This window comes from Triticum urartu, chromosome 1A (genome assembly GCF_056163025.1).
Source record: "Triticum urartu cultivar PI428250 chromosome 1A, HENAU_Tu73, whole genome shotgun sequence".
Lineage (NCBI taxonomy): Eukaryota > Viridiplantae > Streptophyta > Magnoliopsida > Poales > Poaceae > Triticum > Triticum urartu.
In genome coordinates this window covers 562,261,405-562,331,042 of record NC_141873.1, presented here as the reverse complement: position 1 = coordinate 562,331,042, position 69,638 = coordinate 562,261,405, and the positions used below count along the sequence as shown (strand labels likewise).

The 69,638-nt window shown below is 43.7% G+C and overlaps 5 protein-coding genes and 4 pseudogenes across 7 annotated transcripts in view; 5 read left to right on the top strand and 4 right to left on the bottom strand.

Moving 5' to 3' along the window:
- Positions 1–4,442, bottom strand: part of LOC125533131 (putative mediator of RNA polymerase II transcription subunit 15c) — a 14,601-nt gene extending 10,159 nt beyond the window's left edge. Inside the window, exon 1 of the mRNA XM_087531611.1 lies at positions 1–4,442. This exon is cut by the window's left edge and continues 780 nt beyond it. The gene's annotated coding sequence lies outside the window, so the exon portion shown is untranslated.
- A 135-nt stretch (positions 4,443–4,577) lies between these two features.
- On the bottom strand, positions 4,578–6,846 carry LOC125529428 (mediator of RNA polymerase II transcription subunit 15a). The gene is made up of 4 exons (XM_048693842.2): positions 6,521–6,846; positions 6,023–6,143; positions 5,802–5,904; positions 4,578–5,020 (listed from the first exon to the last, which is right to left on the bottom strand). Exons 1-4 carry the CDS (start codon positions 6,646–6,648, stop codon positions 4,878–4,880), a joined length of 495 nt encoding a protein of 164 aa, XP_048549799.1. The 5' UTR covers positions 6,649–6,846; the 3' UTR covers positions 4,578–4,877.
- A 2,760-nt stretch (positions 6,847–9,606) lies between these two features.
- On the bottom strand, positions 9,607–21,775 carry LOC125529419 (acetyl-CoA carboxylase 1-like; annotated as a pseudogene). The gene is made up of 30 exons (XR_015609678.1): positions 21,253–21,775; positions 20,477–20,823; positions 20,121–20,327; positions 19,865–20,023; positions 19,645–19,737; positions 19,344–19,439; positions 18,517–18,784; positions 18,201–18,439; positions 17,963–18,002; positions 17,761–17,885; positions 17,534–17,650; positions 17,349–17,423; positions 17,204–17,260; positions 16,995–17,099; positions 16,811–16,897; positions 16,288–16,479; positions 15,970–16,158; positions 15,691–15,801; positions 15,502–15,591; positions 15,249–15,425; positions 15,077–15,154; positions 14,876–14,998; positions 14,515–14,784; positions 14,083–14,426; positions 13,707–13,944; positions 13,266–13,631; positions 12,893–13,103; positions 12,445–12,625; positions 10,183–12,354; positions 9,607–10,096 (listed from the first exon to the last, which is right to left on the bottom strand). The product of XR_015609678.1 is annotated as an acetyl-CoA carboxylase 1-like (transcript).
- Positions 21,776–26,078: 4,303 nt separating this feature from the next.
- LOC147992757 (uncharacterized) lies at positions 26,079–27,125 on the top strand. Its single transcript, XM_087539128.1, has one exon. It carries the CDS (start codon positions 26,154–26,156, stop codon positions 27,123–27,125), a length of 972 nt encoding a protein of 323 aa, XP_087395254.1. The 5' UTR covers positions 26,079–26,153.
- A 5,137-nt stretch (positions 27,126–32,262) lies between these two features.
- Positions 32,263–33,165, top strand: LOC125539121 (PLAT domain-containing protein 1-like). Its single transcript, XM_048702492.2, has 2 exons — positions 32,263–32,427; positions 32,525–33,165. The coding sequence occupies exons 1-2, from the start codon at positions 32,335–32,337 to the stop codon at positions 33,065–33,067; spliced, it is 636 nt and encodes a 211-aa protein (XP_048558449.1). The 5' UTR covers positions 32,263–32,334; the 3' UTR covers positions 33,068–33,165.
- Positions 33,166–40,096: 6,931 nt separating this feature from the next.
- LOC125529409 (small ribosomal subunit protein uS10m) lies at positions 40,097–45,180 on the bottom strand. The gene is made up of 4 exons (XM_048693824.2): positions 45,038–45,180; positions 44,840–44,934; positions 40,529–40,958; positions 40,097–40,395 (listed from the first exon to the last, which is right to left on the bottom strand). Exons 1-3 carry the CDS (start codon positions 45,039–45,041, stop codon positions 40,566–40,568), a joined length of 492 nt encoding a protein of 163 aa, XP_048549781.1. The 5' UTR covers positions 45,042–45,180; the 3' UTR covers positions 40,097–40,395; positions 40,529–40,565.
- Positions 45,181–52,356: 7,176 nt separating this feature from the next.
- On the top strand, positions 52,357–55,030 carry LOC125526610 (uncharacterized; annotated as a pseudogene).
- A 324-nt stretch (positions 55,031–55,354) lies between these two features.
- Positions 55,355–56,876, top strand: LOC125529388 (uncharacterized; annotated as a pseudogene).
- LOC125526609 (uncharacterized) lies at positions 56,827–59,331 on the top strand (annotated as a pseudogene). The gene is made up of 4 exons (XR_015613974.1): positions 56,827–56,888; positions 56,975–57,847; positions 57,935–58,358; positions 58,903–59,331. The product of XR_015613974.1 is annotated as an uncharacterized LOC125526609 (transcript).
- Positions 59,332–69,638: the final 10,307 nt, after the last annotated feature.

The following is a 69,638-nucleotide window of genomic DNA, read 5'->3' as shown; positions in this document are numbered from 1 at the left end:
ATGTTTGATTAACACCTGGCAACACTAGTAGAAAAAGGATCAAATGTGAAGCACATTAGTGCCGGTTTGAATTAGAGCCGGCACTAATGTGTACATTAGTGCCGGTTCGTGGCGGCGATCAATAGTACCGGTTCATGGCGAACCTTTAGTACCGGTTCATGCCACGAACCGGTACTAAAGAGGCTGTGTCAGCCTGTGGTCAGGCTGTGGCCCCACCATCACCATTTAGTGCCGGTTCGTACCACGAACCGGTACTAATGAGGTTATGGCAAGCTGTTTTTAGTCCCACCTCGCCAAGAGAGAGGCAGTATGAGCGGTTTATAAGCCGTGAGTGCATAGACAATGATGAAGAGTTGCAATGCTCACCTACATGTTGATAGCTTCAAGCCTTGTGGAATAGCATAGATTGCACTGAGCTATGTGCAGTGCAGTCTACACTATTCCGAATGGCTTGAAGCAAATTAACCAGCATTGCACCTCTTTTTTTATTTTTAATAATTTATTTAAACTCCGGACTTCTTTTGTGTTCAGTATGCAGCATTTAAAGCGACGTCATCAATTTCCAACATGTTCTAACATCATTTGTTGTTTTTCGGTCATTTACCTAATTGTTTAGAGAGCTAAATGCCCGTGAAATTAAAAGTCACTACAAAATGAATCCTGAAAATGTTGAAACTTGGCATGGTATCATCATATCACCCGCATAGCATGCGCGAAAGAGTAGAGAGGGTCACGGCAAAAACTGGACGCACTTCGTGTACAAACTGGACAAACTCTTTCCGAGTATCAGGGTTTCGGACGAGAACTCATCTGTTACATGGCCACTTCAATGTTTTTTAAACTTATTTGAACTCCGGACTTCTTTTGTGTTCAGTATGCATCATTTAAAGCGACGTCATCAATTTCCAACATGTTCTGACATCATTTGTTGTTTTTCGGTCATTTACCTAATTGTTTAGAGAGCTAAATGATCGTGAAATTGAAAATCACTACAAAATGAATCCTGAAAATGTTGAAACTTGGCATGGTATCATCATATCACCCGCATAGCATGCGCGAAAGAGTAGAGAGGGTCACGGCAAAAACTGGACGCACTTCGTGTACAAACTGGACAAACTCTTTCCGAGTATCAGGGTTTCGGACGAGAACTCATCTGTTACATGGCCACTTCAATGTTTTTTAAACTTATTTGAACTCCGGACTTCTTTTGTGTTCAGTATGCATCATTTAAAGCGACGTCATCAATTTCCAACATGTTCTGACATCATTTGTTGTTTTTCGGTCATTTACCTAATTGTTTAGAGAGCTAAATGACCGTGAAATTGAAAATCACTACAAAATGAATCCTGAAAATGTTGAAACTTGGCATGGTATCATCATATCACCCGCATAGCATGCGCGAAAGAGTAGAGAGGGTCACGGCAAAAACTGGACGCACTTCGTGTACAAACTGGACAAACTCTTTCCGAGTATCAGGGTTTCGGACGAGAACTCATCTGTTACATGGCCACTTCAATGTTTTTTAAACTTATTTGAACTCCGGACTTCTTTTGTGTTCATTATCCAGCATTTAAAGCGATGTCATCAATTTCCAACATGTTCTGACATCATTTGTTGTTTTTCGGTCATTTACCTAATTGTTCAGTATGCAGCATTCAATTTCCAGAAGAAAATAAATAGAAGAAAATAAATAGAAGAAAATAAATAATGCAGAAAATAAAAAAAACTATACAAAAAAAATTACTCAAAAATAAATAGAAGAAAATAAATAATGCAGAAAAGAAAAAACTATATAAAAAACTACTCAAAAATAAATAGAAGAAAATAAGTAATGCAGAAAAGAAAAAATTATATAAAAAATTTGTTGGCGCACTGCCCAATGGGCCTGCCAGACCTAGGGTGTGCAAATGCAGGTCCAGAAGGGCCAGCAGACTCATAGGGCAGCGCGCCCTAATTAATTAGGCCCAGAAGCCTGCTATATAAAGGAGTTCAAAGAGGTAGCCGCGGCTGGGTTTATAAACCAGTGCGGCTGCCCTTCGCCGGGCGAGGTGGGACTAAACTTTGGGGTGGCAGCGCAAGGCCTTTAGTACCGGTTGGTGGCTCCAACCGGTACTAAAGACCACCCTTTAGTACCGGTTGGAACCACCAACCGGCACTAAAGGCCTGCTCTTCCCGCCTCTTTGCCTGGCCAAAGTAGGCCTTTAGTACCGGTTGGTGGCTCCAACCGGTACTAAAGGCTCACCCTATATATACAGCACTTACGAAATTTTAGTTACATCTCCCCACTTCTTTCGTCAACCTCTCGCGCGCCGCTCCCGTCGTCGCCGCCCGTCGCCCGTCGTCGTCGTCGTCGTCCCCGCCGCCGCCCCGAACGCCGCGCGCCGCCGTCCGTCGTCGTCCCGCGCCGCCATTCGTACGTATCTCGCTCTCTCCTCGCGCGTACCCGGCCGCCGCACCGCGCGTCGTCCGCCCCGAATGCCGCGCGCCGCCGTCCGTCCCCACCGCCGCCCCGAACGCCGGCGCCCCCGCTCGTACGTACGGGGCGGCGACGTACGGGGCCGCACACACACACACACATTTTTTTACTTATTTTCTGTTTTTTATAAAAGTTAATTAGATGATCGAATATTAGATTAATGTCGAATGTTAGATGAATTAGCTAGCTAGATAGAAAAATTGTCGAACTAGAGATTAGAACTAGTTGAATAATTAATATAACTAGTTTATTTTTAGTAAGAAAATTTAGGTATATGAGATTTGAACTAGTTCAATAATTAATATAACTAGTTTATTTTTAGTAAGAAAAATTTAGGTATCTAAGATTTGATGATCTAATTAAAATATTATTTGTTAATGAGTTTTTCTGTTTATTTAATTTTTTATATATTTTGAGTTTATATAAATGTTAGATTAATGTCGAATGTTAGATGAATTAGATAGAAAAGTTAAATATATAGTAATGTCAATTGAATATATAGTTAGATATATTAATGTCAAATGTTAGATGAATATATATTTGGCTAGATATAGGTGTTTAATGTTTCACCTATATGAACATAGGAAATGTCATCTGACGACGAAAAATATTTCATTATGTGCGAACACTGTGAAGACCAGCGCGGCCTGTGCGACCAAAATTTCCTTGTTGATGGTAGGCGCTTCAGCATCAAGCTGGATGAGACATTCAAAGTTGATACAGTAAGTCACTTTGTCAATTATTATTTGAATGCAAAACTTATGCTTCATTTGCTTCAACTTATAATTTTAAATTTTCACTATTCTACTAGCGCATCTCCTGCCATGCAAGAATTTTTGTCTTGGATAAGATAGGTTTTAGTGCTATAGATGATATGGAGGTAAAGAGAGTTTACTTGAAGACGAAGCATGGGTATACTTTCAACGTCAAATTATATAATGGAGACACATACACCCATTTTGAATGCAAAACTTGGCAAGCACTATGCAAGGCTTATGCATTTGAGCCTGATATGGTTATCACCTTTGATATTCGTCCGGAAGATGATATTGAAGGTAATATAGACATCTGGGTCGATGTGCAAACGCCTCCAGTTCTACCATTTGGTGAGTTTTTCTCAACCATGCATGCATATGTGTTTATGTCTTTGATACAGTTTATTCAAAAATAGTTGACAACTAATTTGTATTGTCAGCTTATTTCGGTTCAAGCAAACATGTCTGGCGCTTGGTAGACAGGACCTACTACTGCCCCGGGGCTCAACTAAACTGCGAGGAGATAAGTCATTATGTTTCATGGCTTGAGGATCTTAATACTGTCAAGACATATTTTTTCCTAAACTTAGAAATGTTAGTACTCAAAACGTGCGACCAATGGTGATCGTATTGAACTACGGTCACATCTATAATCGAAAGATGGTAAGATTTTAAATATTTGTCCTTAATTAATGCATCTTTTGCATACGTTATTTTTGAAGCTAAACTTTCATTGCTTAGTATATTAATTACTATACGATGTTCTTCAACAGGGACTTCCGATGACAGTTGTGCCTCAGTGGATCGAGACAAAAGGTCGCATGTCAATGGTTAGCTTACGACCAAGATTTCCTACATTGCACATGAGTGCATTCAGGATTTCTGAAAGCGAAGAATGCTTAATAGTGAAAGATTGGAGCAAAATTGTTAACGATCGTAAAGAAGTACTAGGGGGCAGCAAGGAGAAGCGCAACCCAAGATTAGGAGACAGATTCATCTGCATGCTCCAGTATGATGAATCAGGAGAGCTATACATGTTCTATGCTATTCTACCTGAGAGGGAGCAGCAGGATTAGTAGCTACTAGTTCATGCTCTTAATTAGTACTTGTCTCATGTCCGTGTCCTGAACTTCGATGTTGGTGATGATTATGTTGAACTTGATGATATCTTTGCTTCTGTTACAAAGTGAATGTTTCCTCTTTAAGCTAGCCAGCGTTGATGATGATTAGATAGCTAGCGGTAATGACTATGATGATTAAATAGTGGTAATTAGACGACTATGATGATTTTTAGCTAGCTAGAGTTTATTTATTTATTAATATGCGATGATGATGATGATGACGACGACGACTACAACTCATTATAACGTAAAACAATCCTAAATTAAATTGATAACACAAATTTAATTGAAAAATACAAAATAAAACAAAAACCCACAACCATTTAGTACCGGTTGGTGTTACCAACCGGTACTAAAGGGCTCCCGGCCCCCGGAGCTGGCTCGTGCCACGTGGTTTCCCTTTAGCACCGGTTCGTGCTGAACCGGTACTAAAGGGGGGGGGGGCTTTAGTGCTGAAACATTAGTGCCGGTTCCTAAACCGGCACTAAAGGGCCTTACGAACCGGTGCTATTGCCCGGTTCTGCACTAGTGCAAGTTCTGTCTGATATTAGTGAGTGAAGAAGCTTGTACAGATGTAGAAGCATTTGGCTGCCGGCCTTGTTGCTGAGACATCAAGGGAACTGCTGATGTTTGTGCTTCATTACTGCCTTGTGGATGGAGTCCAGGGGCTGTTGCAGAAAAGGTACCATATGTGTGTTAATAAAGTATCTTGTGAACAAATACTTCCTGTGGAACTGTAACAGGCACACAAAGTGTTGAAAGCAGCATATTACAGATCAAATGAAGGCTTTCTGCATTTTCAATGAGAAAAATAAATGTACCAGAGCAATTAAAGGACTGGCAACCTGATTTGTTTTAGAGAGCATGCAAACAAGTGTTTGCATATCCTTTTATTAATATGAGAGTCAACGTAAATACAGCTGACAGCTAACCAACTGATCTACCTTATAAAGGTAGCAGGGCGGGAATAAACATAATTCTACAAAGAGCTGAAGATCGCTGCTGTGAACCGGTGAAAACCCAGTTGAACAACCCAATCCGGCGCTGTACCAGGGGTCAACAAAATATTCTGCATGTGTGAGGAATCGGACCATTTTAAGGTAGGAAGGCGGATTACCCAGTTGAATAACTAACTAGTCTGTTCATTTGTTATTTTCGTACTTAACATTGTTTCTACCATACTAACAGAAAAAACATGCTATAATATTTTATTGAGCCAATAGGTTGAACTGAGGCACTTACTGTGTCGTTCCAAGTTCAATAACTACGTACACATGACACAAGCTAGATGAAAAAGCTGTGGATGGTGATTTAATGCAATAAAGCACATAATCTCAGCACTTGATGCAATAAAGCACATAATCTGAGCACCTGATGCAATAAAATATATTGACATCCAAGCGAAGATGATAAATTGTGCAGCACAGTTTAGTGTATATGGTATGTTACCAGGGTTGTTTTGATTTGGAATCAGCTGAGCATTTCCAGCAGCCTGCTGTCTCTGCGTCTCCATGGAGAGCAACTTCAGAGAAATCTTCCGTAAATAATCATACTGAGTAATGCAAAAAGAAAACGATGTGAAGTTCTATACCAAATTACTGATAGTGGCTCACAACCAACAGTTCTTGTGTGATTAGCAGTTTCGCACGGTCGAGGATATGTTAAATTACCTGACTGGTTGCTTCGGTATAGACCTTTTGTTCGAACCACGCAGCGATTTTTTGAAGTTCGTTCAGTGCCTCTGGCGCCACAGACACAGATACTGGCAGACGATTCTTCAGAGTCTCCATTCTACACGCACAATGCAAAATGTGAATAAATAGTACGAATAGAATGGTTTACCCTAGGTGATCAAACGCGGTGCCATGGCAAAATTGTGTTAAAAGTTAAAACTGCTCATAGTTAATGGAGCGATTAAGCAGTTTTTTGACCATATGTATAGGAATCAAACAGAAACTGGGAGCTAGATCGACGACGGACGAATCTGCTGGTGCCGCTACGAATCAGTACACACGAAACTGGAAGTTTAGATCAAAGCGGCTCTCGTCAGATGGATCGATGAAAAAGAGTCCTCTTTTTTTCTTTGCGGGAAACCGAAAGAGCAGAGGAAGGGGAAATCAGATCAAATCAATCAATGAATTAGAGTGAGTCCCTGCATACACACGTACATCTTATCGACGATCCTGCCGCGCGCCTCGGGCTGGAGCTGGGCGCGCCAGTCGCCTCCGGCGGGGGGCGGGTCAGCGGCGGCAGCGGCGGGGCCAGACCCTTGGGTGGGCCGCCAGTTGGGATCCATGGTCTCGAGGGATCGATGGAGGTGGAGTGTCACGACCCAATCTCTCTTCTATCCAATCCAAAGAGAGAGACGGAGAGGGATCTGGGGGAGGGGAGAGGAGAGGAGAGCTTATAGGGGAGGGGAGAGGGGAGAGGTAGAAGAAAGTGCAGAGCCAAAAGAGAAACTGACACATGAATTCAGGATGGTCCCCACTCGGCCACAACACCGGCTCACAGACTATAGCTGACCAAACGGGCCAGCCCGGCCCGGCACGGCACGGACCATCCTAATTGTGCCTGGCACGGCCCGGCCCGCCGAGACACGATTATTATACGGGCCGTGCCGTGCTGGCCCGCGTGCTGCAGCCTGCAGCCCAGGCACGGCCCATATGTTAATCGGTCCAGCCCACCGGCATGTTAGGCCCGCTAATCTGCCTTTTATTTTACGCACTGAGCGTTTTTTAGCCTTTTTTTACCTGTTGGGTCACATTAAGATACATACAAAAATACAAAAAAGATAATCAAGCCGTGTCGTGCCGGCCCGCGTGCTCGGCCTTCAGGCCCAGGCACGGCCCTTGGCGTGCCGCGTGCCGGGCCTGGCCCGTTTAGCACGTGTCATGCCGTGCCAGGCCCGTGTCGTGCCGGTCGTGCTACCGGGCCGGCCCAGCTATCCCGGCCCGTTTGGCCACCTATATCACAGACCCCACTCCACAACCTAGCCAAATGGCTCGGGCCAACCAGGCCGGCCCGCGAGCACGCCGGGCACGGTCAGCCAATGGGCCAGGCATGGCACGGGCTAAATGGGCCCGGCCCGGCACGCCCTGGGCCATGCTTGGGCTGCTAGGCTGAGCACGCGGGCCGACATGGCACGACCGATTATCTTTTTATATATATACTAGCAAATGACACATGCTTCACATGTAGTACCAACTTGGATGGACAAGATTGCATTAAAAAACCTAGTAGTGAATATTTTTCATAATTTCAATTTAACTTATAACGTAAAACTATGCCATCAAAAATAGATGTGACATCTGGGGGTAGTAACAAAATCTAGATATCAGATAGATCCAATATATGCAAAATTAGGTAGATGTGTACCTTTTTAGGGCCTCATTGTGTGTGTAAGTGGGCTCATTAAGAAATAAGAAGTTCTGGAATTGTAGAGAATAGAAATTTGTTCAAAATATAGTTTCTTCTTTATTTTCCTTTTTTGAAAGGTTCTTATTCATTTCCTGCATGCATGATATTTCATTATCTCGTATTTTAAGCTTGGAACGACCTATGCATCAAGATTTTTTTCTCCTTTTATAGAACATGCATCCAGACTTGTTAAATTGGTGGTACACTTTCTTTCATGCCTACGTGCATTATTTCTTTGTAGATACAACATTTCTCTTTCACTCAAAGGAAGCATGGCAATTTCTTATCGAGGCTCTCCCTGTAGAAGGCTCCCGATTCTCTGAGTAGTTTCTTACAAATATTTTTCTTCTCAAAGCCTGCCACCTGACACAGCGGGACAGTGCATCACTAACTCCCACCGCGAATCCAATGGTAAATAAACTGCCATGATGTGGAAGATTTCAACCCGTTGAATGCAAGCCGTCCGATTGGAATTATCAAACGGCTCGTATGCTTTGATATTGGTACACTATATAGTAGTTATATATATAACTCTATATGGCCCAATAGATAAAAATAGGCTAAAAACGCCCAGTGCGCCAAATAGCAGGCAAACTAGTGGGCCTGGCGTGCCGGTGGGCCGGCCCGATTAGAAGTTAGGTCATGCCTGGGCTGCAGGCTGCAGCACGTGGGCCAGCACGGTACGGCTCATATAATAATCAAGCCTCAGTGGGCCGGGCCGGGCCAGGCACGATTAGAATCGGTCGGGCCAGGCCGGCCCGTTTGGCCAGCTATGCCACAACACATATGTTTTTTTTTCCTTTCTTGAGCAACTTGCTGAGGCAGGCATGAGCTCTGCCATTTCATACAAGGAGAGGAGAACCGCCGAATTAATTAAAGAAAATCGGGCGAAACCAAATTACATAAAGAAAAAAGACAAAGAAAGGAAACTAGAATTTGGGTAAGGTTTAGACGAACACATACGCACTCAAACCTCAAGGACCTCTGAGCAAGGCATAAGAACGCTAAGGCCCAAAAACAATGACGGAGGACGAAAAAAAATTAAGGTGGGGCAAACCTTGCATCGACAACCATCTCAGCAGGTTTAGACGAACACATATGCACTCAAACCTCAAGGACCTCTGAGCAAGGCATAAGAACGCTAAGGCCCAAAACAATGACAGAGGATGAAAAAAAATTAAGGTGGGGCAAACCTTGCATCGACAACCATCTCAGCAACACGTCACCCAATTGTTTGACACGAAAAAATATCTAAGCCACCGGGAGAAAGAAAGGGGAGTGTATTTCTCTCATACGCCGTGAAAAGAAGAAAAGAAAAATGCGGACGTGCCAGTGTACCGTAGTACACAAAGAAAAGGATATGGGAAACGAGTATTTCATTAATCTCATTGGAGAAAACAAAATTACAAGATCCCGTAAAGTGTGGTCTCGTGGTTCCCGGGGTCTCGGAAGACTCCCGGTTAATTACTCTCGCGGGTTGCGCCACGGGATACCTCTGATTAAGTCGTGTGGTCGTCTTCGTCGTCATCGCTTCACGTTCTCCATGCATGATGACGGTGGTGTGTGTGGGTGGCGGCAGAGCCCGTGTTGTTGTTGTTACCTAAGTGGTAAGTTAGGAGTATGTGACAATAGGGCGCCAAATAAGACACACTGGCTAGTAATCTACTCCCTCTGATCTTTTAGATCACTTACAGAGGGAGTACTAATTTAGTTATTTGCCAGCACTGCATGAAAGGCATCCAAATGGTTTGTGAATATTGATTCCACCATTTCCAACCGTTTCCATAGGAACAACGATAAGGCAGAAAAAAAGAGGTTATTTGGTTGTAAGAAATAATAGTAGTTACTAAAATTTCCATTGTCTCTGGCTGGCTGGTATAGCAGTTTACTACCCCTCCAATACTCTGTACTAAATCAGCGACAATTAATATGGATCGGAGGAAGTACAGGGTTAAAACAGCTCACTACATATGTACATATGCCAAATCAATATTCAGCACACGTACATACATGCTCTTTCTTCTGCACTTGCACATCAAATCAATATTCAGCATAGCAGACAACAACCTATATATATGCTATGCTTTGCCTTTGTGTATATAATACATACATATATGATCCTTCCTCCTTGAGATGCCATCCAGGTGCCTTACATTCAATCCTGTAACTTCCTTGCCGTCTGTGCACCATAGACAGGCACACATGGTCTGGTGGCAAGAAAGCAAGCAGGTTTGTGTATATATGCTGGATGCTTCAAGGCCACTGATCGATCAGCCAAGAAGCTGCCTGAGGCCATCCATAACCTGCTCCCTCTTTGAAGGATTCATCTGTACAATATACGCAGCGATCAATGCATCAGAGAGGTGAAGCGTAGATAGGCCAAGAAAAAACAAACAAAAGAAAGAAAGCTTACTTTGCCAAGGAGGAGCGAAAGGCCATCGGGCAAGGCCTTCACATCGGAGCTTTCAGCGAGATGCGACAACAGTCGGGATAATCGTTCAGCTTTCAGCTCCCCGAGATACTTTTCATAGTTGCTACGATCGTCTTTCCAGGCGAAGAAGGCTTCATCATCGTTCCAGTCCCCGCCATCTCCTTGCCCTTGAGAAGCCATATACCTTTTCTTGATGCACTCCAGCGCTGATCCGTGAGTAGGCATTATCTGCTCGCCAACGGCTTCTCTAACTTGTTTGGCGAGCGAATCCTCGGCAACCCTCCTTCGCAATCTCCTGTAGAAGAAGGCCCGGGACTCCTCCCATTCCACCACCTTACTGATCACACCTTTGGCAACCATTCTGGAAGTGGTGTCATGCAGTTCAGCAAACCGAGTAGCGACCTGGGTATATATGGGCATCAGCTGCTTCATCCGAGCAGTCATCGCACTCCTGATCCTAATGGTCTCCGTCTCCGAGGTACCCATCCTAATTTCTTTGAGGAGTCTGGCATTGAGTCTGGACAGCTGGGGGTCGAGCCTTAGCATGCTCTCTTCGACTTCGTCTGGCTTAAATTTGATCTCAATCAGCCCTTGTGCCTCAAGGACGTTCCCTTTTGCACCCCTCTCGGCGTACATCTCAATGTGCTCAGGATTGATCTTGCTGTCCACCACAACCCATGCGCCTCCACGCAACTCTCCAGCCTTTGGTATGTACACAAAAGCGGGCTGCTCATATGTCCTCAGGTTCTCGACAATCATAGAACCAGCCTGAAGGATCCCTTCAAACAGATCCCTTTGCCCACCCGAAAAGCCTCTCCAGTTAGCAAGTATGAACAACGGGAGTTCTTCATGGTTGAAATCCACCAGTGCCTGGGCTGTTTTCGCCGCTGAATCTGGGAACCACACCTGTCCTGCTTGAGGGACAAAACGCTCCGCAGAATCAAGCTGGCCAGAGTCAGCAGGGATCACTTGCATCATTGTCTGGGTTTCCACAGCTATGACACCAACTGGAATCCCACCCAGCCTTGCCCTTCCGGTAATAACAGTTTTTGCCCATCCTCCTAATGTTTCCACAAAGCTTTCTCTGTCAAACATACCACCCAACCACTTGCCTCCTTGAGTGTCCTCCTGAATGCCACAGATGGCTGCACGGGCATCACATGAATTCTCCGGGAAATATGTTACAGGTCTCTCCGGTGGATCAAGAGGTTTCAGAACAGGAAGGGGGCCGCCGACATACTGAGGTACATAGCTGAGCCATTTCAAGATAGCAGAAACACCTTCAAGATCATCTGACACTGTGAGATGGGCAACTCCATTTGCAGCCATGATTTTGGGGCCACCCAGTTGCAACTGAGAGCTATAAACCTCGCGTCCCAGGAGCTTGTTCAGCGGAGAAAACCCAGTTAAAATAATTGGTTGATCAATACGTTGTATGCACCGCAATCCTAACCTAGCAAGATAAGCCCCAATTCCAACAGCTCGTCCAGTCACAAATGTCAGAGTAAATGTCTCTCTATATGCCTTAGAGTAGGCACTGGCAATAGCACCACATCCATGTAGATTCTCACAACCGATTCCATCCTCTTTCCCAACAATGGTATCAACGACCCATCTGGTTTCTCCGTTTTCCAGTTTTAGCTCATGGGCTATAACCAAAGAGCTTAGACGTGAATAATCTTGTTCCGTGAGGTAGATGTAGTGAAAACCACGTTCAGGGCTCTCATCATCAGACCATCCGACATGGAAGCATGCCTTTATTTCCTGTGCTACACCGAGCCTAGCACCAGAAGTTGCTGCCAAGTAGATCAGGGGAATTTTCCTCTCGCAAGCAAGATTGGTAACAGCATCGAAGAATGCATCTTCTCTAGGACCAAAAGACCCAGCTTTAAATGTTATGTCATTTGCAACAACCATAATCTCCCGACCGCCTGGAAATTCTGGTGTGGAGAGCTTCATGTTCCAAGCAACAGTGCCAATATCATTCATAGCTGGAGGACGCTCAACTGGAACCAAAGGAGTACCAAATGATCCAGTTGAATCACCAAATATAAGCTCCGTCACTTGCGCATACCGCTGATGGTGCCCGTTAGCTTCTGCACCATGTGAAGTGCCAGCAGATTTCCATGACTTCTTCAATGCTTTTTCAAATGCCTGTGTGACAAAGTATTATTACCAATCCTAGTTGATCTAGTTAATAAATTGTAGATAAAAGAAAAGAAAGGAAAAATGCAACCAACTCACCAATGGGAAATCATAGCAGTATGTAGTTTCATTTTTCTTAGCAGCATAACGTTTCAGGTCAACAGCATCAAAAGGTTTGTATGGCTCACGCAATGCAATGCCATGCAAAGGACCAGCTGGCAGGTGTCGCAGAGCGGTAGAAAAGCTCATGTGTGTTGGAGTCCTCCACTTCTCGGTAAATCTGGAAGTCAGAAAAATTTGAGCATAAAAACAATAAAGAGAAAACGGTACTTACTACTTACAAGTCTTTTTAACTAGTGTTTCAAAAGCAACAGTTGAGAGAGTAAAATATTACATGAATGATTGGGTTGATGAGCATTTTCTATGCACTAACAAGATAAGTTAATAGAATCATATTTGATGGTCTGTGGGGCCTTATCCATCAGAATAGCATTCTTTGTAGTGATGCTATTGTTCATAGAGCAGTGCAATAGCTAAGGTAACTTACATCGACAGTGAAAGTATGCCCAGTTACATTAGTAACAACAACTCTCCAAGCACCGTTAGCTTGCCCATCACAATCTAACCACAGCTTTACTTCCCACTGGTACACGGACAGGCGATGCATCCTGACGCCAACATGTTCATGTATATTCATAACCATATGCTTCAAAAGTGTGCATGCTGTCTCCTCATCTTGATCAACTTCATCTGTCCTCCTAATATAATGAGAAGAAAAAACCAAGCGAACATATATGAGCACATTTATGCAATATATTTTGTTGAGAACATAAATACATATTTTTCTTGAGTGCACAGGAGAGCTGTCCATCACCATACTAAGAAGAAAAGGAGTTACGAAGAAATATATTATGACTGACCTTGAAAATGGAATTAGATCAAATAACCGCTGCTCTCAGTATGCACATATACATATGAGAGTAGCCTGACCTCACAGCCTCATTGTGAGCATGTAACTCTATTTCTTCTAGCGCTGCCCTCAGTGATTTAAGTATGCTGTCAGATATGAATGATGATGAGGCTTGAGCATGGCCTACTTCATTGTCAATATTTCCAAACAAAAACCCATTCGTCACACTTGGCTGTCTAACTATGGTACGAAGAAACATCCTTTGGTTATTTGATCTTGGATCTTTATTGTTCTTTACTAGTGTGTAGATGTGCCACTGGCGATCACGTGATGGGGTGTATTTTGCGTCATTGTAACCTTCTAATTTCACTTTGTCCTGCATTTACAGATAAAGTTGTTAGCAGTACTGGTTTTATTGAAGAGAACATAAGCCAAAACAAAATCTGAATACCAATTCAAGAAATGTGGACAAAGGAGGCTCCACATGGCGGAGCATCGGGTCCTCCTCATAATATAGCTTGTCAAATGACCATTGGAAGGAGTGGCGCATTGGCGGACGCCCTTCATCTCTTTGGATAATGCAGCTGACAACCCTAATAGCAGCACCAATGAGATGTGATGTTATAGTGTTATCCTTCAGGATCTTGGACAGTTTGTTGATCCTTTCTTGCGCTTGATCCTCATCACCACTAAGAAGAGAAAACAGAGTGGAAGAGGTAACTATTTTTTTTCATGAAATTCACTACCAGTTCATAGAATCACACTCTTGTGATCTTTCAGATCTCATAAATACCAACAAACCACATAAGAAAAGAGTGTATACGAACCTGTCTTGAAGAGTAATCATCTGATTGTTGATACCAACCAAAGCAATATGCAGCATATTGCTATGGTTAGATTTTATGGGATTACCATTTAAGACACTTCCAACACCTGCTCCGTAATGCGAAGTCTCCTTTAATGCAGCTTCAATCGCAGTTGGCAGAAACTGAAGAGACTTGATTATAACCATTAAACCCCATCGCCTGCCAATGGGATCCTCTAATTGTTGCTTTAGAAGTGTCGCAGATTGCCCATTTCTTTGTTCAATATGCTCTTCTGAGAATTCCCACAAGGCAATTAGACCAGACATGTGCCATTGCATCCGGACACTGCCCCTTACAAGGTAATGCTGGAAGATGATTGTGAGTTAGCCGACATAAATTTGTTAATGTTCCAGTTGTATCAAGAAATAGTGTAGTTAATAAATTCTGTGATACCTGATACAATCTGCGTATGTATGTCTCAACTACTCTCCGCTGAAGAGTAGGATCACTGTGATCAAACAGAGACACAAGGGCATCTTCAACTGCAACAGGGGCACATACTAAATCTTCCATCCTTTCATTGATGGCCATCTTCCTCCTAGGTGTTGAAAGCCGTGCTCCTTCCTCGGTAAACATCTCCAGCTCTGAAAGGCTTCTTGCTATGCTTGTGCGGAGTTCACTCAATTTAGTGTGCTCAAGAAGTTGACTTGCTTTAAGTGCCAGCTGCATCAGTTATAATAAATTTATTTTATTTCCCTAGACTATCATATGTGCAAAATGAATATATGCAGATCATCCAAACTCTCAATTTTACCTCAGAGTATGCTGTATGGTTCAGAGCAGAAAAGCGAATCAACTGGTCCCTGTAAGCAGATGGATTTGGATAGACCAATGCTTCCATAAGCCGTAGTATTAAATCATTTTTATTTTTCACACCCTTCAAGAGGACACAAATTTTGAGCACGGAAGCTATTGCATATCAAGTAAATCAACACATTGCACAGTAAGACATTACCTGGTGGGAGAACACAATATATACGACCTTCTCAAGGTCTTTTGCATGTTGAAGTCGTAGACGTTCTATCACATTGGACTGAGAATATAAAAGCAAATGCACATAAAATTAGTACATTTCGGTGAGAAAGTGAGCATCGATCAACCCATTCCAAGTAATAATAAAGTGATACCTGAATGTCATCACTGAACAGTTCCTCAACAGATAAATACTCCTCAAACAGACTCTTAACAACAACACGAGCATGGGTTTCTTTTCCACCCTCATATGACTTGACCAGGCTCATAAGTGGATCTACAAGCCTCCCATTAGTAACCCGATCTTTCTCAGAACAGCATGCAAGATTTGCCTGCAGTAATAGCTTTGTAAGGAAACAACATGACAAACAAAAATAAAGGCATGCCAAGTAACAGTCTCAAACTGACCTCAATGACTCCCCTTAGCAACTTGGCAGGGAAATCCTTGCTCTTTCGGAAGTCATCTTTCAACTCATACTCTTTGTACATACCATCCAACTGAGAATAGGCAAATTAGTAATCCATTCGATATGCAGCCAAAAAGGAAAATAGAATAATGACAGGTAAAATAAAAAATTAACTAGAATACTTAATCACCTCATTCCTAAGGTCTTTTGGGAGTCGGGTTGCCAAAACAGACATGAGTTCTTGCCACTGTAGAAAAGGGAGCTCAGGGCTGTCTAGGCAGTTTAGCAAATCTTGTGCAACCTGAAAGAAAAGGTACAGTCAGGAACTTATTGATTGGAGAAAGATGGTAGCGTTTGTCTCAAACTAAGAGGTCAGTTTCTCTCTGTAGAAGAGGAAAATGGCAACGAGATTGACAAGGGGAACCAAAATTGGAAGAACAACTATATTCTGAAAGTTTGTATGCCTTACATGATTGACATTATGTTCATATCCTGCAAGGATCATGTGCGCAGAATTCACACTTGCAGTAAACTTTTGGTGAACTTTGCCAGAAATAGCAGTAGGATGTCCAAGTTTTGGGAAGGTGCCATGAAATGGTTCAGCTCTCCTCACAGCAGATGGGTCATCAAGATCCAACCTTGCTATCAGGTCACTCGCCTGCACAAAGACAGACATTTCAGCTAGTATTTAAAAGATGCATGCATATTGCAAGCATAAAGCACTTCAGTCAGAATGTACATATAGCGCTACGAGCATGTAAACAAGGGGGAGAGAGAAGAAACGAACCTGCATGGCCTGACCCTCCGGCATGACAAAGTGAATGACACCAGAGGCCGGTAGTAACAGTGGCATGCACATCTTCATGACCTCCACCTCAGCATATGGTGTATCAGCAACCACACGAGAACCATCAGCGACCAAAAACCGAAGAAGTTTGCACGGTGTATCAGCCAACAGCTTGGAAGGATCATGCTCTTTCTGTAATATATCATCCAGAGGACATAATTAATTTATGTATGTTCACACAATTTGCAGTCTACTGAAACGAAGCCTATATTACGTAGTCCTTCAGTTAAATATTCCCATAATGAGGGTTTCTCTAATAAGATCCTTTGCCAAAATTGAGGATCCTAAGCAGGTGCTAAGACATGACTATTAAGCAGATGTAACACCAAAAGTGGTGGCAGATGACAAAAAAGAGACTTGGCTAAGAAAATGAAATATCTATGTTACTGATTACCTAATTCCAAAATCAACTAGGGCAAGGTTCATGAAACCAAGAGGAGACTAGAGATCTAGCTATCTTCACCTGTAATAAGCATGTTCTCCCATTGATTAGAAGGCGCGTACCAGCACCCTCTGTCTCTGCGTAAATTACATGACTGTTTCCATCCAACTGGAAAATTTACAACTAAAGATTGTTCAGACCATTTCCAAACAAAAAAAAAAGATAGATCATGCTTGTACAAAAACGTGTGATGTGGCAAACCTACCTGCATTAAGAGTCCGCCATCTCGCAACGAATGTATCTCTGCTTCAATCTCTGAATCATTAATTCTTAATCTGTAGCTACGGGGTCCACCTCTTACAATCTCAATCTACAGAAGAAAATAATCATGAGCAAATGTGACAAGGATACCAACTGGATTAGATGGGTATGTAATGCATGGATATAATTAATGAGAAAAGTACAGATAATTACCATATATTTGATCCCCTCTATATTTAGAGTTACAGTCAAGTTGACAAGAGAAATGTGCTGTGAAAACGAAGCAGTTAGACAGTTTTATTCATCATATAGAAATTAGAATATCAACAGTAAGAAAATTCATCATATAGTACGATACCTTTGGCGGTATTTGACCTTTACTGAGATAACCGACATAATCGGTTACAGCACTCGAGCTCCTGCTTGATGCTTCCTGAAATATAAGAAATACGTATTTGAGGATGGAAATAGTTATCTTGTGTGCGACTGCGAGCTCATAACCACGTCATAAATCATATAGTTCTGCAGACAAGGAAATCATACATATAGAGCTCCACCAACAACTGAAAGGTACCATGGGGGGCTCTCTGCTTTAACATGCATAGCTATTCTGCTGTCTAGCCAACCAGTGTGGATCTTATTTTCTTGGTATTGCGCAGCCTGGAGAAATGAAAATTTTGAACAAAGATTACATTAAAGAATAATTGTACATGTTTTCTTAAAGAATGTACCATGTAATCAGAGTTTTTTTTACTGTGGGGTTATCTTACATTCAAGAGATCCACCGTGTAATCAACGTTGGTGCGTATCTCTCCACGAATTTGGATCTCTTTTAACCCAAGTACCATATTGGCTATTGCCAACGACCTGGATTCCCCAAAAGCAAAAACATGACCTGCGAGAAAATCATGCTGTTTAAGAAAAGCATCATGAGATACCATGAGGAAACAGATAATTACGCATGACACTTACCAAACTGAGAATCAGAAAACTCATGAATTGCTCCTCCAGACTGAAAACAAGAAATGATGATTCAGGTTAGGTTGCGTGCGGCACAACAAGATATAATTTCTAACCAAGGAAATTATCAACACGAGGAACAGGGAGATTATCATAATCTGCGGCTGTTGTGACATGTCGTGTGGTATCAAAGATTATGCATGAATGTCGTGTGGTATCAAAGATCATAAAGCATGGAATGTATACTTGCCTTAACGGAGAAATAGGCCCAAACATTGGGTTTACTTTTAAAGTTGAGCTCTTCCACTCTTCCACTAGTAGGCTTAAACCCATCATCTGGATCCTCGCTAGTAACTCTAACTGCTACACAATGACCCTTTGGCCTTGCAGACTGTGCTTTGTCCAAATCAAATTTAGTTGCAACAGCTGACATTTCCTTCCAAGCGTGATAGCCACCTCCATATTCCATTCCATAAAAGCGTCTGATCTCTGCAATGATCCTTTTATCGATTAGTATGGATGGAAAGAGATCATTTCATCAACCATTAAGTTGGAAACTTGCCTACCTGGAATGTTGTAGAGGGGTATGCCCATTCCTACTGCAACTTGGGATGCAGGTAAGTTTATGTCAGCAATCCATTCAGTCACAGGGTGTTCTACCTGCAATCTTGGATTAAGCTCCAGGAAATAGTATTCTCCTGTTTCCATGCTGTACAGATATTCCACTGTAGCAGCACCCTGATATTGCACACATTTAGCAAGCCGCCTTGCAGCCTGCTCAAGCTCTCGAACTGTTTCTGGAGGAGCAACTGTAATTGGTCCCTCTTCGATAATCTGTTGCAAGTATATGGTCAACACTATTGTTTCACAAAACATAAAAGAAATATAGCTATCAGCTACTTATTACTACTACTATTACTATTATTATACACCCTCTGTTCCTAAATATAAGACGTTTTTGTAGTTCAAATTGAACTGCAAAAACGTCTTATATTTAGAAACAGAGGTAGTAATTATTTGTCTTGCGATAGTTAATTCTTGTGGTTATGAAATCATTTGTAATACAGCCACTAGAGTTTTCAACATTCTGAGCTCAAAACTTCGAGTGCAACACATATATCACTATAGAAAAAAAAAAGTTAGTTCTTGAATTCAAAATGCAAAATTCAACTATTTATAGTACAATCTGTACTTGATAGTGACAAATGCTTCCATTAAAAGAAAATATTAACTTAGATTTGGCATAGCTCCTGCAACATCTTACACTTTGCTTAACAGTAATATGATTGCTACATCGTCCAATGAAGTTTTACTTCCCTGAAGCTCTACAACTTCTACCAATGCTCTAGGACTGATATTGGACAACACAATACGCTTCAGGAGAATAACTAACCTTTTGGTGCCTTCTTTGAACACTACAGTCCCGGCTGTGCAGTGCTGCTACGTTGCCGTGTTTGTCACAGAGCAATTGAACCTCTAGATGTCGGCTCTACAAAGGAACAGAAATGCAATATTTTAGAGACATAAACTATATCAGTATAGGCGAAGCACTCGCTGAATGATAACAGTAAAGGTGCTCTGCATCATTGTATACTCTTAGTCCCTTACCCACCTAGCATTTATATGAATATCATGTGAACACAAACAGAAAAATAAAGGAAAGTAATATAACTGAATCTGTTATGACTTATCACCTGAGATGCCACCTTCATAATAAATATAGGCGATCCAGGGACTTCTCCTTGCACTTTCTTAAACAAGGCTCTCACCTCATCATCATTGTGTACCTATAAAACCATTTGGATGGCATCCAAATCATCTTTGGGTTAATCCAGAATATTTCCAGGAAACCTGAACTTCATTCTATATGGACAGGGAATGACACCGTAGAGCTGAATTACAAAGACGACCAACCTTCCTTATTCCTTTACCACCACCACCCCATGATGCCTTGATCATTGCAGGATACCCCACCACTTGACAACTAGCCACCGCTTCCTCTGTAGTTGAAACACAAGCATTCTTGTAGATCTCCTCAGGTATCGAGTGGCAGGTTTCTTGCAGAACTTTCACCTAGAGCACGACGTTAGGATAGTAGTTTTAAGCAACATATACACAGTGATGGAGAAAAAACAGTATTAGAGAAATAGGAAAAGGCACGCATACATACATGTGACCCACTCCATGGAAGAGTTGGAACTCCTGCTGCTTGTGCGATAAGAGAGGAGCCAATCTTATCGCCTAGTGCAGCCATGGCGGCTGATGGTGGCCCAAGAAAAACAATTCCTTTTTCCTTGAGCGCATCCGGAAGTTCTGGGTTCTCAGAAGCATGACCCCAGCCAGGCCAAACTGCAGAAACCTGAGTTCTATCTGCTATCTGTGACAGGACAGGTGAATTGCGAACAAACATTTAATAGCTATGGTCAAGTATCCAGCACAATGAACATGGATGACAAACTAATCCACAAGTAAGTAGGCAAAATGATAAGGGAGCAGGAGAATGATGGATGGATGAACTGCGCTAACCTCGACTATGAGCTGTACATTTGCATAGTTGTTGTTATCCGTCCCAGCGGGGACTTACAGGAACTGGTCGGCGATCCTTATGTGCTCGGCATTGACCCTGAGGTCCTCGGGGGTCGCCATGGTCACCAAAAGGATGGCCTTCTCGGTCCCAAAGGTCTCCAAGGCCCAGGCGCGGATGCTGCGCATGAACTTGACGGCAGCCATGCCATTGTTGGCAACCAGCACGCTGCGAATCGGCGAGTCGCCCCCAAGCGCCTTACAGAATTCGTCGACCGAAGAGGACATCCCGTTGACTTGGTCGGATTCCACCATTGTTGCTGTCTTGCCCCTCTAACTAACCTTCGGCACTGCACCGGGAGAAGAAAACTCCTGACTGGTTAGCGAGGAATCGAAGCACTGGGTGGGATGTTTCTTTTGGTTTTGCTTGCATACTGTGGTTGTGTATCCTCTGAACTAGAGTAGATGTTAGAATGGTGCAAACAAAACAAAAGCATACTCTGTTTAACTAGTAGTACTAGTGAATCATGAAATTCCTTTCACCCAGCAAGCGGAGAACTCGCGGCAGTAGATGAACTAATAGTCAACAGACAGCAAGCAGATTCAGATTAGACATTTCTTTGTGTTCTGTTCCCATGTGAAGAACAACTTGTGTTGACTGACTATGCGACCACACTAGCTAGCTGGAGGGAGCGAAGGGAATTGAATCCCTACATCAAATGATCAATCAATTCAACAGAAGAGAACAAGGACAAGCAGCCTCAAGAGTCAAGACCCACCTGGCCAGCAATGCTGCAACTGCTTGCAAAGAAGCAGTCCACGCGAAGGTGGTGCCCTGCCTGCTGCTTACGTTATATGGCGGGACTGGAGTGGAGGTCGTACTCGACTGGAGGCAGGATTGGAGCACACACGGAGACGGAGACGGAGAGAGAGGAGCAGTTGGTTGATCACGGGAGGGAGTCCTGCTCCGAAGAGAAGAAGAAGAAGAGGAGTGGATGGATGACAAGACCGACTCCAGTACGCACCGTAGGTGTTCGACAGAATGCCTGACGGCCGCGCGCACGGCAAGGAAGGAAGGAAGGAAGGAAGGTCGAAGATGGCGGCGGCGGGGGAGATAAGAAAGGAGGTGGCCGACTGCTCCTGCGGGGAGGGGAGCGGAGCGGCAACGGTAGGCATCCATGGGAGCGGGGAGTTGGGAGAGTGGTAGAGAGGGAGGGGCGGGTGGCAGGTTGGAGACGACGCGGGACTGGACTGGACTGGACTGGATGGATGGTTGGTGTGCCCGTCCCGCCGTCCGTCCGTCCGGCGGCATGGGCCTTTGATCGATAGATTGATGATGGACGCGGATGATGACATCTCCAATCGATTCCCCGTGCCCAGAAACGTGAACGACCTGTGAAAATTAGATTCTTGTGAGAGAAAACAAAAGACTGTTTTGGAAGCATTTTAGATACATAAATTGGGGTCAGAAATTTGCGCGCATGTGAAACACGCATCAATGTTTGTCGGCTTAAAATTCCATATTTTTTGAACCTTTTTAGTAGCATTTTTTTCCAAATTTTATATTGTAGCAAAGGGTGCATGTGAGTTGGTGCTCACAAAAGCACTTTCTTGTGACTTACTCCCTCCTTCCATTTATATAGGGCCTAATGTGTTTTTCGAGGCTAACTTTGACCAAATATTAAAGCAATAATATATGACATGCAACTTACACAAAGCACACCGTTAAATTCCTGTGTGAAAGGAGCTTTCAATGATATAATTTTCACATTGTGCATGTCATATACTATTAATCTTGTCAATAGTCAAAGGCTGTCTTAAAAAATGCATTAGGCCCTATATAGATGAAAAGAGAGAATAGCTCAATTTTCTTTTATCTCTTGTCGCTGGTCGGCATGTAGGGTCGGATGTGCCCCATGATCTTGTGCAGTTTTTCTGAAAACAATCATAGATGCTTACATGCATGCATATACCGATATACGTACATTCACCTGTATGAACACATGCACATACATCTAACTTTATAAGCGCCTCCGTGATAATGAGCTGGCATGTAAAGTCATCATAGGTGCCTCCTAGCCGACGGGAACATCTCCTCCTAGTAAGCGAACATCACCGAAAAGATTGAAATAAATATATGAAGATGCAAGCACTAGTGTCAAGTTTAGGACTTGAACCCCTGATGGGTTGATTTCACGACAAGAAATCTAATCATCTGAGCTACACTCAATTCACTGATTTTTGCTATTAATTAGTGAAGCTAGCAGTGTTATCTCAAAAAAATTAACATTTTCCTACGTGTGCACGAAAACTAAAACATGCTTTTGTACTCAACTACTATTTGGTTCTGAGGATATCTCTGCAATGTAGATAATCTTCGCAGAAGTTTTAGCTAACTCATCAATAACTCGAGGACTATTTTACTTTGTGTGCACTAGAAAACGAGAGTGGCGTTTTGGCACATTGGGGCATATGCTCCTGGTTTTTAAAATCTGTTTTAGACATATTTTAAAATGTCAAAAAAATCTAACAAAATGATTTCTGCATACATCTCGACATTCTACGTGCACAGAAACTCATTTCACCGCAAACCGACAAAATTTAGTGTTAAAATAGGCTTTTCATGAGACATTCTTTTGTATTTTGTACACAAGGTGTATAAAATGTTGTTTTTTCGTGAAACTTGGCGTGCGGACAAACAATGTTGAGATGTACGCATCAAGTTTGTGTTCGGAATTTTTTAACATTTTGAAATATATTTTTTGATGATAGGAGCATATGCTTCCATATGCCAAAGTGAATTTCCGGTACATGCATGCTATACATAAGAAAACATCTTGATATGAGACATGACAACGCGAAGAAGTGTTGCATAGAAGCACTAATGATGGATGGACTAATGATGGATGCTCATTTACATAATTCTTATCTAAAAATCAAGGAGTGCTTTATTAACATGAACCCTTCTGAATATATACCGAGAGAGAAAAAAAATGGAACGTGCACTTAGGCCTTAGGTCATGCATACATGTGCGTTTGCTTGCTATACTATACTTGTATGCACGTCTATGGAGGACCGAGATCACGTGACTTGCCTCTTGCAAGTCACACTGTAACTGGCATCCTTATATCAGCCATTCAAATGAGATCCAATGGACAGGATTGAGTTAAAACCAAACAAACAGTCTGGGACATAGCCGTTTTCAAGCACACGACACAAAACGAGGAAGTTTACGACTTTGTTTATCAGAAAATAAGAGAAGTTTGCGGATTTGCACAATGAGGCGTGAGTTTTATCGTGGATCCTTGCTTGGAGTAGCAGCTACAGAGCGGCGAGGTCGGCGCTTGTGCCCATAGTGACGGCCATCGTGCTCCCCGTGGCGGCCGCGACAACGGTGCGGAATCCTTTTTTGCCGCCGGTGCGGCCGGCTGTGGCAGCAACAAGTCCCTGTACAACGTTGACCCATCCATGTTCCAGGATTGCAAGTGAGAACCAGCCACCACTGCGTAACCAACTCTTAAGTCCAGGAGATATATTTCGTTTGCTCAATCATGTCCGTTGGATATCATGGGTGGCTGATATAGGCAGTGGCGATTCTACTGGGCATGCTTCAACAGGCTCAAGCCTGCCCTCTGAAATTGAAAAACGAAAATTTACTACTACTTCCTAGCCCATCTCAGCCCACTGTCTAGTGTCTAGCCTGCTGTTTACCCGTTCCAACCCTTGTACTGAGAAGTTGAGCCAGCCCTTCATTTTCATCCAAGATTCGCCACTGGATATAGGGGCACCAGTTACAGCGTGACTTGCAAGAGACAAGTCACCTGATCTCGGCCCGTCTATGAAGATTGCCATACGCCAACAGATAATTGATATGCAATGTCCAATCGATCGGTCTAGCTTGAAATGTCATATCGAGAACATCCAGTCTGCATCCTTGATGAAGCTGAAAGAAAAACTCATCGTCGCTCTTTGAATTTCTTCAAAGTAGAGTGGGGCCACCACACCCAGAAGGAATCCACTTGGGAGCATGAAGATCTCTTGCGGGCGGAATACCCTTCCTTCTTCTCCAATCGTTAGGAGTCTCGGGACTACTTTACTTAAGATACATTAGTCCCGGTTTATAAACGGACCGGCACTAATGTGACCATTAGTGCCGGTTCCAACGGTTAGGCGGGCGGGCATCATTAGTCCCGGTTCGTGTTGAACCTGTAGTACCGGTTCGTGTCACGAACCGGGACTAAAGAGGTGGTGGCAGGCTGGTGTCAGGCTGGGGCCCCACCAGTCCTTTTAGTCCCAGTTCGTGGCATGAATCGGTACTAAATATTTTTCTATATAAACCATTCGTTCACCCAGCGATCAAGCTCTCTGTTCTTCCCCTTTCCTCTCCTCTCTGTTCTTCCCCAAAGCTCGAGCTCATCCTTTATTTTGCCCAAAATTTATCAAGATTTTAAGGCCCCCCATCCATCCAAGTGATCACAAAGGTTAGCAACTTTGTCCTATTATCTCACATTGCTAGATTAGCTCTTGCAATGCTCTATAATTATAGTGATTTGTGGGCTTTACTTTGGGAGTAATTATATGTGGTAGTTTATTTGATTTATATGTAATTTGAGCTCAAATTAACTCTTAGGTTGCATATGTAGGTGTGGTTTACTTAGTGCCTTCCCGTCCCCGTTCTAACCACCGTCGATCGCCCGCATCATCCCGTCGCCGGCACCACCTTGGTGAGCCTCTTGTTCTTTTTTTTAATAAAAAAAATCATGTTTGTGTGATTTAGATATATAGTTACTTGTATAATTTTCTTACACGTACGTTGTTTGTTATACATAGTGGCATGGTTTTGATATCCGTACCCCGTCGGCCCTCGCCCGGTTTATGATTCAGATGTGGTATATATTCTCTTTTATAACTATTTGTTGCATTTCGTGTTTATGACAATTATGCCGACCAACGTGACATAGATGTTTTTATCTAGGAGGTATGTGAACCGGAAATTCCAGCCGACCCTCTTGTCGAGAGGTTAAATTTAGTTGAACAAGAAAACGAGTATTTAAAAGAAAAGTTGGAAAGAATTGAAGAAGAGAAGTTGAAACTGAAGTTGTATGTTGCCGATGTCGTCGATGGTCACAAGGTCAAGATGGATGCAATGCACTTGAAAATTAGAAAATATGCCATTGATAGTGAGGCTTGGTATCGTTATGTTGTTGGATCAATTGCTACCTTAGTTGCAATCTTGATCGCATTTGTTGTTGCATTTAAATGCTTTAGCTAGAGAGTTTGTATGTTGTTTTATGAGAATAAGTGTGCATGAACTTTATGTATGAACTTATATTAATTTGGTTTTTTCGGTGTTGTGTAATGAAGATGAGCCGGAAATGGATGTACGATGATCGATGCTCTCCCCAGTTCATTAAGGGCGTGCATATTTTTCTGCTTGCGGCTAAGGCAAACAAGCAGGCGGATGGTTTTATGTGTTGTCCATGTGCTGACTGTAAGAATGATCGAAATTACTCTAACTCAAGAACCATTCACGTCCACATGTTTGAGTTCGGTTTCATGTCCGGCTATAACTGTTTGATCAAGCACGGAGAAAGAGGGGTCCTAATGGAAGAGAATGAAGAAGAATAGGATGACGACAGCTATCCTGGCCATGGGTTCCCTGAATACGATGGTACAACAATGGGGGAAGAAGCCGAGCCGGCAATGCGAGAAGAAGCTGAAGAAGAGGTATCAGATGAGCCCGCTGATGATCTTGGTCGAGCCATTGACGATGCAAAGAGAAACTGCACAAATGAAAAGGAGAGGCTGAAGTTGCGGCGCATGTTAGAGGATCACAAGAAATTGTTGTACCCAAATTGCGAAGATGATAAAAAAAAGCTGGACACCACACTGGAATTGCTGCAATGGAAGACAGAGAATGATGTATCTGACAAGAAATTTGAAAAGTTACTGATAATGTTAAAGAAGATTCTTCCAAAGGACAATGAATTACCCGACAGTACGTACGAAGCAAAGAAGACTGTCTGCCTTCTAGGATTAGAGGTGCAGAAGATACATGCATGCCCTAATGACTGCATCCTCTACCACGGTGAGTACGAGGATTTGAATGCATGCCCGGTATGCGGTGCATTGCGCTATAAGATCAGCCGCGATGATCCAGGTGATGTTGAGGGCGAACGCCCCAGGAAGAAGATTCTTACCAAGGTGATGTGGTATGCTCCTATAATACTATGTTTAAAACATTTGTTCCAAAACAAAGAGCATATCGAGTTGATGCGATGGCACAGAGAAGATCGTAAAAAAGACGGGAAGTTGAGAGTACCCGCTGACGGGTCGCAGTGGAGAAAAATCAAGAGAAAGTGGTGGGACTTTGCAAATGACGCAAGGAACATATGGTTTGGTCTAAGCGCAGATGACATTAATCCTTTTGGGGAACAGAGCAGCAATCATAGCACCTGGCCTATGACTCTATGTATATATAACCTTCCTCCTTGGTTGTGCATGAGGCGAAAGTTCATTACGATGTCAGTGCTCATCCAAGGCCCTAAGCAACCCGGCAACGACATTGATGCATATCTAAGGCCACTAGTTCAAGAACTCTTACAATTGCGGAATGAAAAATGTGTACGTGCGTGGGATGAGCACGGATAGGAGGAGTTTGAACTACAAAGCTTGCGCTCCGTGCCCGGGAGGAGCCCCGTGCACAGCTGCGCTTGGATCCATCCGTTGAGAATCCATTGTGTCCGCCCAAATGGGCATGGATCCGGCGCTAGGCCGGCCGTAGCTACCTCGCCGGAGGCCTTGCGGTCTGTCTGGCGTCCGAACGCGCTGGCGGACGCGCAACCCTTTCGGTGGCGCGCCCATATTGGGGATGCACCATCGTCCCACGAGGCCATGGCACGGCGTGCCCGCCGTGCAAGGCACCGGCTGCGGGAGGTGGCGACAGCCCTCGCGGTGGCGGACGTCTGCGAAGCGGAGTCACATTCTCCGGCGCCCCGTATGGCGCATCAGTCCGGGCGCCGCAACCGCATCGTGGTGGACGTCGACGGCTCGTCCCCGGACGGATCTGTCATTGATCTGGCATCCACCGGCACCGTTCGGGTTCTTGTCTCCGACGAGGAATAATAGGGCATGGGAGACGGTGGGGCCTTGAGTCCCGTGAGCTGGCTCGTGTCTCATGCCCTACCCTACCTTGCCGACGATCGGACCAACACTCTGAAGAGCGCAGGCGGCCGCTGGACATGGCCAGGGTGGAGCTGGGCAAGTGGTGAGTAGAACCAGACGAGCTCCGTTTAGATTAGGTTTCACGTTACATGTAATAATACAGATTTGAGGTATCCAGATGTGAAATACTTTTTTGAGAGGTGACCGATCACTGTCTCCGGATGCGACCGGGCGAGTCCATGGTTTTTGAGGGGTCGAATTTGTTAAGCCCAGCGGTATATGCTCTAAATACTGCAGGGAAAAGGAGGTAGCAGTGTGAGTGTAAGTGTGAGTGACAGCACGTGTTGTGTTGGTTTTCACTTTCCCTACAGTAGTGGTAGTAGCTCGCGTGTCGAGGAGTAATTCATTTGCCTTTCCGTGCACAGCCCCTACTGCTCTGCGTTGCCCTGTGACTTTATTTCTTTCCATCGAAAAAGAGCAGCAGCTTCGCTTCGCCTTCACTTTACCCATCCACGGAATCTCTCTCTTAATTTCTTCTTCTTCTTCTTGTTTCCGTGTCCGTCCTCTGCTCGCTCGCTTTTCATCCTTTATTCTTTCCTGTGATCTGTCTATCGACTTCCTTTCTTCTTGTTCAGATCCAGCTGAGCAAGTGAGAATGTGGCGGGGGATCGCCATGGTTTGCGTCTGCACGATATGTATGCTGTGCTGCCTCTCGCTGCACCCACCATCCACCATGGCACTTAATTCCATCATGTGCATCTTCTTCTTCCGACCTACTAGATGCCTGTGCGCATCTCCTTATTTTTCTTCATACCAGGGAAGGTTACACGCTTGCGCTACCCTGGCCCGGTAGGCAGGCATAGCCTTGTGTGCCCGTAGTTGTTTTGGTACCATGTCCTTGTTTGGGACTGTTTGTTTTGCCACGACGATGGCCGTTGGATGTCCGGAATGGCATCGGGGCCACCCATGACTTAGCTCAAAGGGGAGTGGGTCGGAGTGGCCGGGAAAGTGTTATGGCAATAGATTGGTTCTGTTGGAACACCGTTAGTCCACCCGAATGAAAGTTCGAGGCCATGGGTTCTGTGGTGTGGGTACAATATGCTAACCTCTGCAGAGCGTGTTTAAATCTATCGATAGCCGTGTCCTCGGTCATGGACACAGTTTATAGTAGGTCACACCGTGGATCAACAGAAATATTAAACCTGCACAATAAAGCTATACTTGTGGCACGTGATATGAGAAAAGTTGTTGAGACCGTTAAGACGTTTTCTTTTGTGATCCGGAAGTGATCACCGTGGTAAGATGATGATTGTGGTTACGAAGTAACTGACATGGTAAGCGGATCTGAGAGACCCTGTTGTGAGCATTGCCACTTCATGAGTAGCATGCTAAGTTCTTGCATTTAACCTGCTTAAATATTATGTTATTGTTTGCCATTGTTGCTTTATTTGTGTGAGTTTGCGAGTACATTCAAAGTACTCACCTAGCTTGTCATGCCAGTTTCAGGAGAAGCCGTACCGGAGTTGGAGTTGCATCGTTGCATCGCAGTCTAGGCCGTGTCCACATCAATGTCCCTGTGAGATGGAGTCCTTCTACATCGTCCTTCCGATGCCATGTAGCTTTGTCGTGATGTTGAGGCCTTCGTTTATGTTCACTAAATAATGTACATATGTGCAGCAGCATCGTGTGTGTCGCTTGGCCTCGCTATCTGATGTACTATCGAACATATGTCTCAATAAAGCGGCATATTTCTGTACCAAGTTGTTGTGTGTTGCCAGAAGACTTGATCTCTGGGCTGGCAATGCAAGGTAAACCGGTCGCTCTGAGCCGGGTTGCCACAATGGAGGAGGAGAAATCAACGATGATGAGGCCCTTGAGGCGCTGGACGGCCCGGTCCTGCTGGCGCCTGAGCTTGGCCAGCCGAGCCGCCTCCCTCGCCTTCTCCAACGGCTCCCGCTCGGAATGCTTGATGGCAAGCCGAAGAGCCTTCGCATTCTTCCGGCGGAGCCGCCGAGCGTCCGTCTCCGCCGTCATAAGCAACCAGCGTTAGACCCACGCGAGGAGCCGCTCGTCCTCGTTGGGGTCCGTTGGTAACCCACGTCGGCGGCGGACAAAGCTCTCCACAGCCTGCCCCTCCCTTGTCCGCTGCCTCTTGCGGCGGGCGGCGCGCGCCTCCGACTCCGGCGTGCGCGTCCGAGCCGGCGGGGCAGGCACAAGCACCCACCGCTGCCCACGAGGGGGAGCAGCAGCCGGCGGGGCGAGGGGACGGCGTAGGGGAGGCGCGGATTGCGCTGGCCGCCTGTTGGAGCTGCCCATGGGCCGGGGGGGAGACAGCGCCGGTGTCCGAGATAGCGCCGACGGGGAAGCTGCAACTGCGGCAAGGCTGCAGATCCAGAGCTGCCCCCGTCTCCACCTTGGATCGCTCCAAGGTGATGCGGAGGGCAAGCTCATACTCCGAATCCACCTCGTCGTCGAAGCAGCTGTTGAAGCTCGATATTGCGTCGGATTCGATTGAAATCAGTGAGGGAAGAGGAGAGAACGGAGCGAGAGAGGAGAGTGAGTGAGCTAAGGTTTCAGACCGACGAGGCCGATGGGGTTTTTTATGGGACATCCGTGGGGTTCATGGTGGGCCGAGCTTATCAGGCAGATGCGCTCTGGCCATCCCCATATTTGGGCTGGATATGAGGGATACCGGTCAGTCCGGATATTTGAGGCCCGTTTGAGGCATTTGTCTGGGTTGAAAAAACGTGACCAGGCAGTCCACCTTGACGTATGAGGCAGGTTTGAGAGGGACCTCCTATGCACCGCTTATTGCGGCAAGGAGTCGGAGTTCCACATAGGAGACGACTCACCTGGGCCGGCCCACTAGCTCTACTCCGGATAATGAAAAATTGCAAAAATAAAAAGAGCACTAACCAGGAATCGAACACGCAAACTGCTCCAGATGCGCACCGCACGCTCGCCACAGCGACACGCGAACTACTATAACAAATCTGCAGCGCCAGCATTGAAGAACCTGAACGAGTCCATAGCCACTGTAGTAACTGAAGTTTATTGCATACAATTACATATTAAAACTTCTATTAAAATTTCAAAAGTAAAAAGGAAAAACTTTTTGAAAAGAAAACATTATTTCGGAACTGAATAGAAACTAAAACCAAGTAGGAACAAAAAATTGAATACAAGAATATTTTCTAAATTATGAAGTACTTTTTGTAAATGCAAAACATCTTTTCCAAAACATGAGCATATTTTCAAAAAGGTGATACATTTTTTCAAAACTAAAATATTTTCAAAAAACTCGAGCATAATTTGAATTTGTGAACTAATTTATAAAACATAAACATTTTTTAAATTTGTGACCAAATATTTAAAACTGTAGCTCTTTTAGTATATGTGAACAAATTTGGAAAACAAGAACATTTTTCTAAATTCCAAATAATTAAAATTTGCGAATAAAAATTAAACATGCGAACACATTTGAATTTATCAACAAATTTTGAAAAATGAACATTTTTGTAACATGTGAACAAATTTTGAAAACGAAAATATGTTTTTGAATTTGCGAACAAATTTTCAAAATGGGAATAATTTTTGAAATTCCAGAACATTTTTGAATTTGTGAACAAAATTTGGAAACAGGAACATTTTTTTTATGAAATTCCCAAACATTTTTTATTTGTGAAAAAAATTTAAATATGTAAACATTTTTTTGAATTTGTGAACAAATGTTTGAAAATGGGAACTCTTTTGAAAACAAATATATTTAGTTTGTAACAAAATTTAGAAAGGAGAACATTTCTTGATTTATCAGGCATTTTCTGAAACGACGCGAACATTTTTTTGATTTACCAAACATTTTCTAAAACGAAGCGAACAAATTTTAAAATTACTTTATAACAATTTATGAACAAAATGTTGAAAAAGGAAAAAAAAATTGTAAAAATGAACAAAATTTGTAAGAGGCGAGCAATTTTTGAGAAAGGGAAAAGGTGATCATTTTTTTAGATCTATGAACAATTTGTGAGAAAGGGAACAAATACTCTAAATGCGAACATTGTTTAATTTTTTTAAAAACAAGAATTTGTTTTTAATTTATGAAGAAAATTTGAAAATGGGAACATTTTTTAAATTTTCAAACATTTTCCGTGAATCTCAAACAAAATCTTCAGAAATTACAAGCATTTTTTCAAATTAGCATACATTTTTCAAAAATGTTAACATAATTTGAAAATAGGATCAAAATTTTGAATTCTAAACAATATTTGAAATTTCCAAACATTTTAAAAAAAGTAAAATAAACTAGAAAACTAAAAAAGGAAACAAAAGGGTACAGAAGAAAATGGAAACAGTAAAAAAGAGAAACTAAAATCAGGAGGAAAAAAAAGGTCCCAAACTGGAACAAACGAACTGGTCGAATGGGTCGGCCCAGTAGCTTCGCTGGTGCCCCTTCCCTCTGTGCGATACGGGAACAATTTGCCGCAACGCGCGGTAAATAGAGATTTTCGGTTTAAGAGGTTCGGCTGTAGATGCTCCTACTCCCCACTTTGAGTAGCCACGATGGCACATGGTGATAGGCTGACAACCAAGGCCCCACGCGGCCTCATCACCCACTTCCATTTTATAGTACCATACACTCCCCAGCAATCTCACACATCCCCACACGAACGATCAAACTCCGATCCGCCCGTCAACCATGGCTCGGCTCGCCGCCCTCCTCCTCGCCTTCGCCGTCGCCGTCTCCACCACCGCGCTGGCGCATGGCCGCGACCTCCCGACCCAGATCAAGGTGACTGACCACCCTCCCTCTCCTCTCCACATGACATGATTATTGCTCTTCTCGTGTACTCATCGCGTTTACCTTGCCGGCTTCGACCGATCCGCAGCTGACAAATGGCGGCGGCGTGGTTGGCGGCGACAGGCAGGAGTGCGTGTACACGGTGTACGTGCGGACGGGGTCGATCTGGAAGGCCGGGACGGACGCCAACATCACCCTGGAGCTCTACACCGAAGGCAACGCCGACGGCGTGGCCATCTCGGACCTGCCGTCGTGGGGCGGGCTCATGTGGCAGGGCCACTCCTACTTCGAGCGCGGCAACCTCGACATTTTCAGCGGGCGCGGGCCGTGCATGGCCAGCGCGCCCTGCCGCATGAGGGTGTCCTCCGACGGCACCGGCCCGCACCACGGCTGGTACTGCAACTACGTCGAGGTCACCGTCACCGGCCCGCACCGCGGCCGCGCCCAGCAGCTCTTCACCGTCGAGCAGTGGCTCGCCACCGACGCCGCGCCCTACAAGCTCGAGGCCGTCGTCGACCGCTGCCCCGCCGATGACGCCGCGTCGGCGTATGACCGAGTACGCCGGCGTCTTGATACGTGTCTTATTGTTTTTCATCAAAACGATCTTCCTTCGTGTGTTATGGTTCGTTAAGCCCCGTGACCAGCGTGCGCCGCGCCGCGGCACGGAGATGTACTATTAGATGAGTTCGTACTGCTGGTGGCGAAATAATTGGGACCTGATTTGTACTATGTGCCATGAGTGGGGGTTGTGACTGCTAGTTGCGGTGATGGTTTTGTACGTCGATCGATGGTGTCGATATGGCATCTCCATTTGTGTGAATCTTTGTCCATGTTTTCATGCAGTACATGTCTTCTCTCTGCTGGCCGGTGCATATGCCTGTAGATTCAGTTCCAAGCTCTAGCCACCGGTAGAACAGCGTCTGTGGCTGCATGTGTGCGTGTGTTTTTTGCCCTAGCAGGTTGTGCGTGTGCAGGGGGCGTAGGAGAGGGGAAGAGGAACGGGGGGGTGGACTGGCTTTTCCGGTTCATGTGCTCCAGTAGGCTGGTTGGGGCAGAAAAATCGGAAGGGGGATCGGTTGCTAGGGCAAAAAACACACGCACACATGCAGCCGCCGCCGCCGCCGCCGTCCCGTCCCTCGCCGGCGGCCTCCTCTGATCTGACGCATCATCGTGGGACGAGTCGTAGGGACGGTGAAGGTGGTCGGCATGTTGCGGGGCTAGCTGGTGTGGGCGCACGATCGCTCGCGGCGGGGCGCGCTGCCAGTTCTTGCGACAACCGCAGATGGTGGAGTACAGGACCCTGCGATGGGTGCCCATCTGGAAGATCAACATGACCTTCCTTCGGCTTCCCATGGCCGTCGCCGTCACGAGATTCATCGTCAAGGTCCATGTCGTCTCCTCTGACGTACGCCGGCTTCACCATCTCCCTGTTCCTCTTCGAATTCGTGTGTTGATTTATGAACCAGAAATTAAGTTAAGTTTGTCTATTTCCAAATTCCTAATGTTATCTCTTGAGATCTGAACCTGGATTTTGTTCATATAGCTGCATGTACTATTGTAAATTCCACTGACAAGTCAATGGAAAGAGTAGACCTAGAGATGATTTAAAATAGATTCTATATGCCCTTTGTTCAGTTAGGATCAACTTTGTCAGTCCACGTGCTCTGTTGGAGACCAACCCCAACGTGTATGCTACGACCAGTTCAAGAAGAACATCTCATATGTCAGGAACCACACACATGGTAGGAGATGATGTGTTTCTATGTGTACCATGTGATCTTCTGCTGTCATTTTCTTTTCTTTCTTCCAACTCTGACCCATTATCTGCTACTTTAGATCTTTGCACTTAACAGGTTAAATGATGCAAACAATCAACTCGGGAAGTGGCTGTTTTGATTAGTACTCTCTCCGTTCCAAATTAGTTGACTTGAATTTGTCTAAATACGGATGTATCTATATTTGTTTAGTGTCTAGATAGATCCGTGTCTAGATAAATATGGGTCAAATAATTTAGAACGGAGGGAGTAAATAGTATGAGAGACTAGAATGAAGATTCTATAGGCCCGGGCAGTGCTCTGTGTACTAAATGTATTGTTATTCCTATAAGTGCAAAGCTGGACAAGTACATGATAGATTTGCTGATTACACCTTCAGTCCAAAATTCTTGTCTTAGATTTATCTAGATACGGATGTCCGTATCTAAATAAATCTAAGACAAGAATTTTGGGACGGAGGGAGTAGTCATGAGTTAGTCTCTTCCCATTCATTTTCGATAAAGGGTATTTTTATTAACTCATAATGTAGCATCAAGTGGATACAAAGCATAATGAATGACACCCGGCCTCTGCATAGCTAAGATGCACACAGACTTAACGAAGAGTCTAGCAAAGTGTATATATAAAAAGAATGACAAGTTGGCAACAGTAAAGCCATGAGTCCAAAACTATGCCAATGTCAATGGAGGAGGTGGACCGATTCGGAGATTATGTTGCCACCCATGTTGGGTAAAAATGTCCCTGACCACCCGCTCCAACCGCATACACACCGTCTTGAACAGCGATTGATACTCCGTTCGCTGTAGCGTAGACCACATACAAAGCCAGTACGTACAACGGTAAATAACCTGCATAGGGAGGAATGTTTCCATTCATTTAGTTTTTAGTCTCGAGGGAGGAATGTTTCTTGCTATATATAGATAAAAAAATGGTAGTGTTGTTTATCTAGATGTACGTACAACATAAAAAATCCACCATGTATAGGTTGCCATGCTTTTTGGATTGAGATTCACTATGTATTTTAAGTTCATATTGTCTTAAAGATAAGCTCAGCACTAATTGTCGGCATGCTCTTCATGGCTTCAATGAAAGATAATGAGGCTATGTAAATTGTCAATGCAGAAAGGTTCTGACAGTATATAGGATTAGTTGTAACCTTTTCTTGGATTTTCAAGAAAAATCCTGACATTACTAATCAGCTGGGCATGTACATGATAGATTTGATGATTTTTACATTGTAAATGGTCCCTTGACTTGCTCTTTACAGGTACGTACATGTGGCAATGCTCCTTAGATTGATAATATGTGCAGATTTTTGGGGATGAAAAAAATGATGAGAGGAGAGCGCCCCAATTCCTTGCTGCTTTGTGCCATTTTGTTTGCCGGTACTGATTGATGCTGCTTGTCTTTACAGGAGAAAATATCTCTTAATAACTGAGACTTTCAAGGTTGATGGTCAGAGCAGTGTTAATGGCCTCAAAGAGGCTGCAGAAGTTTGTATGACTGTCATATTCAGGGTCAGAATAGTATGCACGTTCTTCCAAGAATCGAAGCACGTTAGGAAGGTGTACATCAATTGAGATGATTGAGCAGTTCCAACTTCAAATCAGGTCACTCTTTATGGTTCAACCTTCGATCAAGATGTTCCTCTTTGTACTTGCTCACATTCATGTGAAATTGCCCTTCCTTTCTTGGATGCAACTGATGCTCTACTTCTCATGAATCATTTTCCCTTCTCAGTTGCCTGAAATTACCAGATGTTGGGTATGTTCTTCCACGATACTGCTCTTGAATTTGATATAATCCGCAGGAGCAATCCAAGAGCTAAAAACTACAATGGTTTTGCTATCAACCAAGTATTGTTATTTTTCTACCTATGTCCTAATCAGGTGCGTCACCTGCTATTGTCTTTGCCTACTAAATTATGATGAATCTTCCACTTTGTTGTCTGGTTTTCTTTATCCTCCTTACCTTTTCATGCCATTCTGTACGTTACTCATAATGCCCATTTCTTGTTATTTGCTAATGGTTGTACTGGACAAAGTATGGTCTGTTGTTGAAACACACAAGTGTGGCAACAAAGTCATACAGTGCATTTCCTGTTGTTGCTTGGTTTTATGGTTCTTAGAATGTCACTGTACTATGTATTAGGCTAAGCAAAAGTGGCTTTAGCACTGAAGAACATATGTTTATCTTTAGGAGATCTCTAAAATATTCGAGAGTGTGTTTTGTTATGAATTATTGTTGTATATAAGGAGAATAGTAAGAGAAGATCCGCAGTTGTGTCTGTAAGTTTTACTATTGTAGTTTTTTCTTCTTGCAAGATCCCAAACCATTTACCCATTTGATCCGCAGATTCGCTTACCGACTGTAAATTGTTTAACTTCCTTGCACATAAAAAGACAATATGCTTGGATTTGTGAAACAACTATACTTTTCTTGTACAATGGTGAAAGAACTACATTGTTATACTGCTCTTTGATTCAAGTTCTTCTATTCCATATCAACATAGGAGACTTGAATTACACCACAACTCATTGGCTTGCCAAAATGTAAGGATGACAACTTTGTGATGAGTGAAATTGGATGTAGTCAGTAGGGAGGGAGGGGAAATGAGGCAAACCTCTTCCAGACCTTTTGGTTATCTAATTTGTTAACTTGTTTATAATTTTAATAATTTGTTTACCGAGTTCAGCAAAGTCATCTTGGATGGGGCATTGTACATGGTGCTTGTCAGTGTTCTGAATTAGAATTGTCTAATGTATGGATTCCCTTTTGGCCGTACATCTAATTCTACAGATATTTGAATGGATCAACTCTACAACGACACATCTATTTTAGTTGTGAAGTGACAACTCGTAGGCCTGATCAAGTACAAGATTAATGGATACAACTTTTAGAATACATTTGTATAGCGTTGCTTAAGAGTTGTTTGGGTATAATATACTACGTCTTATATTTAGGAACAGAGGTAGTACTATTTTCTCTTGAATATTCAACTCAAATGTGTCTTGGCTCTTTTCCCTTCAAGGAAAATGTTCTTTTACTTTTACAATACATTCGCAAGCCGCCACTACATCTAGGGCCGTCAACACCTCATAGGTCGCTTATGATGAGATCATCAATATGGAAGGATAGGATGAAGATATGGACCCTTGGACGACAATGTCGTTGTTGTTGTAAAATGTGGTGATGGTGTTTCAATTGAAATAGGCAAGGGCAGTCGGCCACAAGGAGTTAAAAGAGCCTGGACGAAATGAACCGAGCCTTCTGTCCGTGCAGTCTACAACTTGACAAGGTTAAACACAAGATGTTTTTTTTCTGAATAGTATCTATAGCAGCATCTTACATTTGTTAATCCAATCATCCTTACCTTTTAATTTCCCAATATTACACGAAAAGCAAAAGGAAGCTCATGGAGTTTTTTTTTTTGAGGAAAGGGAGAGCTTCATTCATATCAATAAGTCTGGAATACAATCAGAAGCAATTACATCTTTCGAAGCTTGTGGCACATCAGCTAATAGAAAGAAATCCCCATTCACTCTAGCATAGGCAGCAAGCTCATGTGCGGCCACATTGCTCTCTCTATGGACTTTGGAAACAGAACACGCTCCAAACTCCTTGATCATATCCTTAGAATTCTCATAACAAGCCCACCAGCTGGCCCTGCTAACATTACTATCATTCACAGCGGTCACAACAGCGTTGCAATCCGTCTCCATCTGCACTTTGTTCAAATTCAGTTTATGAGCCTGGTTAAGGCCGAAAGAAAGGGCCTGGACTTCGGCTTCCTCTGCATCCGAGCACCCATGAAAACGGCAACCAGCTGAGAAGACAATGTCACCAAAACAGTCCTTGCCAACCGCTCCCAGCACAGCCAAACCCGTGTCAGCAATGAAAGAAGCGTCGACATTGATCTTTATGTGATCTGCGGGCGGCTTAGTCCAGCCAAGCACCTCAGCATGGGGAGGCAGGCTAGAAGACTGCAAATTACCTCCATGCAACTTTTGCTTCCCCTTCACATCGTTGACAACCGGATTTGGGCTGGATAGGCACTCCCAATAATTCCTCAAGAAAATCACAGAATCTCGTATAGTAGCTTCATCTCTCCGGTGCCAAGCCCTCTAAAGAACTAGCATAAGTTTTTCCCTCATGTCACCATGGCAAATACTCAAGCTTTGCAAAAGCCAATCCGGGGAGAAGGGCATGATTGATTTGTCTTCAGGCAGTTTCCAAATTTTACTCATTTCCTCTTGGAGTTGATGCAACCACGGTCCGAGTGGCAAGCTAGAAAGCAACATGCTTTGACATTACTGTTCCTTATAAGCATGACTTTTGTTGATATGGTAGTTTTGCATTAACTCTGTAATCTTTATTTGTATGTCATCAGCTCTCTGACTATGTTTAAATGAGAGCAGTTTACATCAATAGGATATGGGCACCAAATATTAAGAAGAAAATGGGCATGGCAGAATAGTTATGGTTGGTTGCCTTGTAATATATACTCCCTCTGTCCCATAATATAAGAACGTTTTTGGCACTACACTAGTGTCAGAAACGTTCTTATATTATGGGACGGAGGGAGTATCTTTCATGTTCCCTCAGTAGAGCGCACTTGGGTAGTTATTAATTTGTTTTGATGTTTTGGGTGCTATCCTTGTTGCTTCACTGCTAAAGTATAATTATTGCCTTGGCCAATAGAAGAAGATAATGACTTGTGGAGGGTACTTTTTAATAGGTCACTGCAAACTAGAATACGACTGATATCTACAAAACATAAAAAGTGTTGAACACCAGATTTCCCTTTCTTGATAATGGCAGGAGTCTGTGGAAGAAGTCTTGGACTGCGGCGAAGAGATTTATTATCTAGCGTCACATGTTGGTTCAAAGAGATCTTGTGTTGTGGTATGTATAAGTATGCCATTTTTATCCCTCCTAAGCTCAGCCTGAAGATTAAACCTGTACGGGATCGTCGTTGCAGGACCGGCGATGGCGGCGGTGTGGCGTCGTTCCTCTGTTGAGAGCATCACAGGTAAAGACTTGGCTTGGGTGTTGTTTGTGGTTCTCCGATGCTTGCCGCTGTTCGAGCTGGTCTTCATGGGAGCTATCACGCAGCCGCCGGCGTATCCAAGACGATGGCTTTCACGGGTCCGACCGAGTCCTGCTATCCACTCGCCGTCTCCTCTTAGGCATCAAGGGTGGGTAGTGTGTTGGCAAGGAGTTTCCGGTTAGAGTTGTTGCTTCGAGAAGGCCAGCATTTGTTGTGACGCGGCTAGATGATTGGTCTAAGACAGGCATTTTGTGTTGTGTTTGTAATTGTCACGATGGAGTGTGGATTTCGAGCTATACTTCTTGTTCGCAACAAGTTGTAGTTTCTTGTACAATATTTCTACAATATTTCTGCCTTTTATAAAAAAAGAATGCTTGTTGATCAAGAAAGAAAAGCGAGTCACACTGCCTTAATCAGGTATAAGCATAATCACCTCTTAGGCATCAAGGGTGGGTAGTGTGTTGGCAAGGAGTTTCCGGTTAGAGTTGTTGCTTCGAGAAGGCCAGCATTTGTTGTGACGCGGCTAGATGATTGGTCTAGGACAGGCATTTTGTGTTGTGTTTGTAATTGTCACGATGGAGTGTGGATTTCGAGCTACACTTCTTGTTCGCAACAAGTTGTAGTTTCTTGTACAATATTTCTACAATATTTCTGCCTTTTATAAAAAAAAGAATGCTTGTTGATCAAGAAAGAAAAGCGAGTCACACTGCCTTAATCAGGTATAAGCATAATCACCAGCTGACGAGCATCTAATACTGCTCATCTGCACTCTAGCTACATTAGATACTCTATAGATAGTTTTATATCGGTTATAATGAAGCATCACACCATAATCTCAATAGTAAGTGAATCGATTGTCACCCACATAACATAATCAGATTAGATGGCACTAGTATATCGCAAAAAAAGAAGACAGACAGACATCGTCTATTATCACCATCTTCTTTCGAAATACATGGATGGTTACCAAAAAAGCAACAGCCTCAGATAGGTCACATGCAGCCTTAGTTACATAGAATATATAGTACTTATATGCTAGATCAAACCAATGCCAGAAATTAAGATCCACACAAGTTGGATGGATAGCTTGTGTGTGGCCTGATGCAGCTCTAGTACAAGACAAGAAAGTAGTACCTACAAGACAAGAAAGCAGCCAGGAAGCAAAAACCAATTAATCCATCAGCGACCAACCCAGTATGGTTTATTTTTAAATAAGGGGAGAATTCAGTTGCCCAAAAGAAGCATTTTGTTGTTATATTGTTATTACCTCCTTTTTATTCTATGCCTGAACCCTGTTTTGGATGTCAAAGCAGGCCACCACCTTTGCTGCAGCCAAACTTTTTACCCAAGCGTGTCTTGAAATTAATAACGACTTCGTACTGAGCCCCCAATATACGAAGCCGTTTCAACCAGAAGAACTTCTTGGCCAGTTCATGTGTCTCCGCTGTTTTCTCCACAAACACTTTCTTCACATGCGTTGAGAATTGCTCCCTGGATTTCTTATCAATATGAGGTGATCGCAGCACGGTGTATAAGGACCGCGATTCAGGCAACCCAACCTTATGCATGTACGGCGCAAGCTCCTTCAGATTGTTCTTCTGGTTATTGAAAGATTTCATAATTATGCGTATCTTGGCAGGTGACTTGTGGGTCCTCGGGTACACATCTTCCTTGGTCTCCTCAATAGGCTTGCCAAGCTACAACAATTAACAAACTTGACATTATAAATTGCAACAAAAGGGGTAGCAAATGTCTAGATCTGTAGCCTTCTTCTAATATCATCTCCTTCGACAAGATATATGAATAGACGTGCAGTGAACTAACAAAAGTCATGAAAAAATCTGGAAAATTTTGTACACACATTTCTAGTATTGCTTTACCTATTTTTCAGAACTCGTTTTAACATACAAGATACAACATTTTGTTGCGGAGAAAGTTTACATACAATCAATGTAGGAGTAATAAAAAAGAGAAATTCCGGACCGAGCTAATTAGTGGATTGCATGAAGATTGCACTATAGGCCTATCACATAGTACAGAACATCTCCATCATATTACCCTAACTTTGTGTTTGGATGTCTGTATTGGGGACCTCTGTATTGTATTAGTTTCAATTCCATTTCAGCTAGGGAACCATAATGAACATGAATACAAATTCAGTTGGTTGGATGTTAACTGAATTGGCTCACGAAATTCTACCGAGGTTTCAATATGGAATCATGTTTGGATGTCAAACTATGGAATTGCAGAGCAACATTAGTATATGCATCAAAACAAAAGTTGTATAATGTGTGATTACAATTGGATGATTATATAGAAACAAAAAAATTAATCAAATATTCTAGAATGGTGGAGGAAGAAGGGAGTCGTGTTAATGCAGGAAGAACGGGAGCCGAGGAGGACCAAGAAGAAGGGGAGCCGTGTCTCAGCTGAGGAGGCCCGAGGGAGGAGACGGGCTATGGTGGTGGGTCACCGCAGTGCCAGGGACGAAGGGAAGGGCTGGCGCCGGAGGGGACCGCAGCCATTAGAGGTCAGATTGGATCTAACCGCGGCGAGCATGGCCGGAGACAACGGGAAGGGGCGCCGGAGAAGAGGAAGGATCAGTGGCGGAGGAAAAATGGAACGGGAGGGTCTCGACCTGCGGGGCTCCGCCGTCTGCCTAGGTGCCGCCGTCCTCTTTCTCGTGGTGGAGGGACGAAAGAGAGACTGGAAATGATTAACGAATTAAACAGAGAGAACCAAAAGGATTCAATAGAAATCAATAGGGTATTAATTTCATAGGTGAGGAAATTGACATTAGCAAAGTAGATTAGAGCTAAATCAAGCAGAGTAGAGCCGTTTTCTTCTAGATCAAAATTGACATTAGCAAAGAAACGAATAAATTCCTTTACATTGACTGCCATTGCTCTGCCCCAAACAAAACAATTTAGGTCACGATCAGATATCTAGCAAAGCAAACCTCCATGAGAATTAGGGCAATTCTAATGAGGGAGCCTAGCCTAGGTTCTGAACTGGTTTCCCTTGTAAGCTAGCCCTACTCATATGGAAATCCGAATGGCGATGAATCCAATCTAATACGTACTGCAGTTCAGTTCTTCCGTGCAACATCTGATTCGAGTTTGGCTATTAGCTGAGTAATATCCGGAATTAAAGAGTCCATTCGAGGTAAAAACACGTACCGTGGAGTTGGTGTTGTTGGATCTGGGCCGGCTGCTGTTGCTAAAAAAGCGAGAGACCGCCGTTGTCGCAGTAGCAGGAGGTGCTGGCCGTCGAAGGAGCGGGAGGCCAGCGACGGGGTTGCCGCATCCAGCACTGTCCAAGAAGCGCGAGACCGCGGCATCAGGTGGAGACGACGACCGGCGGAGCGCCAGGCCGGCGGCGTACAGGAGCATCGCCAAAGAGCAGCTCTCCCGAACCGTACTGTCACTTTCTTTGGATGAAGAGAGATCGGCCGATTCGAGCTTGGGTGTGCTACATGTTTTGAGCTTCTTAGTGGTGGGCTTATTGACTTGCTCATGTTAGGCCTTTGCCACAGAGTAGAAGAGGCATGGGACGATAAAGGATGGGTCTGGGACGACGACGGTGGTCGTGACGGAGACAGACCACGAGGAACTCGATAGGGTCCGCCAGAGAGAGCACACGGTCACCGGAGAGAGCACACATTCCACTTCAAAGCACGGTGACCGTGTTCTCTCTTCGGCGGACCCTATTGAGTTCCTCGCAGTTTGTCTCCGACACGACCACATCGTTGCCGTCGTCGTCCCAGACCCATCCTTCACCGTCTCAGGCTTTTTCTACTCTGTGGCAAAGACCTAACAGGAGCAAGTCTTAAGAAGCACAAAACATGTAGCACACCCAAGCCCGAATCGGCCGATCTCTCTCCATCCAAGTGACTGTAGGGTTCAGGAGAGCTGATCTTTGGCGATGGCTATGCTCCGGTACGCCGCCAGCCTCGCACTCCGACAATCGGCGTCTCCACCTGATGCAGCGGTCTCGCGCTTCTTGGACAGTGTTGGATGCGGCAACCCCGCCGCTGGCCTCCCGCTCCTCCGACGGCCAGCACCTCCTACTGCTGCTGCGACAGCGGTGGCCTCTCGCTTTTCAGCAACGGCAGCCGGCCTGGATCCAACAACACCAACTCCACGGTACGTGCTTTTACCTCGAATTAACTCTTTAATTCCGCATCAAGATACTACTCCGCTATTAGCCAGCTCGAATCAGATGCTACACTGAAGAACTGAACTGCAGTACGTATTAGATTGGATTCATTGCCATTCGGATTTCCATATGAGTAGGGCTAGCTTACAAGGGAAACCAGTTCAACACCTAGGCTAGGCTCCCTCATTAGAATTGCCCTAATTCTCCGAGAGGTTTGCTTTGCTAGAGATCTGATCGCGACCTACATTGTTTTGTTTTGTTTGGGGCAGAGCAATGGCAGTCAATCTAAATGAATTTATTCGTTCATTTGCTAATGTCAAATTTGATCTAGAAGAAAACGGGTCTACTCTGCTTGATTTAGCTTCTAACAATACTTCTCGAACTATGAAATTAATACCCTATTGGTTTCATTGAATCCTTTTGGGTCTCTCTGTTTAATTCATTAATCATTTCCAGCCTCTCTTTCGTCCCATCGTCCCTCCACCATGAGAAAGAGGACGGCGGCACCCAGGCAGATCGAAGACGGCGGCGCCCAGGCAAAACGAAGATGGCGGAGCCCTGCAGGCCAAGACCCTCCCGTTCCGTTTTTCCTCCGATGTTGATCCTTCCTCTTCTCTGGCTCCCCTTCCGTTGTCTCCGGTCATGCTCGCCGCGGTCAGATCCAATCTGACCTCTAATGACTGCGGCTGCAGTCCCCTCCGGCGCCAGCCCTTCCCTTCGTCCCTGGCACTGCGGTGACCCACCTCTGGCGCCAGCTATGCACCAATGCTTAATGGACAATAACATTTTACCAAATGGTAGCATCTAATACTACCAATCGAACCCTCAATCTAATGTATGAACCCAAGGAACTAGCTGTGTATATGTCCAATGAAAATGCTTCAGTGTGCAAGGCTCGCATAGAAACAGAAACAGGCATTCAAGAATGAAACAAGGCAAGAATTTAGACATGAATGATGCAATTAACTATGTCCACAGTACATAAGTTTCAGATAGTATAAACTGAATGGGATGGTCCAAATTACTAGTCAGAAACAACGGGGCAATGAACACAAGCGGTTAAAGCTTGTAAAATTGGTAGATAACCCAAGAGACACCCAGATGGTGTCTCCTCGCGCGTGTATTTTATAAACATTTGTTCGTGGCATCATGACTGGCGTAAGCTCAGATCTGTTCCAAAAGACCAACTGTAGTTTATTGCAGAAAAATGGCATAGAAATTAACTTGCATCAACTAAAACTAAACCTAGCATCGACGGGGCAGAAAAGACGCATTTTCCCCGCACAAGGAACAACCAGAAATACAGACAAAGAAAACTAGTCGGCCTAGGCCAGCAATCACAGACATAGATGCACCCAGCCATGGCATCGCACAAGGAACACAAGAGAGGATCGGATCTGGAGTAAGAGGGAAAGCGAACCTGCTTGGCCTGGGAGCCGAGAGCCCTGCGCTGCACGAACCTCATCACGTCCGACTGCTTCCTCCTGCATAGCTCCGACACCAACTTGTACGCGCCTGCCACCACGAATCCATCAAAACGAGCGCGCAATAATACGTGCGACAAGGCAAACGGACCAGGTTGCGGGAGGAAGAGGAGCTGGTAGATGGAGGGGCTCACCCATAGCTGCGGCGGCGGCTGCGAAGGCACAGTGCGGAGGCGGCGGGGAGAGGGAGCGTGGAGCCTTAGGGCTTGGAGAGAGAGTGGACCAAATGGGCCGGCACAGCGAGGCCCCTATTAAGCGTGCCTGCTATGGCCCACGGCAGCCCGTTTATAAACGGGACGGGCCGTGCCGTGCCGACACGCATGCAGCAGCTCCAGGTCCTCCGACACGCATGCAGCCTCAGACCACTCGCGCTCTCAACCGTCGTCGTATATCGCGTTCTGGGCGTTTTTCTTCGGATTTTATTTATTTATTTATTTGTTCGCACGCGTTTTTGGTTTTTTAAATGTTTTGTTTTTCAGGGTTTTCGACTTTTTGTTTTTCACCAGTCTTTCTTAACTTTTTATTGAAAAAATGCGTGAAAAACACTTTTTTCGTGATGGCATGGTTTTGCTTTCGAGAGAGGTACGGTTTTGCTTCCGTGAGAAGCACGGTCGTCTCTCTCGAAAACGAAAAAACATGTTTTCTCTTTTTTTTTGTCAGAGGCACGGTTTTGCTTTCGCGAGAGGCATGGCCGTGTCTCTCGGAAACGAAAAAAATGTGTTTTTTTATTTATTTTCTTTGTCGGAGGCACGGTTTTGGTTTCGCGAGAAGCATGGTTGTGCCTCTTCAAAACAAAAAAACGTATTTTTTTTTGTGAGAGGCATGATTTTGCTTCTGCGAGAGACACGGTTGTGCCTCCCAAAAACTAAAAAAAATATATTTTCTTTTTTTTTCCTTCCATGAGATTTTCCTTCCGCGAAAGGCACGGTTTTAGTTTCGACGTGCCTCACGAAAAACTTCCGGAGAGGGGGAAAAACATGCTCCCGTTTTGGTTTTTCGTTCGTTTTTTTCATTAATTTTTTTTCATCAAAATCTATCAACCTGAGATCTAGTTTCGAAGATCTCGACGCGAGGAATCCAAGGATGAAAATGGTTCGAGATTTTGACGCACGGTTTAAGAGATAAAACATTTTGTATAAACGGATCTACGAAAAAAGAAAAAACTCACAGCTAGGAAGTTGGGAGTCATCTTTACCAGGAGTACTTCTCAATTAGTGATTTCGTCCTGGTCCAGGCCCAGCACATTAGTTAAAGGCAGTGGGCCTATGGCCCATTTATCCCTTATGGAGCACACGATTTGGGGCCCATTTCGGCTGTCTTGGCCTATATAAAATTAATTCTAGTGTTCTTCTCAAAAAATATAAAAAAATAATTCTAGAAAGAAATGTGTCGCGTTGTGCCGGCACGCGGGCCTGACCATGCGGCCCTGACACGGCCTCGAGCGTGCCGCATGAGGTATGCCCTGTTTAACGATGTGTCGGCGGGCCCATGATGTGTCGGGTACGTGAGCTAATGGGCCGAAACGTTAGGTATTGCCCAGGTGGCCATGTCTGCTCTCAGGTGTCCCTAAACCGGCAAACCCTATTTGGCGCTGCAGGCGACCATTAACGTGTATTTTGCAAACTGGCGCCTGCAGCGCCCCGCACTGGGCCCGCCCATTCGAGTATTTTCCTCTTTTTTTCGAAAACGCCAAAAAGTGCTCGCGCAGCAGGGTTCGGCCCCTCAACCTCTCTGATCCAACCGCTACGCACTAACCACCTCGCCATCACCACACTGGTGCACTAAAAGTTCGTTTCTCTTCTTATATTCCCTTTTCTGTTCGGTTTATACTTTTTTCTTTTTTATCATTCTTTTTTGTTTTCTTTAATGCACCATTTTATAAATTTCGTGAACCTTTTTCTAAATTTATGAAGTTTTTTATAAATTCGTGAAGTTTTTTTCAAATTGGATGAACTTTTTCTGAAATTCGATGAACTTTTCTCAATTTCGATGCACTTTTTTCCATTTCGGTGAACTTTTTTCAAATACGGTGAACTTTTCTCAAATTCGATGAACTTTTCTCAATTTTGATGACTATATTCAATTTCGGTGAAAAAAAATTCAAATTCACTTTTTTCAAATACGGTGAACTTGTTTTTCATATTCGATGAAGTTTTTTCAAATTTGATGAACTTTTTTTAAAATTTGATGAACTTTTTTTAAAATTTGATGAACTTTTTTTAAAATTCGATGAAGTTTTTTCAAATTCACAATCTTTTTGTATTTTTGCGAGCTTTTGTTTTGAATTCATGGTTTATGTGAATGCGTTTTCACGTTTATGTTTTCTTTATTCAAATAGTATAATTTATAGTGGGTATATAATAGTATATGTTTAATGTTTATACTGAAGGAAAGGTCAAAGAGGTGCTGTTTTACTAAAGCTAACAAGTAACTGGCGGTGGTGCAGTGGTTAGCTAGTGTTCAATCACGTGGTCGTTGTGAGTTCGATTCCCAGTTCTCCCTGAATGAACCCTAAATTCAAAAAATAGAAAACTAAATCTGAAATTTTGTGACATCAAATATGCTCAAACTTTGTAGGTGCTTGCCAAATTTCATGCTGAAAAAATGTTTGAGGAGGAGCTCTACACAATAAAAAGATTTCACTGCTCAAAGTATTGAGCACTTTTGAGCATTGATTTTTGTTTCTCACGTGTAGAGCTCGTTGGATGATATTTTTCGACGAAAATTTGCAAGCACCTAAAACATTTGAGCATATGACTCCATGTCGGCAGGAAACCACCTGAAGAAGCAGGAGGGACTAAACTTGTCTGGTTTCAATTAGGTACTAAGATTTGCTAGTTTTGAAGTTAAGGAACCATTTGTATATTTTGAAAAAGTCAAGGATTGAAAAATATAATTTTTCCCCTTAATATATAGTAATGTATCATCTTTTTCTTAAAGAGAATTTAACCATTATATAGCGAGCATGAAAAACAAACATCGATGGCACTATCTTACTCTGGTCTTACTGTCATTTGTTACTTCTAGTAAACCACTTGAATCGGCGCCTCATTTCTCATGATCCACAAGGGATAGATGCCACCGGTAACTGGTTCCATAGGGGAACATTTTGTGCTCATGTAATCATTGTCCCACTCACACCCTATTAAATGTGTTTCCTTGGAACTTAGTGAATTATCTGATTCAAGCTCCACCCTGGCATCAGCATTTGGTTGTTCAAATGAAGCATGTTGTCAGCTAATAGAACCATGCAAATGTGATGTACTGTCAGCTATAGCTGGTTTTATATCAACTGAACTCCCTCCGTCCCAGAATATAAGACGTTTTTAGAAAGCGTCTTACATTATGAGACGGTGGGAGTAGCATATTGTGGCACCACCCGATCGGCACATATTGTAGACCCCAGAATACTGAGTATTCTATTGATCTTATTAATTAAAAATCTCGTAAGAATTCATGACCGTGTGTGCAATCGTTGCCTTCCGACAAAGAACTGCTACCGTTGTTTCTCCAACGTAAGAATTCTCCGAGTCAATTACCTGGAGTACTGCAATTGGCTGTATCGATCGATGCAAAGGCATGGGGTTATTCTAATTTTTGAAAGAAAAATATCCTTATTCCCTTATTATGTAGGGCACTTCTTTCTTTTCAAAACATTTGAAGTTCAAAGTTTGTTCAAAGTCAAACTTCATCAAGTTTAATAAGTTTATAGAAAGTTTTACTAATACCCACATCATCAAGTATATATATACATTGTGAGTTTGCGACGAATCTAATAAAACTAATTTGGTGTAATAGATTTTAATACACTTTTCTATAAACCTAATCGAACTTAAAGAAGTTCGACTTAGGTCAAACCTAGAACTTCAGATATTTTGAAACTAAGGGAATATGTTATTGTTCATTTGTCAAGGGTTATGTAAGTGTATCTAGTGCCCCTTTAATGTTTTGGACGATCAATAATAAAAAGAGTTAAAGGGCTAATGTGTTTGTGAGTGTACACAGGTGGAGGTGTATCTACTGCCCCTTTGATGTTTTGGACGATTAATATAAAAACAGTTAAAATGGCTTATGTGTTTGTGAGTATACACAGATGGAAGTCCCTCTGGTTCAACCGAAGAATTATTACCCCTAAAATTTGTGTGAAATAATTAAAGAATCCAGAATACCTGTTGAGGAATATGAAGCCGTGGTGTAGACTTTTGTTTAACAGACCCATTTGGTCACGTGGCAAACCGTACTACTAAGGGGATACAATTGAAAGCCAACATTGAAGTCTTCGTGCACATACTCAATCGAACCTCATTCTTCTTGGAAATCTCATTCTTGGCAAGCTATTCAGGAAGTGTTTCGATTAGAGGGTAGTAATGTAAACAGTGAGGGAATTAGATCACGCTGGTAACGAAACATAATAGATAAATCTTTGTTATGTTTGGTTGATGCCCGTAAAGTAATCAGAGTTATGGTGTCTTCTCCAAGGTCGTCGCGGACGGTGGCTGCAAAGGAAGGAGAGCACACAAAGGACGGGAAGGAGAGTAGACAAGGGAGGACGACGGAGGACTAATGACAGAAGAAGGAGGATGGATGAGGGAGGGAGCCTCAACCTTGCAGCGAACGGTCCAGCCGGCGATGAGGGCGAGCTAGGGCGGCGTGAAAGGGGTCTCGACCAGGAGAAGGCACGGGTTCGGTTACTGGTCGACCATCAAAGATGGGAGGAGGTGGCTCGGAGGGGGTCAGAGAGGTGGCTCAGAGGGCTTGAAGGGGATCGAGGTGGCGCCAACACTGGTAGAGGAGTAGGAGATCTGGGAGAAGGAGGTGCATGCGGTAACACAACCTTTACCCAGGGAGGTGTGTGTGTGTGGATGATATCGTTCGAAAGCTGGGCTGGAAGCGTTCACGGAGGCAGCCCATTACGGCCTACACACACCTTCACGAAAGCAGCCCATTACGGCCTACACACACGAAACACGCGTAACGTTTTGGGTTTACACTGTAAACAGGTTATGAGGATTATTATTTTTCCGAAACAAACACCTCCTTAGCCTCAATGTCTTCGGGACATCAATGTTAAATTCTTAGTCAAGGAGTTGGATAATTTGTTCCGAAAGTCAGTAAAATGCGCTGAGTTAAAAATCCGATCGATACTCACATGTCGTGTTGGCGTTGAACCTGTAAAATGAATACTCTCGCCACATCACCTCCTATATTTCTTCGGTTTCGCAACAGCACCCCTTTCTGACTAGACTTGAGACTAAGAGAAATGTATGTATTGTCAACTCAGGAGCTAAACTGGAAATGAGTCTTGGTTTTTTCTTTTTTTCTATATACCGCAAAGCAAATGAGGCGGATTTCATACGGACGTCAAGACATCTGAGAGCTTGCAGGCTAGGGCAACAGAATACAACAGCTCAAAGGATTTTATTCTTTAAACTCCAATAAATAATACAATACCACTAGTTACTTTATAGGTTTTGATCAGCTGATAAGAGAAATCAACAATAAAAATACAAACTCCTTGGAGCTCGATGCGTCGGTCCAACAACAAACCCAACGGAGTACAAGTTTTGCAACTCATGATGCTCACCAAGCATCCCAACCCTCCTTCCACTCACAATCTATTGTTCTTCATCAGCTCCACAAATTCACCAAACGCTGCAACGCCAAAAGAGTTAAAACAGTGAAGTCATATCCAAAATCGGATTAATAATGGAACTAATAATTTTCTTCCGAAAAACTGTTTTGCGTGCATGCAGTAGCCAAGAAGTTATACATACCGAAGTCTGAGTCATGGGGCCTGGGGGGGGGGGGGGGGGGGGGGGGGGGGGGGGGGGGGGACTCCGGATGGTACTGGAGAGACATAAGCTTCATCTTGGGGAACACAAGACCAGCACAGCTCTGGTCATTTAGGTTGATGTGTGTTAGTTGTACTCCTTCCGAGAGCGATTCAGGGTCCACAGCATAAATATGGTTTTGCATACCAAATCAAATGTTACATCGATTCATATGTACCAGTAATTCAAAAACGACAAAAAAAGTGGCATTCTTGTCCATAAGCTAATGAAACAACACAAAATGGTACCAACTTATAAGCATAACTTACTATCACTGCTGCTTAAGCACCAGTACAATTGGTGATGAATAATCAAACTAACCTAGGAATCTTCAGAAATATATAACTTGAAGTTCAAAAAAATGTATAAAACTTGCACAGATGACCTTATGTTGAAAGTAAGGCTTTCATAGTCCCTAGACCAAAACCGAAGCAAATAGGTTCATGTACTTTGGTAAGTAAGACTTACCAAAGTTACGCATACCTGACTATCACTACAATTTGGCAAAATATACAAGTAATAAACAAGGCAAGTAAACTAACTGAAAAGATAAGCAAAATGTGCGGGGTAAACTGACAATCTGTGCTTGTAAACTGACAATGATAGTTTCGACTAGGACTCCTATTCTTGTAATTCTTGCCGGTGTAGTGTGATCATTTTCTCAAGCATTTGGGATTCCATCAAAGTTGCCACCAAACCAGACGACGCCCTCTCTTTCACCAGCTCCGCCCACCCAACAACTAGTGAGTGAGTCATGCATTCTTGCGAGTGTAGTGTGATCCTTTGCCTTGGCTGCTGCTCCTCCCGTTGCTGTTCCTCCACAAGTAATAACTAAACTGTACCATGAATCATCTCCTGTAACCTTGTTACCTGTATGATTTTTGGCCCAGTTTTCCTCATAAACGGGATCAACTTGTTTAGATTTTTGATCGGGTTTCCTTTATAAACTGGATCAGCCAAAGCTTAAAGGAGGACTCTTAGCTTTGGCAGCTTTTTGAGTAATATATTTAGGTACGTACATATCCTCTCGCCCCGGTGACCGTTCAAAGAAAAAAAAACTATACCATGAAGAACGGCTACCCTCCGATGCTACCCTCCTTTTGAGAGCGCCCCCCCCCCCCCCCCCCCCCTACATCATTCCGAAATATGTCATCATCACGGCCCACCACACCTCATTGCCTAGAAAAACTTGTACGGGGTTTTGCCTCGGCCAACTCAACAGTTATCAATGAGATATTTTAGCGGGTGCACCCATACTACTTTTCATTAATTTTTCCGCACATAAAAATAACAACTAAACAACAATTATTTCATTTGATATAATATGAATTTCTATGATACACAAACAGTTACAATAAAAATGAATAGCAAATGACATGAATGCCCAAAAATCAAATTACTAAAAAAACAAGATAATGCACTTGATTAGCAACCCGTAAAAAAATGCATTTGATTAGCAATGTGAGTGAGAAAAGGAGGTAGGTGTGTGTGTGAGTGACAGCACGTACGTTGTTGTGCCCCCCCCCCCCCCCCCCCCCCCCCCCCCCCGCGTCATTTCAGTTTCCCTCCCTACAGTAGTCTAGTCGTAGTGGAGGAGTGCACAGCCCTACTGCATTGCGGGTGCGTTGCGTTCTCGCTCAGCTGGAACAAAAGACCAGCAGCTGGGCCTCCACTTTCCCCATCTATTCTTCCCTTTCTTGTTTCCGTGTCCGTCCTCTCCTCGCTCGCTTTTCATCTTTTTTCTTTCTTGTGATCTATCTATCGACTTCTTCTTCTTCTTCTTCTTCTTCTTTCTTGTACAAATCCAACTGATTGAGTCAGTGAATATGTGGTGGGGGATCTTCAACCTCGCCATGGTTTGCGTTTGCACGATTGGGATGCTGCCTCTGGCTGCACCCACCATCCACCACGGTAATTTATTCTATCATGTTCTGCATCTTCTTCTTCTTCCGACTTACTGTAGATTCCTGTATCTGTATGCGTACATACATCTCAATTATTTTTTATGTTCTCGTTTTCTTCTTCTTCTTACGTACACAAGGAGGAGGAGGAGGAGGAGGAGGAGGGAACCCGGCGAACGACCTGGTGGCGATGGTGAACGGCGACCGGGCATCGGCCAAGTTGCCCACCCTCCGCAACAGCAAGGGCCTCGGCTGCATGGCGCTGCAGTACATCTCCCGATGCAGCGACAAGAGCGGGTGCGCTGACGGCGGCACGCTCGCCCCGCCCTGCCGTCCGCCGGAGACCGACATCACCGAGGTCTACGCCGCCAACTGCGGGGTCGAGCTCCCCACCGTCGGCGCCATCTCAGGCCGCATCCTCGGATGCGGCTTGCACGCGGGCGTTTACGACTTCGAGATAACCAACGCCACGGTGTTCCGCGGCAAGGACCAGACGCTGCCACGCTTGTGGGCGCCGGCGTGGACGGAGGATTCTGGTGCCTCCTCCTCACCAGCGGCAGCCCCAACTCCAGCTTCCTGCTGGAGGACGCCGGCAGGGGTAGCGCGCAGACACACGGCTGCTTCAGCGACCCGGACACCCTCTCCTGCAACGCCTCCGCCGCCCAAACCAGGCGAGTCACCGCCGGATCCTCTGCCTTGGCTCCGCTTCTTCCCCTGCTGCTATTCCTCCTCTAATCTAGTGGAGTAATAGAGCTCTGTCCCAACAGAATTATTAAGCTAGCAGAGACATATACTACTACAACTCCTACTCTTGTACTCCCTCCGTTCAGTAAAATGTTTTAGATATTTTAATATAAACTACACGCGGACTGAAATGAGTAAAAACATCTTATAATAATAGTGAATGGAGGGAGTACTGCACAAAGAGTGAGTCATGCATTCTTGCCAGTGTAGGGTGATCCTTTGCCTTGGCTGCTGCTGTTCCTCCACTAGTAATAACTAAATTGTACTATCAGAATTACTGTGGGCATTAAGCTTGCAGTGGCAGAGAGGGACAGATACTACTACTCCTGCAATTTTGCTACTCAACCAGCCAGTCATGTCATGCATTCATTTCCACTTGATATTTTCAAAACATTTGGGATTCATCTTTCCCCTCAAATTTTAAAATTAGAACTGCAAATTTAATCCATACTTTCAAACAAATAATTAGTACTAAGTAATAGGAGTAAAATTTACAGTTTAGCAAGCTACTACCTCTGTAAACAAATAATGTAAGATGTTTTATTATGTCACTACTTGTAACGCCCCGGCCACAGCCACCGGTTCCTGGCCGTTACGTCTGTAGGGATCTAGACTGACCCCACAGATCAACACTAGTCTTTCCTACATATTTTCTCTTCAGTTGTGTGCATCTGGGACCAACTTTTTGTTTGGTCACTCATACTAGAATTGCTCTAACCTAAACACGCTTAATTTTGAAGTTCTTTCTAAACGGGCTCCCGGGAAAAAAGGAATTCTTTGTTGATATGAGTAGGCTATCGTTCCTATTAAGCTAGGCTCTCACATACACGCCCACTCAAAGGAATCGACGTGCTTGTCGGCCCACAGGAACCTTCCCACCGGTTCCCGGCAGTAACGCCTTGAGGGATCTAGACTGGCCCCACAGACCAACACTAGTCTTTCCTACACACTTTGTCCTCACTCGTGTGTACCCGGGACAAATTTTTTCGGTCGGTCAGCCATCCTAGAATTGCTCCAAGCCAAGCACGCTTAACATTAAAGTTTTTCAAATGGGCTCCCGCAAAAGAAGGAATTCCTTATTGATATGAGTAGCCTATCATTCCTATTAAGCTAGACTCTCACACTACTTTAGTGACCTAAAACGTCTTCTATTTATTTACAAAGGGAGTATATTGGAGTAGGATTGAAAAAACCATTTTCATCATCTATAAAATACTACTGCTATGTATATGTAGAACACTACAAACCAAGTTCATATCAGGTGGATCCGAAAATTAAGACAAGGCAGGCTACGTAGCTTACTTATAATTGCAATCGCAGGTAAAATAAACACCCTGCCGATTTAGTTACCCGCAAATCCCTAACCCAAAGGTGACGACGACGGAGAGCGAGTCGGAGTGGGAGATGGCGGCCGCGAAGGCTAACCGTAACCCAAAGATGTCGGCGCCCAAGAAGAGCAAAGAGGAGGGGGGCTGCTCGACCCCGATCCTTCAGGTCTTTTGAGCACTTAAATCTTGACCCTAATTTCTAAGTTTATAAGACTATTAGCTTTACGCTCCAATCATCTTTTGATCTCTTAAATGCTGACCCTAATTTCTAAGTTTACAAGACTATTAGCTTTATGCTCCAATCATCTTTTGATCACTTAAATTTTGACCCTAATTTCTAAGTTTGATGTTTTTTAAAAAAATACGTGAATAATCTTTTGATTCCACGAACAATATTTTGAAAATTTAATGTCAGGAACTTATTTTTTTCGAATTATTCAAACATTTTTTGTGAAATATGTGACATTTTTATTGTCATGAGAAAAATGTATGCTTTTAAAAAATGCACAAACACTTTTTTTAAAGCGTGAACACCTTACAAAATTAATTAATTGAACATTTTTAAAGTTTCATGGTTTTTTAGAATTGTATAGAAAACCTTTTTTTCTTTAGGATCGGTAAAAACTTAAATAGTTTAACACTTTTATAAAATTATGTAAACAGATTTATTACAACATCTGAACACTTTTAAATATATTTTTTAGATGAACACTTTTAAATATTTATTTAATAAGAAAATCAAATAGATAAAGTTGGGCCAGCCCAGCACGAAGCATCAAATCCTCAACAACAAAAAAACAAGCATCCCGCCAATTTAATTAGTCACCCAGACTTGTCCCCAAACCCCTAACCCTAACCCGAAGATGGCGGCAGCGGAGGCTAACCCTAACCCGAAGAGGGCGGCCCCGCTCCCTCAGGTCTTCCCCGGCAAGGATTTCGTCGACATTCCCTTGAATGCCGACGAGAAGGGCCCTGCCTGGTCGCTGCTCGTCGGCGTCATGAGGGGCGCCCTACGCTTCCACCGTCTCCGCGTGGCGAGATCGGGGCGGATCTCCGGCCGGAGCAACGAGGTGCTGGAGATCTTTCACGACCTCAAAAGCTCGCACGGGTGCAGCAGCTTGAGGGCCGACGCCGCCCTGGCTCCAGACGGCCGCTCCCTCTGCGTCGTGCAGCAGGAGGAGAACGAGCCAACCCACGCCCTGCAGCTGCAGCTGGAAGCCGACGAGGAGGAGCTGCGGGCCGAAGCGCCCCTCCCTCCGCTGGCCTGGAGCACGCATGGCCGCTGCATGCCGTCTCCGCGGACGGCCACATATGGGCCGTGTCCGCGGGCCGCTGCTCCGTCTCCAGTTTCCACCTGGTGGTGCAACGCCTCGTCATCCACGAGGAGGAAGAGGGCGTAGCCGGAGGACGCTGGGAGCAGGTCGGCAGCCCCTTCATCCACCATTGCAAATTCGACCTCTCCTTCCCCATCTGGGGTGGCAGCTTCCTCCAGGGCTACGCGGTGCTCCCCGGCCACGGCCGGGATGGGGGCACCATGATTCTCATCTCCCTCCAGAATAGCCTCTTCTTCACCTTCGATTGCTCGGCCCCAGACTCCGGCTGTGGACCAAGGTAATCCACACCTCAGACGAGTGCTACCTCCCTATCAATGGCCGCGGCCTGTACGCACAAGAAAGCAATGCCATCTACATGCTGTGGAACAACGTGGTCTACGAATACAAGCTCGCACCGGCAGATGAAGAGCGAAGGCTCAAGCTGCATCTGCCTGCGAGGATTGACTCCGTTTGTCCTTTCATTGTAATGCAAGGAGATGGCTTCCTCGCCCATCTGGGCTCGGGGCTCATGTGCTCTGTCTGGATCAGCCTCGATCTCTCATGCGGGTGTGACCACCTACATGCCTTTGTCACCACCTTCCACATTGCTCCCCTGCCCTGGGATGTCAAGGTCCTGCACTCCACCTTCCGCCGGCTCGACATGTTGCCCATGAAACACATCCATGAATTTCAATTATGCTTTGTGCAGTAAGTTTTTCTCTCCACTAATCCATGTGTTCATTTTGGTCATCTTGCTTACAAATTAATCTTTTAATTTATCCACTAATCAACCACTTAGAGAGTATATGGATGACAAGGTGCTGCTGCCTCAACTCCATGAAGAGCAAGTGCTTGATGATCCTTGCAGGTCTAGACATTACTTTGGTTCCAAGTTTCTTTGTGCCTTCCAAGCTTCTTAATTAGTGCATGACATATTTTGCTTCTTTCATCCAGGCATTTTCTCCCACCAAGTCCTCCTAGGTACGTGAAGCCACCACGTATCCATATTGACAAGGATCACTTGTTTATTATCTGCCAAGGTGGTTCACAATCATTTATCTATAAAACCAGTCTGGATGAGATTCCAGGGTTAGAATTCGAAAAGCACCTCCTCTCAAACCACATTACATTGTACATGGAGATGATCATGGGCACAGGCATTTTTTCGGAGTAGCTCAAAACTATGTGCTGTCTCATTCCTAAAAGATGGCATGGATGTGATTAATCTTGACACCACATGTCACGCTATGGATATCCTTGCACGCCGGCCTGTTTCTGTTGACGATCCTTTTGTTATGGTTATCCAAGTTGGTCGAGCGACTTTTGCTCTTACTGAGACTCTCCAAGTTTACTCTAAGGCCCACCATGTTTCTCCTCCTGGATCCACCTCATGGGTGCGCTGCCACACAGACCAGTCTAATGTTCTTGACAGGAAGGTCAAGCTCTCGGGATATGTTGTACTGGGTGATGATTCCTTTATAGTCTGTGATAGTATCACATGTTCTTGTCTTCGGTTTGACGTCGGTGCCAAGAAGTGGCATGTTGTCATGCCTTGGACTATATGGGGAGAATACCTGCCAAGGGCTATGCTTAGAAACCGCCTTTCAAACGGCGCATGTGTATTTGTGGATGGTTTTATCTACACATGCTCAAATCGTGGGCTTGCTGCTTATGAACTACTCTCTGAAAATCATATTGTGTACCTCAAAGACCCAATCTTTTTGCCATTCTCATGGGAGAGTAAACAGTGGGAGAGCGAAAGAATTTGTTTGGATTATGCTGGCAAAGAGGTCGACTCTGGTACCATATTGTTTTGGGTGGTGCAAGGTGAATCTCTCTCCCTCTCTCTCTCAATTATGCATGGTGATCAGTTTATGAAAGATGTCATCACCTCTAATGTTCTTGTATATACAGGCGTGCCATTTCAATATAGACCCCCCAAGAATCAGCTATGGATCACCGCCGTCCAGGTTGAGACTGAGAAAACACCCAGTAAGAGCATGAAACCCGTGGAAATTAAACATCTTCTTTGTGCCGCACCTCTCATTGATCAAGTGGAAGGAATTGATCAGGAGGAAGTAATCAGAACCACATGCTTTGGGGTCTCTTTCTGATTGGTACATTTGTTGATTCTAGCCATATTTCTTACTAGACTAGATTCCACATAGATAGCGATGCTGCAAGCCGGCAACTCAGTGCAAGGATCTGTATGAAGGATTGAACTTAGGAGTGCTAGATACAGTGCTTGAAGTGAGTGAGCGAGAAATTTCCAACAGAGTACAGTGCGCGCGAGGATGGAACTTCTGAACTAAGAAGTGAGACGGATTCTGAAGTACAGGTGAGAAATCCTCCTCGTCGAGTCGACGGGTTGGTTGAATCAGTGAGTCGTGCAATGGAGTATATGTTTCATCGGAGAAATGCGACGACCCCCTGTTGGCAAGGTTTTGGTTACCGGTCGAAATTTCGAGATTTCCCGTGGTTACCGCGTATTTCCGTGCCCCTCGGTAAATCCACGTACCAAGCAAAAAATACCAGTTTTTTGAATTTTTTGAATTTAAACACTCGATTTGTAGTAAAGTACGTAGGATCTAATTAATGTCATGAGAGTTGGTTCTGGCATGTTGGTAGCAACTTAGTTCCTGTTTTAAGAGGTCTTTGGTTCAAATATTCGTTCATTAACTTATTTGAATTCAAAATTCAACTATAAATTTCGTTCAAAATATTCTCGGTATTTATCGGTATTTCTCGGTAACCGTGGTAACCGCGTTTACCAGTCCCCCTCGGTAAAAATGCCTCATTCGGTAACCAAAACCTTGCCTGTTGGCAGCTGGGTGCGATGGTATGAGCTACCTAATAATTTTGTATGCTGATTTGTTGAATAGGACGCTTGATGGAGGGCCTGAACAAAGCTAAGTGCATGAATAGGAAGAGGGGCGACCAGTACACGCAGGGTCCGAGGTTGGACAAGTTCAAGGAGATGCCGGTGAAGAAGGCTGAAGAGCAGAGAGTGGAGTTTGACGGCGCCAAGGGCGAGTGGAAGTTCAGGGTGAAGCACTTCAGCTCCTACGGGTTTGGTGAAGCTGAAGCCGACCTGGCTGCCGATTCCTTGTAGATTTATCGATAGGTGCCTGGTCGGTTGTGATGCTTTCTCTGAATGATGCTATGAGCTCCTTCCCATGTTTTTCTCTGTACATATCTTTTCTTCTTGCAGAATGCACAAAAATTACATTCTGGCACCAATCTAGCACGTGCGTGGATGGATAAATGAACGGACATCTGTGCAAATCTGGTCTATAGATTTTATTTTTGAACTTTGGCCGATAGATAATCTTGTTGCTGTCCTGAATGGAATGCATCCTTTTGGTGATCATATTGTTTGATTAGTAGAGTTATCTTAATGCCTGCGGCCTCTATATGGTTTTCCTAATATATTTTTTGTTTGCGTAATGTAATGTATTGAATTTGTTGTTTTAATACAGTATGTGTTTAGCGCGCTGAGGAGCTATGCCTGATTAACACTCTAGCAGAGCAGACAGGGTCACACCTTTGGAGACCTCTCTCGTGGGATTTGCCAATAAGGTTTCGACAAGGAGGACGGAGAGCAGCTTTCCCTCGGTTGTGTCCAGGGAAGTGAAAGCAGGAAACGCCTTGAGCTGCAGTTGATCCCATCCCACCGGTGCCTGAACCAGAGGAGCAGAACAACCCTGGACAGCTGCTGAAGGTGCAGCAACTGTAGCTTCACCTTCTGATGTTCTTGGCTTGCTCCGAGAAGAGGCGCACTGTGCTATATATGACATGTCGCCTGGGTGATTCCTGCGATAATACTAAGCAAGCATTGGAGTTGGCACATAGAATAGAAGTAGAGATGAGCAAACGCTTCAGTTTGCATGTCAGCGCTCGACGATGTTTGATGTTCTAATCATGACTAAAGTAGAAATCATCTTCGGTACAGCCATCTAAGGAAGTCTAGCACATAGATTTGGCACGATTTCTTTTTAACGAGAGTCATCTTCAGCTCATATACAGTGCACAGTTAAGGAACGCACACCAGCGCATGGACTGGCACGAGCAATTCCGCGAACAGGTTGTGGGCATGCGCCGAAAGGGCGCCGCTGCTTCCCTTCCAAAGAGCCCATGGAAAAGGCACCAAAACAAAATCACTGCGGTGCAAGGAAGGCGAGCCGCCGAGGAGACGGTGGTGAGGAGGTTACCGTGTGTAGAGAGCGAGGGGCGCGCGCGGGGAGCAGCTGCTGGCCGGAGGAGGAGGTATGCGGCTCAGTGGCGGAGCCAAGGGAGGGCCAGCGAAGGCCATGGTCACCCCCGTGCTTCGGCCTCAAGTACCCTGCCCTGCCCTTCCTGCTCTCGAACACATGGCGAGGAGCCGCCATTACCAGTTGCGAGCTCATCGTTGCCTTTTTTTCAGTTGAGCGAGCTCATCATTGCCAGGAGGAGGAAGAAGACATCCTGGGCCTGGGCTTTGAGCTGTTCCAAATGGGTAAGTACCAGTCCACTGGGCCAGACTGAAAGCCTCAAGTACTCTTATAAAAAGAAAAGTTTCCAAAGTGGCATGCTGGTTTTTGTTTTCTTCCACCTGATGAAGCTTATTGTGCATCCAACTTAATTAGTCTTCCACACATTTGATTTCTACTTTTTCCATACATTGTTTTAAAAAAAATCATCACTGTTTCGCACAAAGTGTCCTACTGGTAAGCTTGGTGGCCGGTTTTCGTCGTTTCTTCCAGTGCTTTGAGCCTTTTGACGCACAAAAGCAACAAATGGTTTTGGAATGAATGTAAAAATTGATGTATGAACTATTCGAATAAAAACAAATTCTTCCAACTTTGCACTACAGGAAACATAAAAATAAAACAGGAAATTTTTTGAACTACTCAAAGTACTTTTCCCATGTTGTAATACAGAGAGTCATCTCTAGAAGAAAAAAAAGCAGACTAGAACAAATGATGTGTTTCTCAAACCTTTGTTGAATAACTAATAATACGGTTGTGTGCATCGCTCGATGCAGATGCGGGGCTTGCTCCCCCTTTTTTTTAAAAAAACTAATGCTCATGCCTAAACATTTTTCTAGTGGAGTTTTGCACCTATTCATTTGGAAAAGTAGTGGTTGCACCCACTTTCGGTGCATCCACGATGTGAACAGTAAATTCAGAAAAAAAATAAAGAAAGATGTTAAAAAATTCTGAAACATTGTGGATGTGATTATGAGGAAATTTTTAGGAGCTTGCAAAGTTTGGACACAAAAAAACATCAATGGTCTCCATACAAAACCAAATACAAATGATGCTCTGCACCCACGTTACTGTCCACATGTTTTCAGCGCAAACTTTGCTTTTCTGTACAGAGCTCCTCGGATGTCATTTTTGCTTCTCATTCAATAGATCTGCTGATGCTAATTTCCTGTGGTTTGAAGCCTTAAAATCAACCTGCTTATGTGCATCTTCTTTCATTTCTAAAAGGTCCTCTTTTCCTTCAGGATTCCTGCTGCTTGCAAGGGTGGGCAACGTTTTGTGTCACTTTTGGCGGCGGCACATCATGGCAGCCTTTTCTCTGGCTTGCGATGTAGCTTCTCGCCAATGGATTCGCCATTGCTGAACAGGTTTGTCAGATTGCCGTGGATTACTTAACAGCTGTTTCAACTTTTCAGACAAGTGTACTTAAACGCCTCTGTTGTAGATGAGTTCTTGCAGGCCGTGCCTGCAACTTTGCAAGCTCATTCGCGCGTCACAGTTTATTCTTGGCACTTCTCTTCCTTTTTGTTTTGAGACGTGCAAAAGGCATGTGTGTTGATTTTCACTGAGAAGAGGAGGCTAATGTCATTCTTTTTCTCCATCACCATGTTGGCATTTTTCTGGGATGAGTCTCGCTTACCACGGTGCTTGGTCTTCTCATGAAGTTCAGCGCTGTAATTTTCATTTCATGGTCATGTAAATGTTTGTATCTTGGCCTCGTGTCTGTCCAAACTGAAGTTACACTCATTTTACTTTTCACAGATTATTGTTCTTCACTTGGAAAAAAAGTTTCACTTAATTCTGGCCAAAGGCGTCTACTTTTACTGCTGTAAAGATCCACTGCCACTTATGTGATGATCAGATGATCCACTCGTTGCATCTCAGATGTTGTTGTGGGGATGGTCCTTTTGTAGTAGTGGCAAGACGTAAAAATAAAATGGAGGGTGTGCACACTTTTTTAAAAAATAAGGTATATTCAATTGGCTTGGCTTGGCCTTAAAAATCATCTAATCATTATATGGTAAAAAGAATTGTCCCAAAATTCTGGGTGTGCCATGGCACACCCGTTAGGTACGCCACTGTTTTGTAGGGCCTTTCAATCGCATTGCGGCACTTTTAGGTTGGTTGAACTTACGGATGTAAGTAGATGGCGTTTGCATGCCCGTGATCGTCTGTGAAGCAAAGACCGCACTAATCTTTGTTACTTTATAATAACCATGTTAGTTTAATATTTCTGTTCACGGAGAATGGTGGACATGTGATTCACGGAGAAGCGACAACATCTGGAGCATGAATCCACCTACAAGTGGTTTCAAGAAGACCGCATGCATGTTTCTTCTTCACTGCTTACTGTTCTTTTATAATAGATGGATATTTGAATTTTCGCTCCAATGAAACAACCACGAATGACTTGCGTTTTGAATTATTGGGTTTTCTTTCCTGTTTTTCCAAAATCGCTTATGTTATTTGTTTGCACACCTGACCACCTTCAACGGGCCGACAGAGGATCAAAAGAAAATCTTATTGAATTTAAAGTATATATACACCGATATGCTTGCAAAGCCAGGCACCATGGTTTCAAAACTTACATGGGACTGCTGTGAATGTCATAATTCAATAACCATCCATCCAGAGAATGAGCGTGATTGAAAATTCCTTCCTCAAATGGTGATACTTATTTAGAATAGTACTGATTGTAGCCACACGATTGTATATTGTTGTGTGAAGCACACGACCTTCATCCCGAACGGGACGACGGCCTTTTCATCTGAACAGGCACAATTTTTACGGAGGTGTAGAAGGTGATACATCGAATCGGAGTGCTCAGCGGATGGTGACCGACATCCTCCCAACGGCCACATAATGCAATTCACGAGATGATGTGGCATGAATTGATTGAGAACCATGGGGCCCCGCCCTGGAAAACAGGGGAACAGGGGAAATAGTTCATGAGGGTAAGGGGGCCAATGCCCCCCCTCCTAATCCTATATAACTAAGTTGTTGATTTCTATCCAAAAAAACTGTTGACCCCTGCTACTTTTATTCATCTTAACATGCACACATGTCACCTCACCGCATATATCACATCATCAAAGGCCCACCTCAAGATGCATAGAGAAAAGTTTTCTGTTGTTATTAGTTGATCTCACTTCCTTCACAGTGCATACCTCTCTTTCTCTTTTTAGTTTTTCTGGCGGACCGGTCGCGCAAGATCTTTGGTCTTCCCCCGGAACCGATGAAAAAGCGGGTCGCTTCTTATGGACTCGCTCAGAATGATTCTTTTATATCTAAGGAAAGGGGATGACATTATTGCCATTGATTGAATTCGTACGTCTATCGCTATCCCGGGCCGAGGAGAGGGGGTTTCGGAAGCCGTGCCCTTGTTGGTAAAGGAAGTAGGTTTTGCTTTTGAAGGTAGGTATTTCTGGAAGCAAGGAAAATAAAGAAGGAAGTAGGTACCGGTCTAGGGGTTGCCGAGGATACGTAATTGTATTTATCCCAATATGCACACATGCCCAGTTTCCCACCTCATCAAAAACCCATCACAACTTGCTTGGAAAAAAGATTTTCATTATGTTATCCATCCAACCACAAGAGCACTTTGCTTCGGAAGTGGGCCATCGCCGTGATCATCATCTCGACAGCCGTCTTTGCATACTTGTACGATACTCTCCGACTCATCGCCTATAAAAGCTCGTCAGAGAGGGAATGGGAAACAGGCGAAAAGCTTTGAAGAGTACATACGCCGCATGAACGGCTGGGTCAAGGTGCTGGTGCAAACTTTGTGGGCAATTTGGTCGACTGGTAATTCTCTACGAAACGTTTTTTTGAAAAAGAGAGCACTCTATTCGATTTCCATTATCAAAAACCTCGTGTCTTCTTACAAATATAAAATGAACTGCGACTAAAGCAGGCTGCTTGGCGGCAGCCAAAGCAAGCATGATGCACGGATAGATGGATTGCAGAATGAGTTAAGCTCATTTGCCCCCATCAGGCCGCGAGATAAGGCAAGCTAGCCTAATGCCAGCCACCCCTTAGCGAAAGAGAGTCTAAAATGCAACACATATCCCCTAGGACTCCCACAAACCGAGGTCTCCAAAAGCACCAGCCATCAAGAACTGATTTTTTTTTTTGAAACTATGATGATTTTTATAGCAAATTCGGAAACTATATACCCTAATGCAGAAAAATCAAAAAGCATCACCCTGTCGGCCTCCTGTTGGCCGAAGAGGGACTTTTCGGCCTACCATTGGCCGAAGAGGGACTTTTCGGCCAACCGCTGGCCAAAAAGAACTTTTCGGCCAACAGTTGGCCAAAGAGTCCCTCTTCGGCCAACACCGGCTCTACAGTTTTAGAAAATTCATATCAATTAGGATTTTTGGTATTTTAATTTGATTCTTTTTGCATTAGATTAGAAATTTTATGAAGTTTTTTGTAGATACAAAGTTTGACTAGATTTGAAAGTTTGAATTTGAATTTTTATGAATTTGCTCAAATCACTAGATTGCCTATAATTTAAGCTAGGAGTATTCTTTTTAGATGGTTCTTTTTGCTACTGGTTCTTTGTGACTTTTTTTATCAGTAGTAATTAATTGGTGAATTTTAGGATTATTTAAAATTAGGTTTTCATGAAAACAGTTCTGTTTTAGTGTTTTATAGGTTTTGTGCTATTCATTTAATTTTAATTGCTTTAAATTGTTTTATTTATTTTTGTGACATATTATTTTAGTTTCTGTTAAGTTATTAGTAGATATTTTATTTGTAGTATTTTTATATTTTATTTCTTTTATCCTCCATTTTCTTTCTCGTCGTTCTTTCCCTCCATTTTCTCCCGCTATTTTCTTTGCTGTCATTTTCTCCCGCCATTCTTTGCCGCCATTCTCTCCCTCCATTTTCTCCTGCCATTTTCTTTTTCGTCATTTTATTTGCCGCCATTCTCTCCCTCCATTTTCTCCCGCCATTTTATTTCCTGCCATTCTCTCCCGCCATTTTCTTTCCCGCTATTTTCTTTCCCGCCATTCTCTCCCGCCATCTTCTTTCCCGCCATCTTCTTTCTCGCCATCTTCACTTCTAAACTTATAAAACGAGCCTCATGTTGTCCATGACCGTAGATAACATCGTCTGACACGGTCTGTGTCTCCTGCGTCGGTGCTGCTGGTAGAGTGTGAAACACTGTCTGAGAGAAGTCATAAGTGTTTGCAGCTTCGTCATCATCATCGGAGAGTGTTTCACACTTATGACTTCTCTCACACAGTGTTTCACACTCCACATGAAGGCATCATAGTCATCCTCCGTCGATGCAGCACTCCTTAGTGTGGCGGGAGAGAATGGCGGGAAAGAAAATGGCGGGAGAAAATGGTGGCAAAGAAGATGGCGCGAAAGAAAATGGAGGGAAAAAGATTGCGGAAAAGTATTTTTTTCATGTATAAAACGGCAATGGTTGTACAGGATTTATAAGGAACTTTTAAATATAAACTCCGATGAAGCTCAAAACAAGTTTTCTAGTAGGATAAAAGAAATAAAATACAAAAAATAGTACAAATAAAATAGCTACTGATAACTAAATAGAAACAAAAAGAATATATCAAAAAAACTAAAGAAAACAATTTAAAGCAATTAAAATTAAAAGAAATGGCATAAAACCTATAAAACACTAAAACAGAACTGTTTTCATAAAAACCTAATTTTAAATAATTATAAAATTCGCCAATTAATTACTACTGATAAACAAAGTCACAAAGAACCAATAGCAAAAAGAATCATTTGAAAAAATACTCCTAGCTCAAATTATAGCCAATCTAGTGATTTGAGCAAATTCATGAAAATTCAAATTCTAACTTTCAAATCTAGTCAAACTTGATATCTACAGAAACTTCATAAAATTTCTAATCTAATGCAAAAAGAATCAAATTAAAATACTAGAAATCCTAATTGATATGAATCTTCTAAAACAGTATAGGAGGTGTTGGCCGAAGAGGGACTCTTTGGCCAACTGTTGGCCGAAAAGTCCTTTTTGGCCAACGGTTGGCCGAAAAGTCTCTCTTCAGCCAACATGAGGCCGACAGGGTGATACTTTTGATTTTTCTGCATTAGGGTGTATAGTTTCCGAATTTGCTATAAAAATCATCATAGTTTCAAAAAAAAAGTCTCAAGAACCACGGTTTTCGGTTAAACTAGAAGCACCAAAAAAATTGTTTTCGGGACATCAAGCGCCAAGAGATCTTCTGTCGGCCGTAATCCTATGGTTCGCTCTCCACCCCAGTGTTGCTCTGAAGACCTCTCCTGCCAGCACTTCATTTTTTATTTTTTTGGAACACGAAGCGGTACCCTCGCGTTGCCCCGCACCGGTGACTCGAGGGCGAACGCGAGCGCCGCCGTCGGGCCTCATACGTCTTCGATCCCTCGCCGCCGCTTGAGGCTAGTGTCGGCCAAGTCCGAGCCGCAGCCAAGGACGGCGGCCACTACAAGAAATATGTCAACTTATGACCACCACTATTGGTCACTGAATGGTCACAAATTTTCATTTATGACCTTTTTGTGACCAAAAACATAAGGTCAAAAGCTGGGCGTCGTAAACTGACTATAGCGACCTTTCTTCTGGAATGGTCGCAAACGTTTATGACCAAAATAAGTCCACTGTGGCGTTTTGGTCACTAGCAACCTCCCCAGGCCACGTAGGCATCCAGCGTGGCAAGCTGATGTGGCACAAGATTCAACCCTGTCCAATTCGGTTTTCTACATGGGCTTAGCCCAAGAATTCGGCCTTTCTATATTTTTTTTCATGTGAATTTTTTGTCAGCTTCATGGACCAAGCCCAACATTGCAGCCTTTTTATTTTTGGCCCATGGCCTTTTTGTCTCAACAGTTTCATTTTTTTCTTTTTTTATAAATTGGGTTCACTAGTCAGGTGGGTCCCCATTGTCAGGTTCTAGTACTGGGTCCTAGCCATCAGGGCAATATTCTTCATTTTTTTATTTCACGCAAATAAATACCTGGTATTTAAATTGGCACACAGAAAACACACGAAATACTTCAAATATTATCAACCATCAAAGTGCTACATCATATAACACACATACAAATGTGATCAACATCAAGTTTACAATCAGATAACAAGCTCCACAATAGGAGCAGTTTACATCAAGGTTAGTTAGATGAAATCCTATGCACGACTCACTAGGCGACCATAGTCAACTGGGCCACCTTCGCTACACTAGAACAGCAATAGAACTATCATCATGCCTTCGGCCGTCGCCCTGTTACATGAATCAGAAGAGAAGAATTAAAACACTAGAGCCAATATATTATGAACAGACATATTATATAAATATATTATGATGTTCAAAAAAGTTTGATTATAAACGCATAGTTCTGGTCAACAACACTAACAATTTCAGATCAGATTCTGGAACTACCACTAGGAATTCAGTAAACTGACAGTTTGAGATCCAGTTCAAAATGTTTTAGATCAGTTTCAGATCAGATTCTGGAACTACCACTAGGAATTCAGTAAACTATATGGAGGTTCAAAATGTTTTATACTATAATAAAGAGTTTTATTGATTAATGATATTTCTGGTTCAACAAATAGTTTAAGATCCAGTTCTACATAGGGTACTGTGTCAAGATCGCAGCTTCATGTTCATGCTTGCTAGTATGTGTCAAGAGAAACCCTGAATCTGAAAGCTCAGGCTGTTGCTTATTTTGTTACTGTGTGGTAAGTACTACTAAGATCAAAATGCATTCAAGGGAGCATAAAAGCCATCCCCATTTGAAGCATGTATAGTCTACAGAGATACTAACAGGTGAACAGACAGCCCCTAGAAATTGGCTAACTACTTCTACTGTATAATATGCAGTCTACAGCGATACTAACTACTTCTACTGTATAATCACAGTCTGCAGTCACTAAATAAATAAGCTACTGAAACTACTGCTGCTGTTATAATCACAGTCCAGTTAAATTTGTGCTACTGCTGCTGTTATAAAACTACTGAAACTACTCATGCAACAATTAGCATGAGATACAAGCAGCACTAAGCACCAAGATTACTACACCAAGTCAAATTTAAGCTACTGAAAAATGGTGGAAGATTCATGACGAGAATAACAGTAGCAGAAGCTTCATGTGCTAAAATACTGAAGCTTCATGTGCAAAATTACTCAAGCTTTATGTGCAAAATTAACTGTAGGTGTTGAAGCTATTCCAAAATTATCACAAAATTTAAGCTATCATCCTGCTGCAGAAATAGCCACCGTCCAGGCCCCCGTCATCCGCCAGGCTGCCGCCAAGCTCCAGCCCCTCCAGCGGTGACTACAAGGGCCTCCTGTACAACATCATGAGAACAGTCAAGGACTGCAACATCCAGGTAACAACAAAGTTCAGCACAATAAAATAGAGCAATAGATCCATGCTATCAGACTGAGAGTCTATCATACTAACAGCACATGCTATCTTCATGCCCTATCCTAACAGTTCATAATAAGTATGAAATGCAAGAATACATAATATTGCAATTTATTCCGCTATAGCCTATCATGTTCAAACAGTGGCTCCCAAGAGTCCAGGTTCTTAGTTCATTGATCTGATGGGAGGGTAAGATCAATGCCATGTCAGTATGTCACCTTGTCTGCTAAGCAGATATGCATCTCCCTTCAACTAGAGTGGACAAACAAACAGCGAGATGATGGCACATGGCAGTGCCAGGAGGTGCAACATTTATTGAAAATGGTGGAAATGAAAAAAATTGGCACTGTCCTGTGCAAGATTAAGTAATTTGACAAAACAGGTGCAGGTTGAGTAATCCTATCACAAAACAGGATTCAAATCTTCAACAGAGGCACCAGTCGCAACACTTTGAGTGTATTCATTTTGAAATTCAAAACAATATGTGAAGGCAATAACCGAAGCTGGTTAGCGAAAACACATAGATTTGGTTCCAGTTATTGAGAATAAGCTATCGGGCAGGGTACAGACACCTCTAAGAGACAAATAAATACATGATTAACTAGAACACCTAGCTATCAGTACTAACTAGTCAACTAGCAAGAGTATCGCCAGGAACCCCATCTGATTCACCACAGCATACTACCATTCCCAGCGACCAAACCAATTTACCGAAATGCAAAGTCTTAAACAGAAGGCAACAGATCAACTTATCGGTGGCCAGCAAGAGGGCGCCCATGAAGGCGAGCTGAGCTCTCCCGTGCATGCGATGGTTGCAGGCAGGAGGTCGTTCATGTGGGGGAGGGGATAGAACGCAAATCCTCCAGACGGGTGCTGGTGGTTGGCGATGGAGGAGGTCGTCGGGTGCCTCGTGCGTCCAGGCGACGACGGCAACCTTGGTGAGCCGCCATCACCAGCGTGCATG

Excerpts from the sequence above, each read along its gene's own strand:
- LOC125529428 (XM_048693842.2), bottom strand. The coding sequence starts at position 6,648 with ATGGATCCCAACTGGCGGCCCACCCAAGGGTCTGGCCCCGCCGCTGCC. Across the intron at positions 6,144-6,520 it reads GGCAGGATCGTCGATAAGAT|AATGGAGACTCTGAAGAATC; the intron begins GTACGTGTGTAT and ends TTGTGCGTGTAG. Across the intron at positions 5,021-5,801 it reads TCCAAATCAAAACAACCCTG|CCCCTGGACTCCATCCACAA; the intron begins GTAACATACCAT and ends TTTCTGCAACAG.
- LOC147992757 (XM_087539128.1), top strand. The coding sequence starts at position 26,154 with ATGGGGGAAGAAGCCGAGCCGGCAATGCGAGAAGAAGCTGAAGAAGAG.
- LOC125539121 (XM_048702492.2), top strand. The coding sequence starts at position 32,335 with ATGGCTCGGCTCGCCGCCCTCCTCCTCGCCTTCGCCGTCGCCGTCTCC. Across the intron at positions 32,428-32,524 it reads ACCTCCCGACCCAGATCAAG|CTGACAAATGGCGGCGGCGT; the intron begins GTGACTGACCAC and ends ACCGATCCGCAG.
- LOC125529409 (XM_048693824.2), bottom strand. Across the intron at positions 40,959-44,839 it reads TCGGCTCCCAGGCCAAGCAG|CTTGGCAAGCCTATTGAGGA; the intron begins GTTCGCTTTCCC and ends TAATTGTTGTAG.